At 39.5% G+C, this 53,736-nt stretch overlaps 5 protein-coding genes across 6 annotated transcripts; 2 read left to right on the top strand and 3 right to left on the bottom strand.

The window, feature by feature from the left end:
* The first annotated feature begins 7,874 nt into the window (after nt 1–7,874).
* Nucleotides 7,875–20,679, top strand: hpcal1 (hippocalcin-like 1). The gene is made up of 4 exons (XM_086264428.1): nt 7,875–8,199; nt 14,009–14,476; nt 15,532–15,637; nt 19,894–20,679. The coding sequence occupies exons 2-4, from the start codon at nt 14,099–14,101 to the stop codon at nt 19,989–19,991; spliced, it is 582 nt and encodes a 193-aa protein (XP_086120554.1). The 5' UTR covers nt 7,875–8,199; nt 14,009–14,098; the 3' UTR covers nt 19,992–20,679.
* Nucleotides 20,568–27,194, bottom strand: pdia6 (protein disulfide isomerase family A, member 6). Of its 2 annotated transcripts, none has more exons than XM_086264426.1 (13): nt 27,038–27,194; nt 26,547–26,688; nt 25,925–25,982; nt 25,239–25,365; nt 24,504–24,607; nt 24,260–24,405; nt 23,835–23,949; nt 23,300–23,440; nt 22,800–22,884; nt 22,427–22,499; nt 21,875–22,033; nt 21,697–21,793; nt 20,568–21,248 (listed from the first exon to the last, which is right to left on the bottom strand). In XM_086264426.1, exons 1-13 carry the CDS (start codon nt 27,054–27,056, stop codon nt 21,183–21,185), a joined length of 1,332 nt encoding a protein of 443 aa, XP_086120552.1. In that variant the 5' UTR covers nt 27,057–27,194; the 3' UTR covers nt 20,568–21,182. The 2 variants fall into 2 exon arrangements, with proteins under 2 accessions (XP_086120552.1, XP_086120553.1); XM_086264427.1 differs by having other exon boundaries at nt 24,260–24,402.
* Nucleotides 27,195–30,193: 2,999 nt separating this feature from the next.
* Nucleotides 30,194–45,228, top strand: LOC147312766 (voltage-gated potassium channel regulatory subunit KCNF1-like). Its single transcript, XM_086264776.1, has 2 exons — nt 30,194–32,503; nt 45,001–45,228. Exon 1 carries the CDS (start codon nt 30,441–30,443, stop codon nt 31,935–31,937), a length of 1,497 nt encoding a protein of 498 aa, XP_086120902.1. The 5' UTR covers nt 30,194–30,440; the 3' UTR covers nt 31,938–32,503; nt 45,001–45,228.
* Nucleotides 45,229–46,466: 1,238 nt separating this feature from the next.
* On the bottom strand, nt 46,467–49,278 carry LOC147312765 (uncharacterized). The gene is made up of 2 exons (XM_086264421.1): nt 49,155–49,278; nt 46,467–49,079 (listed from the first exon to the last, which is right to left on the bottom strand). Exon 2 carries the CDS (start codon nt 49,060–49,062, stop codon nt 48,058–48,060), a length of 1,005 nt encoding a protein of 334 aa, XP_086120547.1. The 5' UTR covers nt 49,063–49,079; nt 49,155–49,278; the 3' UTR covers nt 46,467–48,057.
* A 597-nt stretch (nt 49,279–49,875) lies between these two features.
* LOC147312764 (uncharacterized) lies at nt 49,876–51,294 on the bottom strand. The gene is made up of 2 exons (XM_086264419.1): nt 51,141–51,294; nt 49,876–50,991 (listed from the first exon to the last, which is right to left on the bottom strand). The coding sequence occupies exons 1-2, from the start codon at nt 51,247–51,249 to the stop codon at nt 49,991–49,993; spliced, it is 1,110 nt and encodes a 369-aa protein (XP_086120545.1). The 5' UTR covers nt 51,250–51,294; the 3' UTR covers nt 49,876–49,990.
* Between the last annotated feature and the right edge of the window lie 2,442 nt (nt 51,295–53,736).

Genomic DNA, 53,736 nt, shown 5'->3' with positions numbered 1-53,736 from the left:
TGCAAAATTTGATTAGTTGTTTGAATAGGGTCTGCTATTCTGTTTGTGGCATGAAAGGCACATGCAATAAATAAACAGCAATAACCTTGAGCTGTCTTAAGCATTATTATTATTTTTTGTAAATGGTGTTTACTTCAATCATTTATATTGCACTATATTAAACATTTCCCATTACTATACAAATACTTGAAAACATGAAATTGTCTTTTTTTTAATTTGTGCACTGATCTCAGAGTTACATCTAAACATTGTGTAATGGTCTGTTGCAATATATATCCTGATCAGTACTTTTTGTTGGATGCTGATAATGTTTGAACTAACACAGAGTCCAAAGGGAGCTTAAAGCGAACACTTTTGTCCTTTTCCATTTTAAATTTAAAGCTTATTTATTTTTTCTTTTGTAATAACAATATTCTAACTGAATTAAACTATATGATCTTCTAAGTTGCAAGTTTTCTGTGTAAAGTCCTGTTAAGTACTTGAGACTGGACTTTTTCTAGCTGTTCAGCAGTTAAACAACATGAATCACCAAAACGATTCTTAATGTAAGTCTGTGTACTTTAAAAAGGTTACCAATGTATATATAAGTAACAGTACTCAAACTATATAACCTTATAAAACATATTGGCTAATATTTGAAATACTTCAAATATTTAGTGGTAGCTGTTTCTGGTGTTTTTGCACAAAACCAGCAACGCACACAACAGTAATATGGCAAATAGAAAAATTCATTCTTACTAATGTCACTGTTTTTAATGCAAAATACTCTTATGTTTACATTATTATAAATTCCCCATTTTCTTTAATCCAGTGTGTCTTTGTCTTAGTTTAATGTTCTGCAGGTAACAGGGACTTTATAATTAACCATTCCATTCATTTCTTTGTTTTTTAATCAGCTTCTGGAGTCTGCATACTATATGGAAGATATAATCAGGTCAAGAACGAGACAAAGAATTCAGAGAAGGAAAACACCCCAGAGTCATCAGAGGATGAATAAACCGATTTTGGTCTCTTTAAAATCAGATGAGTACCAAATAATAATTAAAAAATACGAATAAATAAAACTGAATCTAAACTCTGTGACCCAGGTGTATGTAGTTAGCCGCAAGTACTATTGCCCAACCAATTTTTTGGCATAAAGGTCGATACCACTGGAGATATTTTGCAAGTACTGTTAAACCTTGTTATGTATTTCTTTCTTTCTTTTAAGATGTTACAATGTAGTCTAGGATCCTGTTAGTGAATCAATTTTCCCAATAAACAGTATGGATTGAGGTACTTAGTAGTTTTCAACATAAGCTTTGAATGTTGTAATGATCACTCCATCAGTGTATTCAGAAAATATCAGGTCTTCTTCCACAGTAATACATTTTGGGGGAAAATTCATCTATCAGTATCTTTGTGGGGGTGTAATAGTTAAGAGGAAACGATGTGGCCACACTTGGTATCATCATGTAATCTGTGCAGTTATGGATTCTTCTGGATTCTTTGTAGTCCTGCCCTGTTTCCTAGTTTGCCATGTTTATCTGTCTATAAGTACCTATAAGCTGCCTGCGCTTTGTGCTGTTTTATTTGAAAAGAAATCCAGATGCAAAAAGTGCAAATCCTTTGAAAAAAATAACAGTTACTGGAAAAATATTTTTTTAAATTACTGGTAGATTTTTAATCATGGAACTTTTTTTTAGGGTTTAAATCAGCCTAGACTTTGATTATAGCTTTATTCTCCTGCTCAGTCTACTTATATAGAAATCTCCTGGTGTTCCTTTATCTGTAAGGCTGTGTTTTACATTATTGTAAAACTGTGTTTTTTGTATTGTGCTATTTATTTATTCAGTTTTCTATTTTTTTTTATATCAACATATATGAAAAAAACACACACTTTCAGTAGAAAAGGAAAAAAATCACAAAATATTTTTTGGGCTTTTTTTTTTTTTTTTAGAGCGTACTCTTATGTGATGCTGCAGTTTCCTGTCATTTTCAGCAAAATAGCCCAAAATGGCAGAAGGTCTCTTTGTTCTTCAGTCATCAGTTAACTAAACAAGCATATCTCTTGTTTGTGGGTACCAGAGTACCAAGAGGAAATCCATGCAGGCATAGGGAGAACATGCACACTCACAGAGAAAGACCCCAACCAGGAGCTTTTTCTGTGAGCAGACTGAGCTAACCATTGCCTGTGTCTAACATGCAGTCCTTTATATGTCATTACATGTCATTGTTATTATTATTAGTACCATTAATGTTAATATTACTTATGAATAAAAAAATATTGTATTGAAAAAAAAATACCCTGCAACACTGTCAATTGTGTAATACAGTTTGCGCTGAACTCTTCTGCTGTTTACTGACCTATTTGTCAATCTTATGGTTTAAACATTGGTTAAAAGTCCAGACAATGAAGTCATGCTCAGAATATTGCTGTGTCATAAACCAGCATAATCAGTTAAAGTTATATTGCTCGTCAGCTTTGTCAGTAGCAGATAGCAGTTTAGATCAACCTAACCCCACTGATAGAACCATTCCAGTAGGACAAAATGTATCACATATACAAAAAGATAAAAGATATAAAAGATTCCCATGTGCAAGAATTTTTGCATTATTTGGATGAAGACCAAAATTTTCATTTATCAACTATTATAAATACCAACACCGATACATGAGCAAATAAACAAACACTGGCTAAATAAATATCGTCCAGTTTTGGCCCTAGTGATATATTTGCTCCGCTCTATGTTACATTGTTCAGTTGCACCATGAAGCTTTTTGACTGTCTGAGTTATGTTTATAAAAATTATGTTATTTAACTAGCATATAAATGGTTGATATTTAACAGTATTACTGAAGAGAGTTGATACCAGTTGCTGTCAGGTTAATGCTGTTTCTGACAGAACAGTTTATAGCTGCAAGTATAACCTTACTACTAGCTTTTCATTTTGGCCCCTTTCAAAGGAGCAAACACAAACCATAGATTATTCTATTGGTATATCAGTGTCATAGGTGTGAATTAAAGTACAGGTAATGCACAATGCTTTGTATAGGAGTTTTCTGAAGAAAGATTATGTATAGGATATCTTGATGCATGCTCAATCATGTTGACATAGCGTTTTGTCACTCATCTAAGTGACTTCTTCAGTCTCAGCTGACTGCAGGTTTTCCCAAACTTAGAAACAGTACCTTTCAGCACCACTGAAAGAGTAGCCACTGGCCTGTAGGTGTAAATAGACTGCATAGTCCTGGCCTGAAGAGTTGGCTCTTCTGTGTTGTGGCATTCGCTTAGCCAGAGGTTGTTTGGTTTCACCGATGTATAAATCATGGCAATCCTCCTGGCACTTAACAGCATAACCGATCCTTGGGAGTCGACCAATTTTTGCCACAGCATGTTTTAGAGTTTGAAAGCCATGGCTGTGTTTAGAGAAAATGCGTCTTAGCTGTTCCGATACTCATCTAGCACTTTATTCAGCATTGCACCTTGAGCATAGATTTGCATATGAAAAACGTTTGCACAGAAGAGTTTAATTATTTACTGAATATTTATTGTGTTTTTAAAAATCTGTAGGTAGCCTTTAGGTTTCAGGTCCTTCACAGCTGCTCCTCATTAAGAAGGGTGGTGGTTGTCTGTGAAGAGGAAAGGTTGTTACTGAGAGCAAATAAGGTTAACTATTGAGGAGAGCTGGGGCAAATGTGTGTGAAAAAAATCTAGAAATAAAGGTGGTGCAAAGAAGTGGCTTTTCTTTGCCCTTCTTTCCTTTATCCTCTCCAGGGTGTTTGGGCAAATGTTCCCCTTTTTGGGATTTACTTACTTGAATGATTGAGCATGCATCAAGACTTCTTGATACGATGCTCTTCTGCTTCCACGGCAGCTGTGTCTGTGGGGATGTACACTACAATATTAAAATGTGAACTAGTGGAACTGCAGAATGTTGTACAATTGTAGAAGTTTCTGTAAAAAAAAACCTTTACTGTAGAGATGAATAGCTGTGATATGTTCAACAGCAAAGGTAACAATGTTTCATAACCAGTCTGAAACTGGGGCAACAATGGGGCACAAGAACCAGCACAAAAGGTAATGCATTTTAAGTTTTTGGATTTGCCACTGAGAAATCATTAATGCGTTGTTTATATTGAATCTTTAAAAAAGAAAGAAAGAAAAAAAAATCTGTCAGGAAATCTCCCGATCTCCCGTGTGTTCTTTTCTACAAATGTCATGTACTTCTCTTCTGAAAGTGGTTTGCTTGTTTGAGTTCAATTGCAAAATCTGTAATATTACATATTCAAGTTAAAAACACATTTAACACTGCATTAACGGGGTATTTTAGTCAGCTCGCACACATTTATTGCACCCAGACATTTCTAGAAAGGCCTACTCAGCACTGCCATTATCAGTACAAATGAAAGTGAGGTAGTGCAAAGAACACAAGCAGCTTATCAGTGTATCACGTACTTTGTGCAGAATCGTTTTTCCACTTGCAAAATGTCCAATAAGCCTGCATATGTTTCTCTTTTTTTTTTCAATCAAATCAGTATCTTTTAAAATGTTTTAAATGTCATTACTAAAAACATTTTCTGCATTTCATCCACATACTCTGAGACTTGCCATAAAAAGGGAAAATGGCACAGGTTCTCCACAAAAAGGGAATAATACAATCAAACTCAAAAGATGAAAAGCTGAACTTTATTTGCTGTATTTTCCTGCAAACCAAGGTGATGATATGCAATAATTAAAATGCTCAAAGTATAAACAGAATTTATGTCAGATTTTGGCTTCAGCTAAAAATAAAAGCATGTGATCACACCCATTAATTGAAGAGCTGCAGTCTGAGGCTCGTAGTTTCTTTAAAAATTCCAGATATGACAGAGTTGTTTGTAAAAAAATAAAAAAAATAAAATCAGCTGATTCTGCGAGGGGACCCCTCACTGGTTTTTCATGGAATAACCCCATATTATAAACCTTGATATCAGTGGCTCGTGTTCCTTAAATATTGACAGAGGTCTATAGAGTGGAGCAATGTCCCTCACTCTAGTTAATGTAAGGACAGACAGATCGATATTTTAGCAGTGGGCTGACGCTTGTGACAATTCATCCAGAACGTAAAATTTCCAGAGAAAGAGGAAGAACAGAGGGTCAAAAGATTCATGAAGCAATGTGTTCATTTTGGGAACAAGTGAGGACTTGAACTTCAAATAACCCAAAACTTTCATAATAGCATGAAACTCTGATGGTTCACTCACAGATTAATGATGACCCAGTAAGATGAAGTAATAGTAGTATATTTCATTTCTATTGCTCTGTCTCTATTTTGTGTTTTTGCATATAAACCTGCTAATCACTCTGGAGACTAAGGCAACCTGGATAGCCTCTGAAAGATGAGCTAATATTTGCATTAGTGAAGAAACCAAACATTCCTCTGAGATTTTCGTCTATATTAACATAATACCATCACAGAGTTGCTGCACAACCATGATGCAAATCACCTTTTCCACCACATCTCAAAGTTGCCCTAATAGAAGCTCATTAGACCAGTTTTGGTGAACCCAAGTGCAAATTATCTCCTCACTTTCCTGTTCTTAGTAGACAGGAGAGACGCCTTGTGTTGGCCTCTACTGCTGTAACCAATCTGCTTCAAGATTCAGTGTGTTGTGCATTCATAGATGCTCTTCTGCATACCTTGGATGTGACGAGCAGTTGTTTGAGTCACAGTTGCCTTCCTGTCAACTTGAAGCAGTCTGGCCATTCTCCCATCTCTGACATCAATAAGAAATTTTCATCAAGAGAACTGTTGATCACTGGATATTTTTCTCTTTTGGACCATTCTCTGTAAATCCTAGAGATGGTTGTGTGGAAAAATCCCAGTAGATCAACAGTTTCTGAAATAGTCATCCATCAGGCACCAGAAACCATCCAACATTCAGAGTCACTTAAATCAATTTCTTCCTATTCTGAAGCTCAGTTTGGACTTTAGCAGATCGTCTTCACCATGTCTGCATGGCTAAATTCATTAGGTTACAGCCATATGATTGTTTGATTTAACATTTGTGTTGACAAGTAATTAAAGGTGTAGCTAAAAACAGATGAAAGCAATCAGCTATAGGTAAACCTAATGAGGCATTAGTGAAGCAATGCAGACAAACACAAAGGAAATAAGACAGCTGAAGCAATGCATGAACAAGACAAATGAAACAAACAAACAAACAATAATAATAAATAAATAAACAGCAAAGAGGACTGTGCATAGAAACACTCCTACAGCAAATAAACAGCCCGGTCTCCTCCTTTAAAAGATGCCCATCAGCCTAATTTCAGCTTCAAGGCAGGAATACTTACCCAAGCTGGAGTAGCGGCAGATTCCAAAACTGTTGGTGACCTCTAGTGGATCATTACATTTCTGCAGAAAAGGAGAACGCTTCCCTCTCTGCATGACTACACCCAGCTCTTCTGTAGTCACCTTAAAAAAATATGTACTATATTTAAAACTGACAGCAAAATGCACACAACTCTGTGTCTTATCTGACACACACAGCTTATGCTATTTCCTCATCTATCTATTTGAACTGTCATTACTGAAAATATTCAGTTTTAAAAACTTGTTACACCAAGAATAAATCCCAGTGAAAAAGGTTATTCGATTATGAGACTATCAGGGTCCACTTGTTTGTTTTAACCAGACACTTGTATGCTTTCTTCTTCCTACTACTTCCTACTACACATTACTTGAGGTCTATATTTATGTAATAGCCAGGTAATATAAGCATGGTCACCCCGTAATTAAATAAAAATTATGTTTTACTTCTGAAATTGTTTGACCTGCAGAAGCCTGAAGTAATATGGTATGTTATTTAAAGAATACTGTTTTCCTTTCCATCCACACAGTCCACCATCCACAGCTTTGTTTCAGTATTGAGTTGCACATTGGCAGCAGCAACAAAAGCAACCTCAGACTGCTATATCACTGCCTCCAATCCCCCCCTCCTGTATTGTACCCACTCTAAGGTCAAGATAAACACTCCATGTGCTTATAGAAACAGGTGTCAGGCTTCAGGAAGACACACACACAGAGGCAAACGCACTCAGTTAATTATTTATCTTCTCACTGAATTGCTGACATATACACCATCCCGCCTTCAGTGTCACTTTAACCAGGGCAAGAGAAGTTACTGCTATTGATGCCGATGGACCAGTGTGCATCTGTGCCGAGGCTGAAAGAGAAGACTTATACGGGAAAGCATTGAAAGGAGCTTATGTCTACGTCATTAATACTTAATTCTACAAAGCAATTTGTACAGCAATATTACAGGGACTTGTATATATATACACTTGATATAATGATGCTGTTTCAATTACAAGGAATAACATGTTGTATACTGTTGTATAATGTAACTTAAAATACATTGCCCACAGTATTTACAAGTAAGCCTGGAAAACTGTCGCCTACAGGATGCCCTAGCCTATTCCAGAATAACTTTTAAATCACGTTTGTTATCGTAGAAGTGTTTATTTAGTCTATTTCTGTCCAAGTCTCCACATTTTCCCCCAGATGTGAAGCGTTTATTTTAGATATTGAGCTAATAATAGTCTCCGTTGATAATTTTCCACTGAACTCTGCTGCGACAGTTCCTTACAGTGAAGCTGCGAGTGTGGAGGGATCCATTCAGTGTATCGGGGGGAGGGATTTAAAGTATTACTTAAACACTACAAAACAGGAAATGCCATTAAAATGTTTTTTAAAATACATGTCACGGTCATTCTGGCTTTTACTCAGTGTCCCCTCGATTAAACTGCTATTGTTAGTAATTCTTCAATTGATGGAGAAGGTTCAATCCCTCTCCCGGACGAAGGAACCCCCCCCAAGGAGCAATATGGAACATTCGGATAAAAACCAAGCTGGGTGCCACATCTTCCACTAAATGATAAAGCCGCTACACCGGGAGCTGGAAGCAGGACATACTGAATAGAAATAATAATAATGATAAAACTATCTTGGAAGAATAATTACATGCTTTTTCATATCTTTTCTTTTGTCTGAAAAGTGTTTGGGTGACTCGAATATTTTCTCTCGCGTTGGAGTCGGTGGGAGGAGGTGTGAAGTTAAACTACTGCAAGTTAACGGTTAAGTTCGGCTGCTGGTGACGCCTTACAGTGGGAAACGTGGGCTTCAAACATTTACTCTTTCAGCCGGAGGACCCATAGATACCTTCAGGAAAAAGGTAAGTTTATATTAATTTTTTAGAAACATTTCTCGTTACTGTGAAGTCCACTGTGCTTCAGTGGCTACTCTACCCTGGACTGCTGTGGCAATTTCCCCAAGACAGGACTACACCCAGTTAAAACACATCTCATCTGCCCTGGAAAGTATTCCAGTAGTAAAAATATTATCAAAAATGCAGCTTAGTGGCTCACAAGTCTTAATGCAGACTACATGCTGCAAAACAAAACCTGATCAAATGTAATGCACTGTTTTATTTAATTTATTAGTCCTTTATTTATCCAGGTGAAAAATATCATTGAGATTAAAAATCTAATTTCCAAGAGAGACCTGGAATCATGGCAGCAAAAGTCAAAAACACATGCACCACATAACTACATTACAAAAACATATACAATACAAACATGTAAAAAATATACAGTAACAGATCATTAAAGTGATCGACTATATGCATCTAGCTAAAGAAAAATAGCCTTAGACAAGGCACATTGAGTAATATTGAAGCACATGTATTAAATGTATGCGAAAGCACATAAACTAAATCAAACCTAACAGACAATGTTTTGTGCTTCATAAAAAGATGTGCTTGTCCAAAAAATATTTGTGATTAGGATCAGCAGATATTATAACTAAAGAGTGTGGCTGAATGTGTGGGAGGGGATTTAATTCATCTTGGTTTGATCTTTTTTTTTTTAAGGTTTCATGTATAAGTGACATGAACTAAGTATCAAATCAAGTTTTTAAATCACAGCTTGCCTAAAAATGCTACAGAAACTGGTAAAATGTTAATATTATAAGTTCAAATACTCACTGTGTGACATCTTAGAAAAAAATAAAGATCTGCCAGCTCCTTTTCTTGCTATGGGATTGCCATCTAAAACACTGTCTTGCTAAATATTAAAAGCCTACTCCTTTCATCTACTATTTCACACTATTGTTGCTGTTTTTCTAGTTAATTTCACACATTTTTTTTTTTCAGATAAAAAGACCGTAGCTATCACGTGAAGAGTACGCATCCAAAATTAAATACACCCACTCACCAAGTGTTAAAGTAATAAAAATACACATTTTGCTGTTGTAAGCTTGAGCGTGCAGAATATCTAGATTAGGTCCAGTGCATGGTAATGTCAAGTGATGAATATGATACTAATGTTTCAGATTTAAAGTAAGGAAATATTAAATGCGCGCACACACACACACACACACACACACACACACACACACACACACACACACACACACACACACACACACTCTCTCGAGTCTCAATATATCTTCTGCCCTGCGTGTGCCCCAGATTGACTGTTACACTGCCTTTCCCTCATAAGCTGTAGCACTACTATACTGTTGCCTTGACTACTGGTGTGTCAGGGGACCTCATCCTGATCCACTGCAATGATTTTCTCTGACATGAGTTCAGAGAGACTGCCACGAAGCACCGCTGAATGCGAGAATAATGGGAGAGCTCATTTTCTCCTTAGCTTATAAATACCTCACACCAACTCCTCAACCACCTGATGGAGTCCCAGTTACCAGTGGTTCGCGTACTCGAGGCTACAGCGCTGCTCTGCTCATCCACTGCAGAGCAGGCTAAAACGGGCACGCTTTCTCTCTGTGCACTGAGCCATATCAGGTTGTTTGGATTACATTCCCTTTAAAAGAGGCACGATGCAGAGAGCATTAAAAACATTCTGTCAGTCGTGTTTATCAAGAGTTAATGAAGGGAAAAGGTTCAGTGTGAGCCCGCTTGCAATATAAAAACAGGAGGAGTGGGGATGTCTGTTGTATTTGTACTAATTGACAAATGGAAAACCTAACAATATCCACTAAGAATACTAGTGGATGTTCACAGTTTAGAGGCTTTGTCTGAAAATAAATTAAAACAAATACTCGATTGTATCCTTTTTAAGAAAAAGTAATTACTTATGTACATTTAGATATGACTTTAAGCAGAAGTTGTCTTTTGATTCCCACGCTCACTAACAACTGGTGGAAACATAAGCATGAACTATTTTCTCTGTAAACACCTAAGGACAGATATATTTAAACATATGCATGCTGCATCTCTGTATCTGACTGTCATTGTAGTTTCCTTCCTGTTCTTCGTGAAATAATGAGCATGTTGGAAAGAATGTTTTTTTTTCTTTGTTGTGACATAGCCCTACTCAGGAAATAAAGTGGGTCTAAGAATGGCAAACAGCAGTGAAACGGGTTTACAGGAACCCCCGCTGTAGCCTTGGGGAGGGGGGATGCATGCTGCACTGGAGCTTGTGTGAAACAGTCTCATTAGGCGGAGAACCCACTGGAAAAAAGTGGACCATACGGAACAAGGAAGGCTATGGGGGTTGGGGACAGGGACAGGATCTGTTGCTGTGTAATCTAAGGGAACCGCAAACACTGAATGTGAACTGGCAATCTCGAGGGGCTGTAGTGTATCAAGCAACGGTCACAAGACTGTGTTCAGCTCACCAGCTCTGCAACCCCACCAGTCAAGGCAGAGAGGACTTTATTTTCCCTGAACCACATCATTTCCTGAGTAATTCTATGTCACAACAAAGAAAAAAACTTTATTAAAACAGCCTTTGAAATCCCAGACCAAAGCTTGCATGCATAAGTAGGAATGTTTTAAATGTTATAAGCAGTACTGCAAATCTATTTAATCACTTTATTAAAGGAAATTACCAGAACTTGCAGCAGGTAAAAAAAAAAAAGAAGCTTTTTGCAGGAATACTTTTAATTCAGTTAACAGTTTTAATGAAAAGAAAAATATGTTATCTGATAAAGAATGTTTTAAAAATGCCTAATTACAGTGGAAAGGGTTTGTTTAGGTTTTTAATGAACATATTTCAGAGGTCACTGCACTCTGTAAGACTGTTTTGCAACCCGCAGCCTTATGTAAGTATGTTGCTATTACTTACTAAAATAACTAGGCTAGAGCACATGCTGTTGCATATTATGAGTATTTTCTCTTAGCCTCAGAGGATCTTGAAGCATGAGGGTAGCACTTTTTCCATCTGACAAGCTGTTGTGTTTCATGTGGCTTTGTGTTTGTTTGAGGGAATAAATAGCAACGCCCATATTTATGTCTACTCGGGCTCAGCCTGCGCACTGAACTGTCCTGGAAAAGTCCATGTGACACAGATCTGTGGAGGTGCATCCTGTTGTATGTTAAAACGGAAGGACTATAGTCAGGCCTGTAGGGCAGTGTGTGATTCATGCTGTGGTCCAGTTAAAACAGAGGCAGCAGACATGATAATATATTCTCAAAATAATAATCACCTTTTCTCTAGTTGCTCAGTGCTGCTGTGAAATGTTGAAGTGTCTGAGACACCACAAAATGCTACTTTGTGGTCATGTGTTAGTATTTTTCTTTGCAACAGGACGTAGAAGCCTTTCACTCTCTTTAATCCGTATAAGCAATAATAACACCTTGGCTTTCAGGACAGTTAGTCGATCAGCCTGGTCACTGATGGATGGATGTGTTTCCATTCAATTTTTTATCGACATCCTTCACAAAGGATGAATCTTTGTGACTTTAACGATTGCCTGATTCAGGCCGACACTGCGGCAGGGTGGTTAGCACCGTTGCCTCACAGAGAGAAGGTCCACCAGCCAGCCGGGGACTTTCTGTGTGGGATTTGCACTTTCTACCTGTGGCTGAGTGGGTTCTCACCAAATACTCTGGCTTTTGCCAAAGACAAGTTTACAGTTCTAAATTAACTGTAGCAGTAGCAGTAGTATCCTTCAGTCAACAGATATGCACTCGTGAACTCACCGTTAGACAATTCAAAGTTTTCCAAATTCCTAATTTTGGAATGCAGTTTGCATGAGAAAAGAAAGCTGGATTGAGAAATTAAATGTATTATTGTGTTGTACTTTGATTTATTTTTATCTGTCCAGAAACCTGAGTGACATAGTTCCTTGTTTGACTTACAGACCTCTGTGTCATTCTGTGACTTTGATTCATAAACCTACAGGAAATTACACCTGTCTGGCAATTATAACAAATATGGCGTCTGTTTCAAAAGGATCTCATCCAAATTCAAGCCGCTCTCATTTGTTCTTCGCCAGATGGATCGTTCTGTTGCCAGAAAGACAGGAGCGCTGGGGTCCCAGTAATTGAAAGAGAGAGAACATGGGTACAAAGCTTCTCTCCCATAAATTCATTATATCAGCACAGAGGAGTGGAGGTGTTATTCAGAAAGATTATTATATAATTGCACTGTGGGTATTAGCAAAGCAACTCATATAGTATAGCTGGAAATAGTTTCTCTTCTATGTGTCATACTTTTTCCATTCTTTCTTCCTCCCTACCCCCGCACATCTCTCTTTCTGTCCCTCCCACTCACACTTTACCAGATGCATGTGAAAGATTAGCTCAGGTTTTGGCCAGTTTTTCCTCAGTTTTCCAGAAAACGTTATAACAAATGTGAAAGTTGCTTTCTCGTTCTATCCCACGGAGCCACAAACCAACCATGCTAAAAGAAAACTTGAGGTAATTTCATAGAATCAAACAGACAATTTGTAAGTAAGAACATTTTCCTTCTACAAAAAACCCCCCAAAACAAAACAGCTGTTTCCTCTTGTTATTTTTTGGGGGAAAAGTCTGGCACATTCTTAACACCTTCCTCACCTAAAATAAAGATGCAGACATATACATGATGACACCTACATCACACATTTTCTCTGAAAATGTCAAAACCTTTTTGCTCACCGGCAAACACGTGTCAGCGTCTGCTTCATAATGAGTTTTATGCAGGAGGTTTTATTTTGGATGTGATGTGTTTATGCATCCTCATATCACCAATCATGAATATCCCTGTATACATGAATAAACAGATTTTGCAGAGTAGAACCATGGAAACAGAAGCAAACCACAGAAAGCAAACGTGAATAGAACCAGGTGGTCAAATGCTTCGCTGGCTTTGTCTTTTCTGTACGTATTTATAGCAAGCGCTCGTGTTTATGTGTTAGGTTAACAGGTACGCTGCATTTAAACACTGACAGATTTAAGGAAAATGAAAGCAGTAAATACAGGACATTAAAATAAAATCACTGCAAGAACATAGACAACAGTTAAGAACCGCAAAGTCAAGAAAAGACAAAGAGAAAAGTTTAACTTTAAAGTTTTTTTACCTTAACACTGGATGATTAATGTCTTGAAACAGGGTGTGTCTTAATGTGGTTTCAATGATCGCTCGTTCTGCAGTGGCATCTTTGCTGTTGTAGTTTAAAACCAGTGGACTTGTCTATGGACTGACTTGGATGCTCATTTACTTGCTCTCTGAATTTGCTCTTTAATCATTGTGTCAATTCCACCTTCTTAAAATCAGTTAGGAGATTAATTTTCCCATGAAGGTGAGGATTATTGTCAAAATGAATGTTTGGCCTTCTCAGTGACAACAGTCAGTATCAGCCTGACCTTTTAGAAAGTGGCTTTATTGAGAATTACAATGCCCCAGGACACTTGTCCCTCTACCATGCAGTGAAAGGTCGATAAATTATCACCATGCCTGACAATTAATACTGTATCCACGGAGACCAGACCACCCCCTTGCTCCATACACATGTGTGCACACACATAGTGTTTTGTTAACATCTGCGTTGTAATCTTATCTCTTTTTTTTCTTGTGTATGGACCCTGTTTGAATTATCCAGACTTTTTCCCCCTCAGCTTGTTTGCCTGAAAAACATCCTCAGAACATGTTTTCTGATGAAACGCTGCTGCAAACTGAGTGGAATTATTGACCCCATGAATCATTTATGATATTCACACAGGGATATTAATGAGGGTTATTGGTCCCCTGTAGGAGCAGAGGAAGCTGGAAAGTAAAAGCACAGGGAGTGGAGGATAGGAAACACCAGCCCTGCTATCGCCCTGCCTGCAAAGGTGCTTTGTCATGGGGAAACAGAACAGCAAGCTGCGGCCTGAGGTCCTGAACGACCTGAGAGAAAACACAGAATTCACCGACCATGAGCTGCAGGAGTGGTATCGCGGCTTCCTGAAGGACTGTCCCACCGGCCACCTGACTGTGGACGAGTTCAAGAAGATCTACGCCAACTTCTTTCCCTACGGAGACGCCTCAAAGTTTGCCGAGCACGTCTTCCGCACTTTTGACACCAACGGCGATGCCACAATCGACTTCAGGGAGTTCATCATAGCACTGAGTGTGACGTCTCGTGGCGGGCTGGAGCAGAAGCTACGCTGGGCCTTTAGCATGTATGACCTGGATGGGAATGGCTATATCAGCCGGGCAGAGATGCTGGAGATAGTTCAGGTGAGGACATACTATGTGCTGTGTGATTGATACTACAGAGCAGAGGTTTTATATGTGTGTGTGTGTGAGCTTATCACATTTTAATAAACAAAATCTAGACAAATAACAACGAGAATTGGAAAATAAGTCAAGAGAGTAAATTAGTTTACAATAAACGATCACTTTTTACATTTTTAACACTTTTACTGTATATAAGACAATGAAACGATATCATTTCCTTCTGTCAAATAATTTAAAAAAAGATATAAAATACATTGTATAAGCCAAATAAAAGCATCTGGAACATGCTGTTTTTTCTTATATCAGTAATAACTAAAAATATTTATATTATTCAATCATTCTTTTTATGACTGTTAATAAATAAGTTTAGCTCTAATTTTTGCTGTTATATGCACTTTAGCCTCCTGGTAATGGCTGTTTTTAGGTTCAACAGTCATCTGCAGGCTGCCCTTTCTGTTTTCCTTATCACTGTGGTTATATTTACTCTTCCAATAAGGTGGGCTGAGCAGTCTGGATATTGGCTTAGTCCTTCGTGCTTGTGGAAACAAATAAATGTGAAAAAAATAAATAAAATAGAGACCATGCACTGGGTACTAATGAGCGCTAGGACCACACCCATTAAAATAATTATTTAAATTTAAGAAATACTGTTTGTACACTAAATAAAGGTATCGCATACAGGGAGTAATAAATACAAATGAAAAAAGAATGATGTGGAAAAATAACAGAAGCCATGCTGTTGCAGCTGGCAGAAAGCATTCTGTTTTCCAGAATGACATATTTCTCTCCTTTACTTAATCAAATTTTAATATTATACAAGCAGATAAGTGAGTTCAGAAAGACCTACTGCGGGTGAAACGGCAGGATCTTTTGTTGTCAGACCAACATCATTATCTGCTAGCTAACAGAAAACAGGTCAGCGCTTTCAGACAATATAAGCAAAATGATGTCAGTGGCAACGGTTATTTTTCATCAGTGCGCCCTAAAAGCTTCACGCACGTAGCCAGCAAAATCAATACACACATCACAGGAGTCATTATTGTCTTTTTTTATAGGCAATTTACAAGATGGTGTCATCAGTGATGAAGATGCCCGAGGATGAATCAACACCAGAGAAAAGAACAGATAAGATCTTTCGACAGATGGATATTGACAATGATGGTAAGGCTGGTGTCTTATTTCCATGTGCTGCATACATCATTGTGAACCAAATTGTTCTTTTCACAGTAAATAAATAAATCGACTTTTTATTAATGCTTAATCAGTATGCTAGTCATGCATCTGGTCCAACTAAAACTGGTCCTGTTATAGATGGACAGTTTGACATTGGGAAGAATAAAGTCAACACTTTAAATTGCTTGTTAGTAAAATTCACAGCCACTGAGTTTGGCCCGCTTTTGCTTTCAGAGCTACCCCTAATTCTTTGTTGTGCAGATTCAACAAGGTGCCGAAACATTCCTCAGAGAGGAATATTGCTCCATATCGACGTGACAGCATCACACAGATGCTGCAGATGTATTGGCTGCACATCCATGATCCGAGTCTCCTGTTCCACCGCATCTCTGGAGGCTATTTGAGTACAGTGAACTCATTGTCATGCTCATGAAACCAGTTTAAGATGATTTGAGCTTTGAGGAATGGTGCACACTGTGCTCATTAAGGGACAGACATAGTCAGCAATAATACTCTGGTAGGCTGTGGCATTTAAATGTTGGTATTACGAGACCCAAAAGGAAATAACCCCCACACCATTACACCACCAGCAGCCTGAACTGTTGATACAAGGCAGGATGGATCAATGCTTTAATGTTGTGCATGCCAAATGCTGACGGTAAAAACCTGAATTTCGAAATCAAAATCAACTAATCAGACCAGGCAACATTTTTCTTTAGTCTAATATTGATGAGGCTGTGTGCAAATTGAAGCCTCGCTTTGCTGTTTTTAGCTGACAGCAGCGATCCTCTGCTGCTCTAGTGCATCTGCATCTAATTCGACATGTTGTGCATTCAGATACTCTTCTGCATACCTGGATTTATTATAACTATTATTATAAACCAAGTTACTGTTGCCTTCATATCAGTGTAAAGCACTCTGGCCAGTCTCCTCTGAACTCTAAAATCAACAAGGCATTTTGGCCCAGAGAACTGCCGCTCACTGGATATTTTCTCTTTTTTGGACCATTCTCTGCAAACCCTAGAGATGGTTCTGTGGGAAAATCCCAGTAGATCAGCAGTTTCTGAAATACTCAGACCAGCCTGTCTGGCACCAACATGCCATGCCACATTCAAAGTCAGTTAAATCACCTTTCTTTCCCCTTCTGATTCTCATCTTCTACTTCAGCAGATCATCTTGAATTGCTGCCATGTGACTCGCTGATTAGATATTTGCATTAACAAGCAGCTGAAGAGTTGTAGCTAACAAAGTGGCCAGTGATTGTATATTTGGTGCGTAAACCACCTGATAAATACTGTTTGGATAGTTATTGTAAAGTTGTGACAAGTGTTGTTGAAACTTTATTAATGGCGAAGAGATGCTGTGAAGAGTATCGATAAACATTACACTGATAGCTACTATAAAACTAAATCTGATGTTTATATTAACTTTTCAAGAGTGCATGCGTAAGCAGGTTAGGTGGCTTTAGTGAAACCACGATTGTGGACTTCTGGTTTTAGTTTTAGTCATTAGTTCTGTTTTAACTCGTGCTTTACTTTTGTTTTCACTATCGGCTTGGTTGGATATGGCCACAAAGAAAAAGAAAAACATATAGTACTGTGCAAAAGTCTTGAGCCACCCCTCATTTCTTTATGTTTTGTCTCCAAGGAGTCAGACTTTTTGTTTTGTAATTATTAGTAGTCTTAAGCACTTTAAAGTTTTCTAGACTTTTTATTTGGACAGTAACTGCTTTTTCACTCGTTTTCAGTCCTGTCCTTGAACCCGACACCTTTTCGGGGGTTTTGTTATCTTGTTAAGCCACTAAGCACTGACATATGAATCAAGTATTAAAAAGGGCACCCACCTAAGACGATGGACTAGTCTTGTGTTTACACATAAAATACAACTTAGCCAAGGGTCTATTTTGAACTGGATTTTTAGGCACTTAACAGCCTGGTGCAAAAACATACAATATCATTTGATTTCTTAGAATCCAGTTAAAATGACAAACATAACAAAGTTTGACAGGCATGCAGTAGTATTTTTGAACAAATAACATTTACTCCTAAAGAGCTCCTAAAGAGAAATCCAGGCATATCTCTACATGGTGTGCAGTGTGTACTTAAAAAAATGTGAGGAAATAGGACAAATCATCTAAGCCAGCATGCGTATTCATTACATTGAAAGTCTACTCTTACCTCCACACTACTAACCTAGCGTAGTATTGGCCTCCTCTCTTCTTTTGTCTTTGGCCAACAGTAACATAGTTTCCACCGTCACCCTTTTGGCTAACAGCATCTGTAGTAGTTAACCTGAGCACCAACCAATCTGATATGAAAATCTCATTCTTGATGAGAATGAGATTTCCATACAATATGTCAATTTTTCGATATTTCCACAAGCATGTTTGATTTGAAAAACTTTACACCTCCCCATCCTAACACAACCCTCCCCCATTTATCTGGGCTTGGGACCGGCATTCCCCAGACCTCAACATTATTGAAGCAGTATCGGATTATCTTGATAGAAAATGGAACAAAATGGAGTGAGCATCCAAAGAAGAGTTTTGAATGACCTTTTGGAGGATGCAGAACTTTTCCTGAAGTCTACTTAAAGAAATGAAAAGAAAGCTTCCCTAGGAGAGTTCAAAGAGTGTTGAAGCACAAAGGCGACCATACCAAATATGTTTCAATAAATCCCTGTACCATTTTCCTATTTTAGGAATAAATAAAAAGAAATGTGGTTTGAATAGAGTTCAGTGTGGGTGGTCAAACCAAATACTGACTTTCTGACTCTTCAAACTTTTTTTAGGGTATAATATAAAGGGTTTTTGCTCTTTATATTGATATTAATATTTATATATATTGCACGCACCATATGTATATATTTACCTTTATGTTTGCATGCTTCAGTATTAGTGTAGTATTTTCCTAGCAAAATATAAAGAAATTAGGCCGCATGTGACGCAAGACTTCTGTACAGTTGTCTGTTGTGAAAGATTACTTATGTAACAGCTGTTTACATGAAAACCATGACTTGCAGAACACTTTTGGCACTTTGATTCATGTCATATCACACGAAGTAGCTATGATTGGCTCCCAGCCTGGTGATCCACAGGCTTACCATAAATGGATTGACACTTAGAGTGACTTGAATGATACATCAAAAAAATGCACTTTCCTTACTGAATCTGACACGTCACAGCTCAAGATATCTGGAGCTATGGTGCTGGGCAGGAGTGTTTTGTTTTGACATTGTGAAGGTCAAGCTGTGTCTCAGACAGACGTTTTAAGACATCATGTGATGCCATATGCCACGCCTGAAACCACAGCTGCAGAGGAGGGTAGAGGGTAAATTGTAGGCTGCATCCGCGATGCTCAAGGATGTTTTTTCCACATACCCATGAAAGCTGGAAACTGTATTGAACTACTTTACTCAGTTTTCCAAGGACCAAAACAACGTAATAAAATTCTGCTGAAAGCATAACACATCTGGAGCTCTAAAAAGAACGGATGTTCCCGGCATCACACAATCTCTCAAACACAGGCCACTTGTAAAGTCCAAATTTTACATTTTTTTTGGGTGGTGTCAGTGCCACCTGAAGGTAACCTAACACATTTAAAATGAATCTTTAAGCCCTATTAAGCTAACCGGCTAATCAGAAATCAAGACCACTAAGGAGCTTGGGGAAACCTTACCTGATCTTTGCTTAGGTTGGGGCACCCACTGCCTTCCTGTTAGTCAGAATACTGGCAGTAGTAGCACTGGTGTGATTGGTCAAACCAGACCCAGTAAGTTACAGAGCGAGTGAACCTCTTATCTAATGCTATTATGTAAGAAAAAGTAGGTGTTAGACTCAAAAAAGTGTAATTTTCTGCTGTTTCATCTTAGAATAATAAAAAATCTTTTAAACAAAATTAAAGTACACCTGATATGTTTTTACCTAATTTCTGTCATATGTATACTATGAGAGTGATGAATGTTCGGGTAAAACATGGTTAAGGTTTCACATCTCTCATGCAGAACTGCACTCGCATAGAGTTATATACATACAGCAGCGTCACCTGCTGGACAAGAAACATGACGGCTATGAATACCATGATTCTGGCTCAGGTCCTTTAGGTTATTTTAAACTACTTAATGCAGTGTTATTTGTCACCATCTCAAAAGAAACATCAGTAGCTGATTTTTGTGGGTAGTTGCTGCATGTAAAACATTTTCATGTTTTACTGCTCATAACTGACATTTTCTTTTCCCCCCCACAGGCAGATTGTCTTTGGAGGAGTTCATTAAAGGTGCCAAGAGCGACCCGTCCATTGTCAGACTGCTGCAGTCGGATCAGGGAGCCTCTCGTCAGTTCTGAGGACACAGTGAAAGTGATCACACCCTGCAGCTCATGCACACCTACATCCCTCCAGCTTTGTGCCGCTTGTTCTGACAGAGGATCAATCTTCATCACAGCCCCTCCTCCTTTCAATTTAACACTCCATGTCTTAATGTTTACATTAATGTACACTTCTCTGGTCAATGTGGCTTTTTTCCCTCTGTGGACAATGAAGTGGATTTTCAGTCAGGGCATTTTTTTTTGTGCATTTCAAAACGTCTCGTTTTGAATACCCGTTTGCTGTAAGTGCCATATCTTTTATTTATGCTTACAGGATTATATGCTTTCAAGTATTATGACTTTCATGTTATACTCTCATGTTATACTAAGAGGAAACTAATTAAATCACTTAATTCTATTCAATTTAATTGTTAAAATGTGGCTTATTGTTGTTCTTTATTAATTTCCTTTGGGATTAATAAAGTATTCTGATTCAAGATAACAGTAGCTTGAACTGGCACAAGCTGCTGTATTTAACAAGCTCTCTCTATGCCTTTGGTATTGCATGTGCTCAGTGAAATGAGTTTACAGTTCATGTTAATAATGAGGCAGTGATTATTTTTAATTTCTTTTTATTTTTGTAACAAAAATGTCCTTTTGTTTTCACACAATTGAAATAAAGTTGTGTAAGAAAAATCTACACAAGAAGTCCCCCCTTGGTATCCCCATTTGTCCTGGACACACATGATGCAAACTCACCAACATCCTCAGTCACTGGTTTAAAAAGAGACAAATTTAGTCACATCAGGTGGGACGTTTAAGTGTTAATTTGACAAGTCCACATCTCAAAGTAGGTGCTTGACGAGGGCAGGAAAGGCAATGTTTTAAAAAGTGAAACAATGACAAAAATGTGACATTCGGAAGCTCCACCCTCCTCTCCTCAGTGGGCGGCAGCTGTTTTAAATATGCGGCATCTAGCGTTCAGCAGGTATGTGAGAAAGAGTTCACTCAGAGGACACGACACACTCTCCCCTCCTTCCTGTCCTCCTTGTGACTAACAAGATGATGTGAGAAACCGCAGGTGTCTCTCATGTGTCTTTTCAGGAGTATTTCAGTAACTGGGCGACCGGGCCTCCCATTCGTCCACAGGAGAGGGGAGGTGGAGCGCACAGGACCAGACCAGACCAGACCAAACGCAGATAGTCTGGATCAGTCCTGCCCCATTTGGACTCATAACTCGTCCTTGAAGTCATCGAGTTCTACATCACTGAGGTCGTAGTCCTCCTCCACGGGAAGCTTGAGGATGACAGAGCGTAAAATAAAGACGAGCTGTCAGCAAAGACTGAGATGGACTGAACCTCTTCAAAGATTATTTAAAGAGACAAGAAGGTTATCTGGATTTAAGAGCACTGCAATATTGCATAATAATGCAGATGGAGTACAAAGTTTCAGTGCAGAGGCGGTACAAAGCTGGTAGGCATTTATTCTGTTACACTAAGCAGACGTACAGATTCAGTTTAACTACAAATTGCTTGCCCTGGACTAATAGTTTGTCCCACTGGGACAGCCCATAAACCTTGGGTTCAGGGGATAATCCAATCCTGTCATTCTGGCCCTTGTCTGTGTTCAGCTTCAGTACCCGTTTTCTGATTCACCTACCAGTTAAGGTTGTTTGACTACCCTATGCTAGTCTACATGCAGTGCTACACATTCCAACCATTATGTCAATGTGATTCCCACTCACCTGTCCATCTTTGCCGTCCCATGGTTCAACAGTGTGAAGCTTGGGCATGACGCCACCTCCCAATGTGGCAGTTGAGCCACGGCCCACAGAAAGCTCCCTGAAAAGATCAGCACATGTGAGTGACGCTGCTCAGCCTACTCCAAGTTGTGTAATGTATTTGTTAATTACACCTCCTTACCTGAAGAACTCATGAATACCAGTCTCACTGAAGGAACCCCTGAGCAGAGCAAATTTCATCTTGCGTGTGTTGATGGCAGCCATGGCAGGGTAGCCGAAACCACCAATACCAAGAGAGGATTCCAGCTCCATCTGAGCCCCTGCCTCGGTCCACAGCCAGCTGAGAAGAAAGAGTCGGCCGTTAATCACCGTCATCATTTCCCTTACTATATCGGTGATTGTAGTGTATGTACCTAATCTCCTCTTTCTTTAAAGGGTGTGGCAATCTGAACAAAACTTTGCATGAACATCGTCACACATATTGCAATTATTAACTTCTATATGTTTTTAAAGAAAGAGTCATTATACATCCCAATTCTTATGATTTGTATATTCATCATCCCACTGCGAACTCGATGTTACGCTCTTCCTTACATAACCCGTACGAAACTCAATGTTCACCAGAATTTGTCCTTTTGTTCAAGTCACCACTAAACAAGGAATGAATATGAAACTCTTCCTACTCGAATTTAGTGATTTGTACACTACTGTATGTCTGGCCTTGGGTGCTTACCCCCACATCTTCTTCTTGTACTTCTCAGCCATTTTCATCATCACATCCAGGTAGCTGTTCCTACCTGCCGCGCCTGTTAAGACATAATGACCAGTGATGATCAGCTATTCAGGAATGAACTGTTACTGCTTCTGGTAACTCTCCTGCAACCTGTTGTGAGGTATAGCCTTACAGCTCAAGGCGGAACCTTTTTTCATGCATTAAAAATATGTTTTTAATAAATATTGGGAGCCCACTAAAGCCATGCTCGAGTCATGATTATTGACATAAAATAAGTAGATAAAAGTTAAAATGATTTATTTTCATTAAGGGCAAAAATGTCAAAGAATCTAAGAAGAGAAAGACAGATCTGAGTTCATGTGTGTGATCCCACCTGTGTCTAGGATGTGCGGGAGGACAGCAATTATACACAGCTGACTGTCCTCACAGGTCTTCTTTAAGACGTCTTCACTGAGAATCTGAGAGACAAAGAATTTAAAGTAAACACAAATTTAATATTCTGACATGAATTTGCATTACTTTTTATTGCAAAGTGCTTTCATCACCATACCGTGTATACACCCTATATATCAGTAGTATTAGTAGTTTAATGAATAGTAATTTATGTTTACTCTATAACAGGCTGAATGTTTGTTCTTCGCTTCTATGTGCCTACTCTTCAATTTTCGTATTTCATATCATGACAATAAAAGGTTTTTATTCTAACTTTCTAGTTAGAATTAATATATATTTTTTACAAACTATACATTAAAGTACACATTAAATCAGGCAATTTTCTTGTAGACTATGACAACATTATCTTCAATTTGCATTTTAAACTGTAATTAAAAACAATTATATATGACTTTATCATACAAATATGAGAATACTGACCTCCAGCAGTTCTGGAGGAGGAGCATTGTCAGAAAACAGATCCAAAGCCTTCTCAATAATGTCACCGCGGGTGCGACCTCCTTGGTAGTCTTCTGGCTCCTCACCTTTGCGGAAAATCTTGATGGTGGGAAACCCACGGATCTACAGAGGAATGATTATCAAACAAGAAATCAAGGTCTGCAGTTTTGACTATGAAGCTGGGTTTTACTCAGGCAAAAACATTCTGATTTAATTAGTGTGACACGACTAAATCCACACTACAAATGCATTTTTAGAGCTTTGAAACTTAACATTCTGCTAAAAAGCAGCAGAGGCTATTATTCAGTATCAAACGCCAGTAAAAACATGTAAGTGTAACACAGACCATTACAAATGACTCGAGAGTAAGGAAGTATCCAAGGCAAAGTGGCCACTAGATTATTGTGCACAATAATCAAGTTGTGCATTTAAAATTAGCCAAGAAAACATGCAAATGTTTTTTTTCCACATCTAAAGAGTGCACCTTTTCAAGACTTGAAAGTCAGCTGTTACTCACCCCATAGCGACTGGACACGCCCTGGTGTACAGTAGCATCCACAGCTCCGAGGCGAACTTTGCCCTTGGTCTGCTCCTTGACAGCTGTGGCTGCAGCTGCCCATTCAGGCTCCAGGCTGTTGACAAAGGAGGAGAGGTGCTTAGAAAAACTTTATCATTTAGCTTCTGAGATACTGACATTTAAATCAAGCAAGAAACTTTATTTTCTTCAGAAATATCAAATGGTATTAAAGGTATTGGAATAAAATCCCTAAGACCTCACTGAACAGTTTTGAGTGGGATTAAATTCTAGTGGAGGATTTTCAGTGAGACTTATCCAGGCCTACTGGGCTATTATTTCACTTTTTCAACTGCACTAGATTGTTACAGTGAGAGGATTTCAGTTTCCTACTGCTTGGAATTAACCGTTTCGAGTACCAAACTCACTTCTTGCAGTGTCCACACCAGGGGGCGAAAAACTCCACCAGCCACACATCATCACTGTCCAACACCAACTTGTCAAAGTTGTCATCAGTGAGCTCGACCACATCTTTCTTGTTCCCACCACTGCTGCTGCCACCACCACCGCTCTGCTACAAGCCAGTTATCAGTTACATAAATCAGCTCATGTGTGTTTTCTTAAAGCTTTGTGATTTCATGCAAGTGCAAAAAAAAAAAAAAGGTTCATTACCTGTTTGTAGTCAGAGCCACCAGATCTGCCGCTCAGCCTCTCTTTCACCAGGTTACGCAGAGCGTTCATGGCTCCATCCACGATGGCCTGGCTGCTGCGTCCACCTGCGTGGTTGTCAGAAATGCAGATTTCAGTTAACGCAGCCTCAAACACAATCACAGGAAGAAAGGCCTTGAAAGCTATGAAAATAATACCTTATTAAATACAGTGTTTTGTACAGGTCTCTTATAAGCCCTGAAAGCAATAAAATACTCTGTGAAGTCACAACTATGCTTGATAAGACTCAAGATGACCCTGTTCACAGACGTAGCAAGGATCAGCAAACAAAGTCATAATGATATGATGGACTGAGCCTGCTGGAGAGATAAAACATTTCTGCCATAGACTTCGGGAAGGTGACCTTGTGTAGATATAAGTACACGTAGCAGGAAAGTGAAATTCAAATTGGATGCTATTACACAGGATGACTTTTCTTGCTATTGCTCATCTCTATTCTCATCTAATAGATGCTTCTGCTTAAATTGTTGGGGGGGGGGGGGGGGGGGGGTCGCCTGAACTTTCTTTATCAAGATAAGATGTTAGATTATTAAGAAACAAACCAGCATCCCCTTTTCTATTAATTATTATGTTCAGCTTATCAGTTTACTCAACTTATTCAGTAGGACTTGGAAGATTTTACTATGAAAAATACTTTCAATTTACACATAGGAAAGTTGTAGCAGCAGAGTTCTGTACCTTGGTACTCCTCTGGTTTGTTCTTATTAGCGCCAAAGATCTTGATGGTGGGGAACCCTCTGACACCATACTGGCCACCCAGTGACTTGTGCTGGTCAGCATCCACAGCACCAACTTTGACAATACCCTGAGGAAAAGTCACAACACACAATTTGGATTATGCAGCTTCTGAGTTTATATTCAGGTCAACTTATTTTTATTTGGCTTAAAACAAAACTTTAGTTTGCATGCCAATGAGCAATTGCCGTTAAACTGGGATTTCATTACAGGAGTTGCCCATATCAACAATACTGTGTGGAAAAAGGAGAAGACATTTCACGAAATAAACAAGTCATTTTTAATCTGGATCCTGTCATCCCAGGTTGGATAACGTCTCATTTCTTCCTAGTTTTCAACAACAGAAAAGTTAGGTAGATAGCACCTCTTTCTTACAGGAAAATATCCCTTATTAAGTAACCATTTTTTATTGTTAAATATCAAATAAAAGGCACACACACATAACCATCCACTGAATGCGCTGTCACTGAAATTACTGTGAAATTTAAAGTCAAAGCCCACCGCTGAATATTTCTCCACAACAGATGTAGGCGTTTTTAATGCAGAGGAGGCATTCAGCTGAGAAAACAGGCTGTCAATCAGAAAGTCTACAGGGCATCAGATAGATGATCACGGCAATTTGTATTTACCTTGAGGGCAGTAGCTGCCTTCTTCCAATCAGGAGCTAGATTTCGACAGTGGCCACACCTGGCAGAAAGCAACAGAGAAAGTGAAATCTAAATCCATGTTTTTATACACAAACTCATTTTAATGTTAAAAAAACAACATCATTTTGCCAGTGTGAGATTTATTCTACAGTCCTTCAGTAATGACCTGCTAAATACAACGCACAAACAGCTATGTGGCACCCTTATTAGTCACTGAACCAAATGCTCTGGTATTAATAGGGAGTGAATATTTAACACTTGATTTGCATAGATTTTGTGCAGTCACATCTCCGCCGACTGCCTCTTGTTGCAGAATTGAGTTTTGCTATACCAACCCTGTGTGCACGCAAGCATGTAGACTGTGTGCATCTACGCACTTTGTGTCTCTGTTGAGCACTTTTGCACGAGATGGTGCTCAACCTAAGGAGGAGCTACCAGCTTACCAGACAAGTCTATTCCTATCACAAGTACAGATGTAAAACAGATGACTGGATAATAAAATACAAAGATGAGAAACTGGTATTTAAACTAGTCACTGGCTGTTCTTAGAACACTTGTTACCACTACAAGACAAGAAGAGTCCATCACAGTTATACAAACTCACCAGGGAGCATAAAACTCGACCAGCCACAGACTGTCACTCTGGATCACCTCTCTGTTAAAGTTGGATTGGGTGAGCTCGATCACATCATCACTAGCCGAGTACAAAGCTTGGACAGCCAGAACCAGAGAGCAGCCCAGTACTCCTGAAACAAAACATGAGGACAAGAGGAAAAGGATGACGCCTAGCAATGCATGCTCATTCACCGAAACAGCCACTTGGTTTAAGAAAACAGCGAAAAAATGTTTTACATCTACATGTGTGCAGTTTATAATCTACATTTATTTAACAAATAAAGGAAATGACTTTGATTATTTAATTCAGTAGACGATAACGAAGGCCTGGCTCTGTTCTCTGAATCTTAACTTAGCTATTTAAGCTAACAAGACGAGCAAAAAAACCAAACTAAAACGCCGCCAAATTCACATTTAGTTAACAAACCCACAAACCTTAACTTTAGTATAAGCAGAAAAGCTTCTACTGTTGTCACTCACCGAGTAAAAGTGGCTTCATGATTTCAGCCTCTCTATGCTCGTCTCCTCACTTAGAACAACACAGTCCGCTGCCGCTGCGTCGCTCACAAAAGTACACAGAAAAATCTCACCGTGGCCCACCCTGATTGGTCCGCTGATGCCGACGCTTGAGCTCAGCCAATCAGCGCGCGCCGTGTAGTTTTAATGGAACCGGTACACTGAAGACGGGAGAGAGCGGCCGGAGGAGAAAGGAAGCAACACATGTAACAGCAGCAAGAGGATGTGATCCGTGAGAAGGCTGACTCATTACAAACAGATGGAATGCGACTGTACATATTAAACACAGTATCGTACAGATTTTGCTTATGCAAAGGCATGCAAAGATAAGCCAAACTTAAAAGCTAAGTAATGCTTTTCAGTGTAAATAATACATAAACTTTACTTCTCAATAAGTTTTAGACAGTTACACAGATAAAATAATACTAAAATAAAAATAAATGGTATCTATTTGTTACTATATTACTATCATTGTTTATTGAATTGTAATTATTATGCTTTGCATTAATGTGAAACGCCAACAATCTAAACTACATTTTTTTGTAACTTTTCCTCATCATAAAGTGTAAAGAGACATAAAACGGATCCATACACTCCCTGACAACTTCATTAAGTACACCTCGTTCAATTACATGATAACAACTCAATGAATTTAGGCATGTACATGAGATAACCTTCAAACTGAGCATCAGAAATTGTAAGAAAGGTGATTTAAATAACTTTGAATGTGGCATGATTGTTGGTACCAGACAGGCTGGTCTGAGTATTTCAATATTGCTGGTCTATTGGCATTTTCCTGCTCAATCATCTCTAGGATGAAAAAAAGTACCTTTGGCTGCTCCCTTACTTCCTAAGAGGTTCCCACATGGAATGAATTCACGTGCTTTCATTTGGCATGGATTTTACACCAAATGCACTTCCTAATGCAATCCTCCCATTTTTAGAATTGATCAAAAAGGAGAAAATATCCACTGAACAGCAGTACTCTAGGCCAAAATGCCTTGTTAAGGTCAGATGAGAATGACCAGACTACTTTGAGTTGAAAGGAAGGCAACTGTAACTCAAACAACCACTCTGTAAACTCACACTAAACCATTAAGCAGATGTATTATAGCAGCAGAAGGCTACACTAGGTGCCATTCTTGCCAGCTAAGAACAGGAAACTGAGCCTATGGTTTGCACAGGCTCACCAGAATTGGACAACAGAAGATTAGAAAAATGAGCCTGATGAGCTTCGATTTCTGCTGCAACATTCAGATGGCAGAGTCAGAATTTGGCATAAATAACATGAGAGCATGGATCCATCCTGCTTTGTGTCAATGGTTCAGGCTGTAGGTGGAGTGCATACTTTTTACAGTTTGACCCCCTTACTACTAAGTGAGCCTCTTACACATCACATCATACCTCAGTATTGTTGTTAACCCTGTCCAGTCCATTAAAACTACTATGTATTCATCTTCTGATCAGCAGGATAACACACCATGTCACAAAACTCAGATAATCTAAAACTGGTTTCTTGAACAGGACAATGAGTTCACTGCACTCACATGGCCTCCATAGTCACCAGATCTCAATTTAAAAGAGCGCGTTTGGGATGTGGTGGAATTGGATATCCAATGGAAACTCGGCTGATAAAACTAGAGCAGCTGTGCGATGCTATCATATCAATATGGTCCAACATCTCAGAGGAATATTTGCAGCACCTTGTTGAATCCATGCCATGAAGAATAAAAGGAGTCCAACCTGGCACTTGCAAGATGCACCTAATGAAGTGGCTGGTCTGTGTTTGAGACCTATTAATCAGCCTTAAAGACTGAGTTTTAACTCCTATGTGAAGATTTTTAATTTCTACATTTCATATCACAATAAATTTCCATGAGTTAAAAAATGAAGTAATGACTGCACGTAAATGACATTTACATCCTAACTATAGCAGTCAAAATTTAAATGCAATATATTTTGTCATCTTTTCTTTTTTCTTTCTTTCTTTCTTTGATTTTTTTTTTTTTTTTTTTTAGAATTTAGAGGAAATGTGGTCAAAATTGAGTTCTCCTCGTTCCTATGTGGCTTTTCTTCCTCCCACAGTCCACAAATTACGCATGGTCATTCTAGATTGACCATAGGTGTGAATGACTGATAAGTACAAACATGGGAAGTGTTTCGAAGATAGCTTAAGATGCAGTCGTTCAAAGATATTGTCTGTAGGTGGAGACAAAGAACAAGACATGCAGAATGGCTGCTGAAAGCCATTCAAGCTGTTACTTCAGTGAGCTGGAGGTCTGATCAGGTGAACTCGGTGTTCAACTTATAAAAAGACAAGAAATACATAAAATAAACACACAGAAAATAAATATTCTGGAAAATATATTAAAAATGTGTATAGGGCAAAAGTGTAAGAAAAACGCATTACAGTAAAGCTGCCACTGATTGTAATTTCCAGCCAGTTATAGGAGCCAGTTACGTTTTTTTCAGTTGCTTTTCCTTAAAAAGCCTCGATTACTCCTCATATTAAGTACTTGATAATTAGCTGTTTGCTGAGCTGTTGCGCTGCGTGATAATGAATTCAAAATGGATGATGGGTTAAGATTTCATCCGCTGTTGATGGAAAAATGGATGATTTGATTAACTGCCACTTTAACCAGTTGTTGTTCTCCTCCAACCCAACCCAGGGCTACGACTATGACCCTACCGTTTCACAAATCATCACATGCCTTGGAGATTTATGATCTGCGCCTGGCTGCACTGCGCGAGCGGAAGACATCCAGCGAACTTTAAAAAATAAAAGCATAACATGCCAAGATAATAGGTCGGGTGGGGCTATAGCAAGCTGAGTGAATATTAGAACAAACCATAACTTTTAGTATAATGCGCTAATTTATTATTGAACAAATTATACATTGAATTTTGCATGTGCTACTATTGGCATCCCATAATGAACATAACTTGGCGTACAATTTTGGGAACAAAGAGTGTGTCTTTAAATTATACATTAAATAAACAGCCTGCTCCACTTTTACCTGTCTCATACTGCTATACGTGTTTTATTGTGAAATTTAAGCCTGGAAATCTCGGTTTGCTTTGGTTATGGCACGCTTGATAGTAGGCGCACTTCAATGCCAACTTTCTCAGAGCGCACAGGCGCAATGATCACTGCCAAACACAGCTGAGTGGAAGTGAGGAGACTTCACGCTGCATTCAGTTTCTGAGCATACACTTTTTTCTAACCTAAAAGAACAGAAATTAGAAGGTTTGTCGGTTGTTACGCACAGCGCCAGAGCTTCTAGTGACTTGCGTTAACTTTGTCAGAAAACGGATTCAGTTATAATCTCAAAGAGTTTGGCTGTTTTCTGGCGGACTTGTCAGAATAATGTGGGGCTTCCAGAGGACGCGGTATGCAGACTGCAACGGTTCTGAGGCCAGTGAAGAGACTGAGATTGTGGTGAATATCGGCGGAGTGAAACAGGTGTTGTATGGAGACGTGTTGACTCGCTTCCCGGAGACTCGACTGGCAGAGCTGGTGGACAGTTCACTCAAATCTTCTGAAGAAATCTCATTAATATGTGACGATTACGACCCGGACACGGGAGAATTTTATTTTGACAGAGACCCCGAAGCTTTTAAGTGCATAATTGAGTTGTATTATTATGGGGAGATACACATGAAACGAGGCATATGTCCAATTTGCTTCATGAAGGAGATGGAGTTCTGGAAAATTGACTCGGATTTTCTGGATGAATGTTGCAAAAGCCACCTGAAAGAGGTAGAGGATGAACTTGCAGAGATAGCCGAGAAAGTGAGAACTATCCTTGTCGACAGAGAAGGCGATCCGTCTGCAGGGGGCTGGCAGCGCTTCCAGATATGCCTCTGGCGGTTGATGGAAAAGCCAGAATCGTCCCTGCCTGCCCACATAATCGCTATAGTTTCTTTCATCTTCATCCTCATCTCCTCCGTGGTGATGTGCGTCGGCACCATCCCCGACCTGCAGGTGGAGGACTCGGAGGGTAAACTCACGGAGCATCCGGTCCTGGAGGTCATCGAGACCGTGTGCATTGGCTGGTTTACTATTGAATACCTCCTGCGTCTGATCTCTTCCCCAAATAAAATAAAATTCGTACTGTCCTTCATGAATATAATCGACTTCATGGCGATCATGCCCTTTTATGTGGTGCTGATTCTGACCTCCTTCGGCGCGGGAGTGATGGAGCTGGCTAATGTGCAGCAAGCAGTGCAGGCTTTACGCATAATGCGCATTGCGCGCATTTTCAAGCTGGCTCGCCATTCCTCGGGACTCCAGACTCTGACATCTGCCCTAAAGAGCAGCCTGAAGGAGCTCGGACTGCTCCTCATGTACATGGGCGTGGGGGTATTCCTTTTCTCGGCTTTGGGCTACACTATGGAGCAGAATCACCCGGACACCTTGTTCACCAGCATCCCACAGTCTTTTTGGTGGGCTGTGATCACCATGACCACAGTGGGGTATGGAGATGTCTACCCTAAGACCACTTTAGGTCGGTGTAACGCGGCTATCAGCTTTCTCTGTGGGGTCATCGCCATAGCCCTGCCTATACATCCCATCATCAACAATTTTGTCTTGTTCTACAACAAGCAACAGGTGCTGGAGACTGCGGCCAAACATGAGATTGAACTGATGGCACTGCGCACCGGCGGCGAGCTCATGGCTGCATCTGGCTCCCATAAACATATTTGCGGTGCAGGGGCCTGGGACAACGACATGCGTTCCGGTCACAGCGATACGTTCATTCCCTTACTGAAGGATCCCAGGGGAGGGGCGGGCATCCAGACCCCTAGCATGGACACAAGCTTTGAAAGCACAGCCGAGGCCACTGAACATTTTATCTCATGAAAGGGAAACCCCCCTTACATTAAAAAGTCAGCAAAAGAAGAAACATCATGAAATTAATTATTCAGTTTTGAATTATTCAAACGTAACTTGACAAATTTGGTTTAATGACACCGCCGTGACTGCAGAATGTAAATAGTCTCGTGGACAGAAGAAGGCTTTAATGCTTTCCAGGGACCTTTAAATGCATTGAGGATTTGCGCCTGTTAAACAGACATATGTGTGAGATATTGAATTGATGAGCTGTGCCTTTGCGCAGTGACTCGCTGTAGGCTGAGGGGTTCTGTTCAAACAGCCAATACACCGATTCCCCCATGTAGACATCTTATGTAACACGCCCATAGTCCTCACACTTATACTGTAGACCGCATTGTAGCGTAGTCCTCTGTACAGAAATATATACATCACAGTAAATGCTTTTAGTAACGCAGACAAGCAGCTTTAGTCAAGAGCACAGATAAATGTAATGACCCCAGGATTGATTTGTGAGAGTGTATAGACATCAAAACAGAGCTGAAGAAAAGCTGAAGGTGTTTGGATACAGACCACATGCCATACATTCAAATGAGGTAGGTGACTGTATCACTGCAACGTGTTGCAACCAAAGGTGTATGATGGGGACACAAAGCAACATAAGGCTGGGGGTGGGTTTATTTTTGCTGCTGCCTGTAATCGTCATGGCATCATTGTAATTTTTTTTGTAACTGACACTATATGATTGTGAGGTAATGCATCAAACATAAAGCCCGTCTACTGTGCAGGAATTTTTAATGCAGCGTCTGTGTCATTGGACTGAATTTCTCGTTAAGCTCGTGTTGCCGACATCGGAACTTCAGAGGCTTCCTTGCCTGCAAGACATGTTCCTGTAAATGGGTTAAAATTTTTACAGCAGTCGTCACCATCTCTGCAGAGGTTCCGAGGAATAAACTTGACCAGCGAGTTGTAGATGAGGGAAAGAAGCAACAGGCAAAACAAAAACGCTCGTGTATAACTCTATACATTCGTTTTTCAGCGTTCGGGGAAATACAATGAAGAAAAATACATAAAAAGAATAAATAAATAAATAAATAATAGAACTGTCTGGAAAGCAGGTAATGGATTTTTAAAGAAACTTGAAACCACCGTGTATTTTCGCACTGCCTCATATGTTCCAGAGTGAACTCTTAAATTGCCCTAATGGGGGCTATTTGTAAAGGTTACATTTTCACGGTTTGAAAGGTGTCAGCTCCTACGCCATTAGTCTGAGTGACATGAAATTTGCTGCACAAATAAACCAGTCCTTAGAAAAATTAGGCGGCACAGTAGGGGAGCTATAATTAAAATCTGGCACGTTTCATTCAGATGTCATGTCTAATGTGGCTTTTAAACTTTTAAGTCATTGCTCTCAGTTGAAAGCCCCTAAAGTTCTATAAGGTAACTTTTTTTTATTGCAATTTTCTTGTGAGGTGGGTTATTATCTGAATAATTTATGATACATTTTGTCTTGATATTTGATTATATCTGTCCTGAACAACTTTAGATACATAGAGTAACCCCTGATTGCAGAGAACTCAGCTGGTTATGTGTTAGTGTCTCTCTGGATTGTCATAACACAAAATTTGTGCTGCTTTTACAGACAGCGATCATTAATCCATACTAAAAGACTGTATGAAGGACTAAAGCTCATAGTCTGCATAGTGGATGTGAAAGATAATCCCATGTCTATGGGTAAGAGCAAGAATGTCAGTCTATGACCTTCCAAGGTAACTAAACTAAAATTCACAGCAGAATCCTTTTCAATATATAGCAGCTGTTTGCACCTGATAGGGATTTATAGTAAATCATACGGCAGGAAAAATAAAACTTGAACAGCTTAGTTTTAGGCATTATAAGGTGACTGTGTGCATCTTCAGTAATTAATGAATCATGCCTATTTATACATTAACAACATAATTAATTGTGCCTACAGTTTTAGGAGCTACTGTAGGAGCACCCCTAATTAGGAATCACTGGATAGTTCCTGTAGCCTTAACTTAACTTTTCAGCCTCAAAAAATGTATTATGGTAAATGGTCTGTATTTGTATAGCGCTTTACTAGTCCCAAAGGACCCCAAAGCGCTTTACACATCCAGTCATCCACCCATTCACACACTGGTGATGGCAAACTACATTGTAGCCACAGCCACCCTGGGGCGCACTGACAGAGGCGAAGCTGCCGGACACTGGCGCCACCGGGCCCTCTGACCACCACCAGTAGGCAACGGGTGAAGTGTCTTGCCCAAGGATACAACGACCGAGACTGTCCAAGCCGGGGCTCAAACCGGCAACCTTCCGATTACAAGGCGAACTCCCAACTCTTGAGCCACGGTCAGCGACTTAAAAGGTTAAAATATTAAGTACAAATAAGTCACATAATGTAGTTATTATAAAAGAATCCCAGTTTTCACATTCATCTCCAATGTAGAATTTCTCTTGGTTTAAGTTAAAAGTTGGGAAGCTAAAAGTAAAGAGCAACATGTTAATCTCAAGCGCTGTGATTGCTGCATTACTAAATCACCTGATACATCTTACAAAATGTCAGTTTGAAGAGAAAGGGGGCACTCCTTCTGCATGGCTACATCTTCACTAGTGTTTTCCACTTAGCTCGAGTCAACCTGAAAGGAAGCCCGTGGAGAAGGTCAGGAAGGACTCTCCAGGCTGTCCTCCCACACACATCCTACACAGGGCCGCTATCTCTCCCGTCCAGCAGCAGACTCACGCATGTCAAAGCCTGCGAGAAAGGCCTTTGTTCACGCTGACAGGTGGGACTGGAATGTCAAAGGCATGCATTGTGTAATGGAACAATGTTATTACGGCACACACGCAAACACACACGCACGCTCATGTTCAAATTTAGATGTATAAGCACAGACTTTGGCATATATAAACACCCCCCCCCCCCCCCCCCCACCCCTCTCTATAACGCCTACCCGTTCTACAAGTGCTCACACATAATTGCCCTCACACATGAACATAGTTGTTCACCCGTATGCCCACAGTCATGTGTGATCTACTCTGCAGTGGCTTGCTGTGATCTGATTGCCAGTTGCCAATTGTTACACCCACACGGTGGTCATCCACTACATTCAGTGGGTTTTAAAGATAAACATTTGCACAACATTGTACTCATTATCCCATTGTCCAACATAGTACCAATTATAATCCAGCCAGATAATGCTTGTTACTATTGAATCAATATATATTTATATCCTTTAAACTTGTGAGACATGATGGTATGACGGAAAACCAATTTTGTTTAAAAAACTGTCAACATTTGGTGGAAAATGGTCAACCAGTTTATCTACATACTTAAAAAAGACTTGAAAGGATCATCTATGGCAGCACACAGTGAGGCTATGCAGCACGCTATGTTTGTTTGATATCATACAATATTTATATCACCGACTATTTTATTATATCTAGTATCACATGTTGCTTGTTATAAATAAACATTTAGCAAATTAACAAATTAACTGCTTGACTGCCACCTGCCATATCTGCATGTGTTTCAGGAAATCAAAGCGCTTCTTAAAACTCATGCATCCCCTCCAGCTGACTCCCGATTGTTAACTTGTGGCATACCGGCACGCTAGTACTGGGTTACACCAAAAAATTTTGATGACAGCATGGACACACTGATGCCTCTCCCATTTCTCCCCTCCTTTGACCTTTAGAACAAGGATCATGCACACGTTCCCCATCTAAAAATAGGGAAGTCTCTGTAGGTATCCTGTATACAAATGGTGCAGACAAATAAACAAACTAAAGCAAATTATGTTTTACATGTCCCAAAGCAGCTGTTTGCTCTGCTGTTGTTGTAAAATGTGATTTTAATATGAAAAGCTTTTATTCACCGTCTGGGTATCCTGTGTAGATTTCCACAAGGTAAAATAAAACAGAAAACAAGGCAGCACTGTCCAAAAAACAACAGAAAATTAAGGTGAAGTTAAAATTACTAGAAAAAATGCAAACACAAAATGTAAATAAAACGAATAAACATGACTAAAAATGAATGGTGGCAACAAAAAATGACATTTTAAAGACAGTGTAGCTATAAGAGAAAGTTTTTTTTAATGAATTCACTGAGTCTCTGACACTTCTCCGTCTCCAGGCGGGTTAATCCGAAGCCGAAGCTGTGGAACTCTGATGCTAAAGCACCCACTGCAGAGATAAACCTCATGTTTGGAAAAGCCAGGAGGGTCAGGGTCATATAGTACTGTGCAAAAGTCTGTTTTTCAGGTTTCTTAAAGGACATTCAAAGCTCTTCTTTGGATGTTGGCTGCCATTTGCACTGGTGTTGGGGTGAAGCAATTTACTTAAATCATCAAATGTATGCTTCAGAGGACAAGCTAACGTCACTCCTGGAGTGTGTCTGAAAATAAGAGAAAAGAAAAATAGACGAAGATAAACAAAACAAATGCCATTTAAACTTTCAGGCATATTGCTGATGCAATAGTACCCAAGATCACACTAAAAGCAGATAATGTCGGCCCTGAAACCGTACAAATGAGATACATTTGAATAGATTCATATCCTGCAGAAGATGGTCAAATGCCTTCATTTGAATAAGAATGGGAGTGCTAAGGCTTAACAGCCCACCCCTGCGAGCACTATCGCTGCTTGAAAGATATTTTCAGCTGCAGGAAAGGGAAAAGGTAATCTCCCTGATGTTAGATTGAGAAAAAGAGGGAAAAACATATTTCACAAGATTGTGTGCCCTTTTCATCTTTTTTCAGCAGGAATGTTTAAAACACTGCGTAGGCGTACCCTGGAGCACTTTAATTCAGGCAGAGCTGCATAAAATTGCATGACAATAATTACATAGATTAAATCTGACCTTCAACAAAATAGCAGAATGGGATGATGCACTGATCCCACTCAACCTGTCTGCTAAAATTATTTCCATAGCTTTTTTTTCCTTCCCTCTTGTGCACCTTTATCACTTTTTTCCACTTTTATTTTTGCAAAATGTTCTTTTGCAAAACATCTGTTCCTGTGGGTTTATAAGAACAACGCTAAGAAATGTACAGTATTCTGAATAACAGACCTTCGTTTGGAATGCCAAATAACCCGTGCACAGTCACTGCATCATTTAAAATGTAGCCTCACAGCTGAATGTGCCAAAACCTTTCAAAGTGCAAAGTGGTAAACAGTGAAAACAATTCCGCTCTTTGCTGGTGGTATATTACAGAGAACTACAAAAAAAAAGAAAAGAAAAAGCATTATGAGAAAAATGACTCACCTGTAGACTAGTTCTCATTGATGTTTTTTTACTTTTTGTCTTAGGGACTAAGAGACATGCTGTCTGATGCAAAGCTCCTGCAAAGATATGAATGAGGGTTTTGCAAATGCTATGAATCTGTTTGAAGACACCTGCAAGAGAATACTGAGTGATAACTATGGGTGCACTAATACATAGGGCATGTAAATACCTTCATTTAAAAGAAATTAGCAATAACTATCCCCATAGATTGCAGTGATACCTGATTACCATTTTATCTTTTCTTTCAGTGAAAGTGAAGATTCATGCTCAGAGAGTGGAAAGATAAACTATGATACATGTTCCCACACATGTCTGTCTACCAATCTTCACACAACCATTCAGCTGGGAAGAGCTGCTGGGAAAAAAGAACACATGTCAAGAGTTTAACTTAGTTTCAGTGTAAGCTCAGTATCTTGAGATCGGGTGAGCAAGTTATGACCTGCTTTTTTTCAGGGTTGTTAACTGAGGGTGTTTTGGAGTGCCCGTTAATGTGAAATATAGAGTGGGTGGTTCCAGGCTATCACAGTGTAATACACTGAATTTCCAGGAGGCAATTTGCTGTGACCTTAACTCACTGAAAACATCTATGGTGGTCCCTGCTGCTTCAAAATGTAGGCTCAGGAAAGTTGCATCAGTTTCTTTTCAGGAAAACATCTTATTTGATTCATTCAGTGGCAAGAGCTGATTGCAAATTAGCTGTTTACATTGAGGTTTGGATATGAGAGTGTGTGGTTTACTAATTCTCTCTGCTAGCCCTGTTATGGACTTGCCTGTTGCCCAGCGTGTACCCTGCCTTTCACCATGCAACAGCTGGGATCAGCCCTCTGTGATCCCATTGGATAAGCATCTACATAAAACTGGGTGAATGGATTTATATAGCGTATGTTCAACCAAAGGGTACAACAAAATATTTATGAAACCAATATATCAGCTTAATAGTCTCTCATTGGTTTTTTTAGCTATTGTGTTGGAATACTAATATTCAAGAATGGCTTTATGATAAACCTGTGCACAGAGCCTTAATCTAAAAATCAATTGCGATGCTCACTTTGTCTCGCTGATGAATATGTTTACTCTGTGCTGTTAATTGCTCCATTTAGTTTCCTGTGTTACTGTTTCAGAAAACTTAAATGCAATTAAACGAATTTAATGTTTTGATATTAAAGTAAAGATGAGTTTGGTCTTGGTGCAGGATGCAATCTCAAAGCTTAGTTATACATATATATGCATATATATATACATACATACATATATACACATATATATATACATATACATATACACACATATACAGTGGGGCAAAAAAGTATTTAGTCAGCCACCGATTGTGCAAGTTCCCCCACTTAAAATGATGACAGAGGTCAGTAATTTGCACCAGAGGTACACTTCAACTGTGAGAGACAGAATGTGAAAAAAAAATCCATGAATTCACATGGTAGGATTTGTAAAGAATTTATTCGTAAATCAGGGTGGAAAATAAGTATTTGGTCACCTCAAACAAGGAAAATCTCTGGCTCTCACAGACCTGTAACGTCTTCTGTAAGAAGCTTTTCTGTCCCCCACTCGTTACCTGTATGAATGGCACCTGTTTGAACTCATCATCTGTATAAAAGACACCTGTCCACAGCCTCAAACAGTCAGACTCCAAACTCCGCCATGGCCAAGACCAAAGAGCTTTCGAAGGACACCAGGAAAAGTATTGTAGACCTGCACCAGACTGGGAAGAGTGAATCTACAATAGGCAAGCAGCTTGGTGTGAAAAAATCAACTGTGGGAGCAATCATCAGAAAATGGAAGACATACAAGACCACTGATAATCTCCCTCGATCTGGGGCTCCATGCAAGATCTCATCCCGTGGGGTCAAAATGATCATGAGAACGGTGAGCAAAGATCCCAGAACCACACGGGGGGACCTGGTGAATGACCTGCAGAGAGCTGGGACCAAAGTAACAAAGGTCACCATCAGTAACACACTACAACGGCAGGGAATCAAATCCCGAAGTGCCAGACGTGTTCCGCTGCTGAAGCCAGTGCATGTCCAGGCCCGTCTGAAGTTTGCCAGAGAGCACATGGATGATACAGCAGAGGATTGGGAGAATGTCATGTGGTCAGATGAAACCAAAGTAGAACTTTTTGGTATAAACTCAACTCGTCGTGTTTGGAGGAAGAAGAATACTGAGTTGCATCCCAAGAACACCATACCTACTGTGAAGCATGGGGGTGGAAACATCATGCTATGGGGCTGTTTTTCTGCCAAGGGGACAGGACGACTGATCCGTGTTAAGGACAGAATGAATGGGGCCATGTATCGTGAGATTTTGAGCCAAAACCTCCTTCCATCAGTGAGAACTTTGAAGATGAAAGGAGGCTGGGTCTTCCAACATGACAGTGATCCAAAACACACCGCCCGGGCAACAAAGGAGTGGCTCCGTAAGAAGCATTTGAAAGTCCTGGAGTGGCCTAGCCAGTCTCCAGACCTCAACCCCATAGAAAATCTGTGGCGGGAGTTGAAAGTCCGTGTTGCTCGGCGACAGCCCCAAAACATCACTGCTCTCGAGAAGATCTGCATGGAGGAATGGGCCAAAATACCAGCTACTGTGTGTGCAAACCTGGTAAAGACCTATAGTAAACGTTTGACCTCTGTTATTGCCAACAAAGGTTATGTTACAAAGTATTGAGTTGTATTTTTGTTATTGACCAAATACTTATTTTCCACCCTGATTTACCAATAAATTCTTTACAAATCCTACCATGTGGATTCATGGATTTTTTTTTTCACATTCTGTCTCTCACAGTTGAAGTGTACCTCTGGTGCAAATTACTGACCTCTGTCATCATTTTAAGTGGGGGAACTTGCACAATCGGTGGCTGACTAAATACTTTTTTGCCCCACTGTATATATATGAAAGGCAAATATATATATATGAAAAGACAAAAGGTTCTTTGCTTTGCTGTTCCTAGGACTGCTGATCAGTAAAAAATGATCCCATTATATTAAATTTGATTATAACACAATAATATAAACAGTAAACCAAACATTTGTGGTCAAACAGGAATCTAGTTGCCTTTTCAATTTGAAACTCCAAGTGTATAGCGCCAATAAACAGACTATGCTATGGCCCCTAAATGAGACTAGCGTACTAGAAAAACTACTTTCTTCTTTTAGCCCCAAATAAACTCAGATCTTTCATCATCAATAAAAGGGTAAAAACGAAAACTTGTAGTAGTAAACTTTAGTAAACTTTTGAGAACATGGTGGGATTAGTACTCACAGAGCGGGTTGCCAAACAGGACTGCGGCATTTATCGACATGACTTCATATAAGGTCATCAGTTTAAAACATTTACTTAACCAGCTTAATAAGTGTGACCAGTGAAAAGCCAGTTACCCCCCTCGTTTTAGCCTTTATACTAAACTAGGCTAATTGCCTCCTTGCTCGAGAACAGTGTTTAATATTCAGTAAAGACCTCTGAGTTGCCTTTTTGCTTATCTTAACTCCTAGAAAACCTTTGAGCCATTTCTTTGAAAATTTAATACAGAACATCAATACATTCAGCCACTGAAGGCTTTGTTTAAACCAGCCTCAGTGAGGGCAGGAAAATAATCTCCTCTTTATATTCCACTGTTTTCATGCTGACACTGCTGTGTCCCCCAGAGTAAAATGAACATTCATTCAGCAAATATGAATATGTAAATTAAAGTCAGAATCATGGTGTATTTATTCTTGTTGTTACCGACTTGTTATGCATTGTGTCACAGTCTTTGAATTGTCATTTTGTGGCTGTGCACTGTGTTCTGTGTCACAGCTTTACACTTTACTTTTGTGCTGAGTGCTTTGATCAGGGCCTCGGACAGCTTCAAAATACTTTTTCAAAGCCGAAGCTCGTAAAGCTGCCCCCGTTTGTTTAAAAATCAACCCATCCACTGCTTGATTTTTTTTTAAAAGCAAATTAATTCAATTAAAACGTTATAAAAAGCAGCAGATAAAAGAAAAAAAAAAGGCTCCCTTTTGTACCACAGTCAGTATAACAAAGAGGTATGACTGTCTGCTTCCTTCTGGCACATGTTGTTCTTTCTTTGCTCACCTAGTCAATTCACTGATGCCCTTCACTGATGGTTCTCGCTTCAAAAATGGATTACAAAGGGCATCTTGTAGCGGTCCTGTGTCACCTCTACTGATAAATGTATGGACATCCCATTAAGGAAACTGCCCTCAAGAGACCAGCGCTGTAGTGATAGATCTGAGCTGCCCACTGACACAGTTGCAGGTGCTGATTATCTTATCCAGAGACAATGAAGCTTTATGGAGTGGAACATCCTTGTCCTGTAGTGGGTTCCAACAATAATTACAATCAATTTAGGGTGGCAGGTCATAAAAACAATATTTAGTGGGGGCATTATCAGATGTATACCTCCTCTGGGTTGTGAAATTTGTCTCTGTCATAAAAGATTTCAGTCATGCAGTTTCCATTTCTCAGTGTGACAGCTTTGCAGTATTGTAATATCTAGCCTGGGCTTTCTATCCCTGGAGGCTAACAAGAGGAAATTAGCTAAAGTTTTATACAAATACAATACTTTGCAAAAGTGTTGAGTTGTGCTTAATTTCTTTACTTATATTTCTTAGATTTTGCTTCTGTGGATTCAGACTTTTATGTAATTTTTTCAAAGCGGTCTTGAGCAACAGTTCTCCAGGGTCTCTGGAGGTTGTTAAAAGTTTTTCTTTGGCTGTTTTTTCACTCATCACTTATAATTTCTTCCAATTTCTTTCGTTGAATCTATGAAAAATGTCAAAAATAACAAAACTTGACAGGCATAGAATATTTTTGCTCCAAGAGAGATGAGCTCTTAGCTGAAAACTTGGCATATCTCAGCGTGGTGTATAGTGTGTACTTAAAACTTTTTTAAAGAAACTTTTTTAAGAAGCAAGTAGAGGACAAAATAAGAAGTGGCGGGACTAAAAAGACTTTCTGCAGGAGATGATGATCAGTGTCTAAAGTTATATGTCCTTAAGAAACAGGAACCTGAGAGATACATCTGGTCACTCAGCCGATTAAATCTACTGTTCAGTGAAGCATCATCAGAAATGGTCTCAGTGGAAGGGTTGCTGTCAAGAAGACATTTTTTAAGAAAGGGGAACAGGGAGAAAAACCTGAGAAACAGGGGCAGCAGATCTTATGTAGGGATCAGTCCAAATGGTAAATATTTGATTCAAATCATTGCCAGCATTTGGTAGGTCAGGAGAGAGGTACAACAGTGAGTGTCTACAGCCATCTGTAAAGGCTCTTTGAGGCTCTGTCATGGTTTGCATTGCATTTCAGCCAGTGGTGTTGGAGAGCTTTACAAAATTGACTGAATTATAAACACAGAGCAGTATGGTCAGATTTTGATCCAGGATGCAATACCATCTGGAAGGCATCTGATTGGCATCAGGTTGATTTTTCAGCATGCCAATGCAGTAAAAGCATACCTGGATAGAAATACACACAATGGATTGGCCTCCTTAGAGCCCAGGCTTCAACATTATCGAAGCAGTGTTGGATCATCTTGATGGAGAAAAAAAAGGCAGCCAGCATCCAAAGAAGAGCTTTCAATGTCCTTCAAGAAACCTGGAGATCTTTTCCTGAAGACTACTTAAAGAAATGACAAGAAAGCTTCCCTAGGAGAGTTCAAAGAGTGTTGAAGCACAAAGGCGACCATAGCAAATATGTTTCAATAAATCCCTGTACCATTTTCCTATTTTAGAAAATAAAAAGAAATGTGGTTTGAATAAAGAACATTCACAGCATTGGAGGCAAAATCCATTTTATGAACAATTTTATTATTCCTACATAAAAATCGTCCATGACAAACCCAAAGTTTTATAGATTAGAACATTGAGCCCATCTTACTTTAAATATAGATAAACTGTAAACTGCACAGGAACACATAAGCCTCCATAAAACGTCAAATCCCTGTTTTTAAACTTTGGCTGTCTGATTTAGTCAGTTTTTGTGGGGGAGTGGGATCTTCTCATCTACATTAACTTTGAGAAAAACTAAGGAGCACATTTCCCAAAAGTTGAAGATTTATGTGTTGAGCCAGGAGAAAGCGAGCCTTAATAGAGCGATTTCAGCTCCTGGCTAATCCTCCGCAATCATGCACAGTCAGTTTCCTTAAAGAAAAAAAGATTAAAAAACAGAGATCTATTCAGAAGCTCTCTTATATGTGACAAATGATCTCTTTCCTTATTAGTTTTATTTTTTAAACTTAGAAACAGTTGACTTAAGCTAATCTCAGAGCCTGTCAATGACACATGATTCCTCAGTGGTCTTAACCTCGTTTCTAACTGCTCTGAACAAGTTTCAGTGGCTGCTGGCAGCTCTGTGTGACTCCACTGCAAGCGCCCCAACAACAGGTGAAAGGTCTGTTATAAGCACTGCATAAAGCCCCCCAGGACAGATGGTGCCAGATGATAATCCATGTGAGCTCAGTGAAAGAACATCAGCGAGCAGACATGAAAACTTATGGCAGAGGATGCGAGGGGTCCTCAAGGAGATTTAGATGTCAGACCGTGATGAAATGCCGAGTCCTTGGCTTTGCGCTCGGAGGTAATTAAACTCTCTGAGGACTCTCTGTTTGTCCTCTGCATGTGTCACGGTGGGTGATTACACATGAACTGTAATCAAGAAATCAATTTGGAAAGACAAAAAAATTATAGAACGAGACATGGCAGGAGTAGCTGTGACAAGATATTGAGATGAAAGATGTTAAATCAGCTTCTGATCCTGCAGTTTGTACAGCCTGAAGGGAAAGGAGGAATTAATCTGTCTGTTTTAATGGTGTGAATGAGCTTGTCAAGGAAAGATTACACACTTTTTTTTTTTTGGCACGGTAGCTTTGGAATAACATAAACCTGACTTCCTCTTCCCCAAGTTAAATTGACAAGTATAAAGCATACCAAATCTTTACCCACAGATGTTTTAATGGCCTTACTTGGCCATATCTAGATACTAAAAGGATGTCTTCCCTCTTAAACAGCCATCATGAGTGCAGCTTTATGTTCTTCATCGATTGTGGTGAAATTCTCTTCATATTTTGGTGCCACAATCACAGATTTCCTCCACCTATGTCTGCATTTTTACTGAGATTTTGATGGATGCTGTTTTTCGTTGTTTTCCTATGTCTGGGGATATTGAGGTAACCTCACACAATCTTTGTTCCTGCAGTAAAACAGCGGTGATTTGTGGCACAGTGTTAAACGTGGCATCCATCTAGGCAGAGCCTCTTAACAGCGAAATTCCCCAGAGAGCATGGGAGGCCATTTACAACAACCAATCATACAGTAGGCGAAGCAACCTCAGTTCTCTTTGCCAATAATGGGATAATGCACAAATACTACATCACATTTCTTTCGCCATGTTTATGTTGTCAAGTAGTGAGGTGATATATGAGCAGGAAAATAACAAGAATAAAATCCACATATTTGATTATGATAAACAAAGCATTTTTAATTATTTTCCCCCAAATCCATCACCTTTAACTGCTTCTGGGATTATTGATCAAATGTGCTGAAGGAATACATGCTGATCCTAAACATGCATGGGTTTGACGGATAAACAAAAGTGCCCTCAATCACTGGCAAAAACGTGGGAAGGTTGATAAAGGGTTTAGTGGGAGTGTGTTACTTTTGTTAAGTGCTTGCACGGTAATGGCCTCGAGCTCCTGAAGGCAGCCACAGCGTGACTTCTCTCATCCACCTTGAGGAACGCTTTTAATGAGTCTAACAACCTTTTCTCTTATTACAGCCCGAGCTCAAACGCACTCGGCATAAAAAGGTGAGTAAGACCTACGAAATATCAAAGCCGAGGAATAAAGGTGAACAACATCAGTACAGGTAAAAAACAAAAACAACCCCAGAGCCAGAGGCAGGAGGAGTAGCAGCGAGCTCCAAGCACAGCGAAGATCAGGCGATAAGAACAAACACTGATCGAGTCGGACAGATCAGAGAAGGTGGGTTGCAAAGTGGATTGGTGGTCTAAATGTAGGCAGGCCAAAGCTGCCTGAATTGTAGTCATAAACTGAGATTGTCCAATAGGATGCATAAAAGGGTTTCAGTTAGGTCATTAGCTGATGTGGCCTGAGATGATCTGCTGGGATTGTGGTTGAGCTTAAGTTTGTGCCCTGCATAAAATAATGGTACGCTTGATTATACCTCAATGTTTTGAGCAGCAGTTACTAAAAAAAGAAAAAGCGTGAGACTAAGGGAGAACTTTTTTTCTGTTGTGAACGAGGATCAGAATCAAGAACTGGTTCAAAGCTTACCAACCCATCTGAATCACACTCGTACAAACATATCAGTTCATTTTATCAGTGCTGGCATGTTTTACTGACAGTTGCAAAACAATGACGTCAAAGTCATGGCAGTGCAGCTTTGGCACATCTGAGTCACATGCAAGCCTTTTTCTAATCTGTTTCGACACTTTTCAAACTCAGAGATCATAAAACTCTTTCTCTGATGCTGAAAACCTCCCCAATCTGACTCACATGCAGAACTAATAATGACTTTGGTTTCTCTAAAGTCTGAAGAATATCCATCCATCACTAGAACAGTAGAATATGCTAACTCACTGCAGACTATTAACCTTCTGTTTTACTTCGGCTCAAATTTTGAAGCGTCACTCGGCTCATTGTCGTGGTTTTCCAGTCGAAGATTCAATATCAGTCCAACAGCATTGTCTCCCTTTTGAGAAAAGGCTCTGAAAACCAATTATTCATTTCCTGCTCATGACCAAAGAGCAGACAGTAGAAGATACTGAGTAGGCTGAATGGTGGGGATCAAAACCACAGCAAAAAGAGTTTACATTTGCATTAAAAACACATTTCTAAATGAATGACTGCTGCATGTGTGATGTAACCTTTTTGGTTAACATGCCAGAAATACATCAACATATCATTTACAAGTCAAATTTGCTTAGTAGTAATACAACTTTGTACACTTAAATCTTTTTAGTGTACTTTTATCAGCAAAATGTACTTTGACAGCATTTGTATCTATATATCAGCGTACAATATTATGGCATTTTTACTGGATATGTATTACAGAGGTAGAGCTGAAGCCATTTAATATAAATGATGGGGTTTCTCAGAGTGCTCTGAATCCCATCCACAGTCCTAACACATGCATGTTAGGCTACTTAACTAATCATAGGTGGGTTTCCTCGAGTCCTTGTAGAGGGACAAAAAGTAAGAAAATGGAAATGAGGACAAAAGATCAGCAGATTATTCTGTCAATTTAATGCGAAAAATCAGTTGTACATAGTCAAAAAACAACTTCCTTTGAAAATCAAGGTATTTCTTCTTTGCTCAATTCAGAATAAAATGTGAGTCTCAACAAGCTGTTCTAGTTCATTGATACATCCTGAAGAAAAGAAATCAAGACTATTGTTGCCGATTAAAAAAAAAACACACACTGAAATGACCGCAACTCTAATATAGTGAAAAATAAAAAAATATGTTATTTTAAATTTGGCACATTTCATCCCAAGTAATGTGTTCTAACATGTGCTAATTAGCAGCAATCAAAGAAAATCACATCTCCATTATTGCAGAACAAAGTCAGAAAGGCTACAGTAATTTTCTTGTCTCCAAGCCTCACATATGATCTATTAGACTTTAGTGTTCTTCATTAGCAGACAGTTAGACAGACTCCATTCCTCTGTGCTCATCAGCACTTAGAAAAGTTTCATCCTCATTTTTCCTTGCAAAGTAATGCCCACCACTACCACACACTTCCAAACCTCAGAGCCTGTGGGTTGTAGAAGCACAAGCAGATTAAAGACAAACAGAAAGGGACGTTGTTAAGGTCGAGTTGAATGCATCTGCTCACAACCTGAGAGAATTTTCATTAGAGGGAATTAGGATTTGAACCACTGAGCCCACTTCCTCAACCTTTAACCTTCAGGGTACAATTCAAAGAGGTGGAATGGAAGACATACATGAATCCATTTGAGTTCTTCTTCAACTCTCTGGGGAACTTTTATGAACAAGGTTTAATTTTCATAAGTAACAGCCTCAAGAGGCTCCAATGTTTTATATGCTATAAAAGTAATAAATTATAGTCCAGTGCACTCACTGTGATCAAGGCGTGAGTATGGGGGTGTGTGGGCATGCAGAAGATATATACCCATACACAATATGAAAGAAAGAGAGAGAAAAAAGAAACCTAAAGAAAGAAAAAGGGAGATATTTAAACACATCCAGAAGAGGTCAGCTGCAAGACTGAGCCATTGCACTGCCCACTCACTCCCACATGCTCAACATCATTAAACACAAAAGGGCACAACTGAAACAATGCTGCAATCTGCAACACAACAAACAAGCGAGACAGAGCTGTTGGTGCAAGCGTGCACCATGAGAATCTCACAAGAGCTCTTCTCTTCTCTTCTACCAAGGACGTCCATTTCTGGTCCTAATCTCTGGACTATAAATTGATTATTCATGAAAATATGTTTGATCCCTTATGGAAGTGAGAGCATTTTTAAACCTGGGTTACTTAATCTCAATCTGCGATTATAAATCTTACAGAAAACAAGCCTGAAAGAAAATCAATTCAGTGAGAATGTATTAGTGAATGCATTTGGTTTAACATGTTTTTGGCTGGGATATACTGAGTAAATGAGCCATACTGCCTATTCAGCCCTCTGGGCTGAAAATTTATTGAGTATCTTACGCCACCCGGTGGGCTGGACAATATCTAAACAAAGGGGGAATAAATGACAGCTCACAAGAAACAGGCTGGTTATATGTGCAGTAATAATGCAAAACATCTGTTTCACAGTCACATCATTAATTGTGAGTCTCTGTCATTTAGGATCAAGCTGACTGTCAGTTAAAGAAACAACTTGTTTATGTTTCAGAGCTTCAGGGCCGTCACAGACCACCTCATCTAGAAAGAAGACATTTTGAGGATGGTTAGTGAGCCACTTCCACAGATACTCCAGGTTGGCATCACACTGCCAGGGGTTCCCTGTTACGGTCATCTGAAAAGAGGATTTTCTGTCATCCAGCAGACCTGAGGGGAGATACCGTAGCCGATTCTGATTAAGCAGCAGAAGTTCAAGGTGTTGCAGACCCTGGAGGAGCGTCACTGGCAGCTCTCGGAGCTGATTCTCCTGCAGAAACAGCTGTGAGAGTTTCACGTTGTGACTAAACGTTGAAGGCTTCAGGGAAATTAATTTGTTCCCAGCGAGGTTTAGTGTCTCGAGGTGATGTAGGTTTGCTAGTGTGTCGGGCTGTAGCTCTTGCAGACGGTTATGACTTAGGTCGAGATTTTCCAGATGAGGCAGCTTCTGAAGCAGAGCAGCTGTAATGCTTGTTAAACGGTTCCCAGACAAATCCAGCCAGGTGAGACTGCTGTTGTCGGAAAACCACTCTCCATGAGCTTTTTCAATTAAATTATTCTTCAGCACCAGACTACGGAGCAAGGAATGGACGAAGACTTTGGGGGGCAGATGAATCAGCTGATTACCTGTGAGATCCAACGTACTCAGGTGAGGAATGGCACCCAGTAGGTCTGAAGGAAGGCTTGAAAGATTAGTGTGATACAGCTGGAGGTGGTTTAAAAGAGGCACAAAACTCAGATGTCTGGCTGTAATGAAGCTGAGGTTTCTGGACTGGATGGACAATCGTGTGATGTTGGGATATAAACCATCTGCAGGAAAATATGTGAGGGAGCTTTGGCGGCACACCACCTCTGCACTCGAAGGTAGAAAGGAGCAAGTGCACAGATCTGGGCACGAGTGGGTGCCTCTCGTTTGGTAAGCATATTCAGCCAGAGCAGTGAGAGTAAGAAGCAGCCACAGGTTCATCTTTAAGAAAAAATACACTGAGAAGAAAACAATAGCGTAAAAGATCAACAGGTAATAAAACGGTGACAATGTGATTATAAATGTGTTGTTACCTGAAAAGCACAGCTGAAATTCCTTCAGGTTTTGATCGCTGACTTGATTTTACACAACTCTGAGGATATTTGATTCCAGCAATGAGTCAGGATAAAATGTTGCAATAGGCAAACAAAACCAAGCAAACAAAGTGAGTGGTTACTGTTTTCTGTACTTTCTAAAAGTAAGTTGATGTTACCACACATAAATCAATATTTTTTTTTCAGTTTTTCAAGAACACAATGTGCAAGGGTACATGTGTGATACATTATTAATTAACTTGTGCAAAAAGAAAACAAATAACAAAAATAGGCATTAGGCTTAATTTTTATCCCTCAAGTTCACAACCATATGTTGGTGCTTGAGATTCAGAACTCAGCCTGTTAATGTTAGCAGTTTAATGAATAGAGGGATACTATTCCCGAGAATAGCAGGTTATAATACTATAGTTTAGCAGAAAGGTTGAAAACGGGTGAAATGGTTGGCCTGGTTTTGGCCAAAAAGCTGCCTACAAATGTCATTCATTGTTTGAATAAAAATAACAAACAAACAAACAAAACAGGAGGTTTTAGAGATCTCTAGATGTTCTGGTGGGTGGATTATTTTCCTTTGTGTGAAGCTAAGCTAAATGCCAACATAAAATCCATGATAATACTGCAGACTTTCTCATTTAAATCTAAACAAGAAAACAATGTAACATGAACACACTTAAATTTAATGAAATAAAAAACAAGACAATAGTCTTATTTATATCAGATTTATTTATAGTCACATAGTTATCATGTTTTAGTGATTCAAATCCGACAGGCCGAACTGGATTTCTTTTCATGTTAGATAAAGACCAGCAGGAGTAATATTAAGACTGAAGGTTTAGTTCATTTGCTGTTAGTGATATTATTGAACGACCTGCTAGAGGCTGAGGTCCAGCGCATGTGATGGAGTCTGGCAAGAAAGCCTTCTTCTTGTTCTCGTGAAGCCACCTCCATAGATACTCTGCCTTCCCATCACAGAGCCAAGGGTTGACTGTCAAGTCGAGGCCATCCTCTTCCAGCAAGTGAAGTTCATCCAGCAAACCTGGAGGAATATGGCTCAGCTGGTTTTCATCCAGACTCAGGTGTCTGAGCTGAGTGAGTCCCTGGAACAGGTTTTTGGGCAGCTTGTTGAGTTTATTCTGAGTGAGGAAGAGATGTGTGAGGCTATGCAGGCTCTGAAATGCAGATCCATTCAGCGTGTCGAGCTTGTTGTTCTGCAGGCTTAGCCTCTCAAGTTTGCTCAGTTGACTCAGAGAATTTGCTGGTATCTTATCCAGACGGTTGTTTGAGAAGTCAAGGTTCTCCAGGTGGGGCAGCTTCAGAAGCAGATTAGTTGGGATCTCTGTTAATTCATTTCCAGATAAATCCAACCAGGTCAGGCTACTGTTATAAGGAAGCCACTCTGCATCAGCTTTTCTAATAAGGTTATTCTTCAGCACCAAGCTCTGTAGTGGGGCGTGGCTGAAGACATCTGCAGGCAGATTGTTTAGCCTGTTTCCGGTGAGATCCAAAGTGTTGAGGTGAGGAACGCCCCTGAGGAGATGAGAGGGAAGGCTGTGAAGGTGATTGTTGTACAGATGGAGCCCTTGCAACTTGGGTATGGCATTTAGATGGGCCTCAGATATGGAGGTGATGTTTGTGAATTGGATAGTCAGCAGGGTGGTGTTCTCCGGGAGACCGTCAGAGGGGAACTCTGTCAGGGGAAGCTCATTACAGACCACCTCATTTCTTCTGGGATAACAGGTGCAGAGAGCTGGGCAGGAAAGAGCTCTGTGGCAGAAACATGACAACCACAGAAAAGCAAGAACATACCAGGACTTCATATCTAGAAAAGAACACGAGTAGAAGTGAGAGTTAAATACAAGGAAATTATTACATCTGCATTTGCTACAAAACAATGCTACAAGTAACAAATCTTCAAATCAGTTTATGCACATGGCAATCAGACACAGTGAAAAAAACAACAAAAAATACCTGCTGCAATTGAATGTGTGTCCATCTGCAGACTGCTGCTTATATCAGATTTATCACTGCTCACTTCCAAATTACTCATTTGTGGAGACGAATCTCCCAACCTAATCATTACTTATTGTGTAAACACGGACCAGTCACTGCACAGTCATTTGTCAAGGACAGGCAGTTACAACAGAGTGAGCAGCTCATACCTCACGGGAAAGTACAAGAATAAAATACTATAGTTCTACTAAAAACTCCTGAAATAGATTGCTGAAGTCTATTAGTTAATGTCAGAAAATAAAAATACATTGTTGGCTAATTGGTTACTATTGGGTAAAAAATGAAACTACAAAAGATATTTGTACTTTAGATTTTCTTTTAAACAGTGGAAAGGGGATGGGGTAGGCAAGGAAGGAAGGAAAGAGGGAGCTTGTGAAAGGGTAAAAATAAGCATTCCCAAATTTGGTTGATTTATTTTTCTTGGAACAATATTTATCAGCAACACAGAATGTTTGATCAGCAGGAGGGAAAAAATATGTCATGCAAACAGTATAAAGACTCAGGCCTAACAGTTCAAATAGTTTGTCCAGTTAAGGGGCACATCACACCTAACATTGAAATTAAATTATTTTGCATACGTCACTGTTTAAATTGCACAGCCTCTTTTCATTTAACAGCCTGCTATTAATTATTATGTTAAAACATGGAAACATACAGATGCCAGGAGCAACAGTGGAGCAATTAATGTTTTCCCAGAGGTGAGATCTAATGACCATTTCAGTATATTGAACTGTTCAACAGTGAGAGCTCATTAAAAGGAATTGAAGATGATTAATTGATCAACAGAATTCAATTAAGCTATTTAGCGATTAGCTGAATAGAATGCCAGCTGTGATAGGACTGAGGGCAGGAACCCTCGAGACGCTGGTGGTGGAAATAAAGATGGAGGCTTGGATGGAGCTCGAGTAACATGGGAGAGGCGGACATTGGGAGGAGGTGGGTTGCAGAAGTGTATGCAGGGAGAACGACAAAGGAGCAGTGAGATATAAAGTATGCGAAGTTGAGGTTGACTGTCCTGAAGAAGGCAGGAAGAAAGATGATTGGACTAAACCAATGAGGTCGGCAATGAGTTTAATGGTGTTGGAAAGTAGAAGTGATATATTTCAATTAGTATGGAAAGTTAAGTTGTGGTTAAGTTGGTGGAAAACATTACTTTAACACTTACCTGATGTGTAACCTATTTAGTAGGAGAGACAACGTATACCCCAAGTTAATATTGCGATGACAGGATAGTCTTACGTCCATTTTCTCTTGATATTGCCAAAAGGCCAAAAGCCAAAAGAGTCCCCAGGCATCCCGAGTGCCTTTTTAATAATTCCCAGTGGCACCATGTGATATAAGAGGGTGTTGAATAGCCATATTAGTTAATTACGTATTGTAATTATATCTAAAGTATTGGTTGGCATTAATAAGGGTTATTCGATAAGATGTTTACTACGTAACACCAGATAATGGTATGGCTTGAGGGCCAATTAGCAGCAGTCTGTAAAGGTCTGTCAGTTACATCAGAGGCTGTTGCTGGCACCGTGTCTCACCACTGGGCTACATTGTTTTATGCCATGTTATGGTTTGGTATTTTAATGTTGGTGAATAAACCTGTAGTTGGTCTGCACCTCATCTCTGCCTCAAGTCTCCTATTTGAACCCAGCCGCTACATTCTAACAGCTCAGTTGGCGCTAAAGAAATATCCTCCACACCATTACACCGCCATCACCAGTCTGAAGTGTTGCTACAAAGCAGGATGAATCTATTCTTCCAAATTATGACCCTTCTGTCCAAATGTTAGAAAAGAAAGACTCATCAGACCAGGGAACATTTTTCCAACGTTTTGTTTAATTTGCAACCTCAGTTTTCTGTTTGTAGGTGTGGCGCCTGATGTAGGCTGCTGCTGTAGCCCACCTGCTTGTGCATTCACAGACGCTGTACTGCATAACTTGGTTGGAGTTTACCAGAGTTTGTAAGGTTGCCAAATTCGGAGTGTCACATTTTGAAATAATGTTGTTTTGTGTAAAAATCTATATAAATGCTAGAGTGTGAAAAACAGTCCACTTGACAATCCAGCCTCATAAAGCAGATATACAGGGAAGAGCAGAGGCAGTAAAAAGCAAAGTCAGGTCAAAGCCAGGAATGCTGTGCTCCTGGCAGTTGATTGACTATTGCAAGCTTACTTGTGTTTTTTACACCCATAATTCAAAAACACACAAAAATCACAAAAGTAAATGAATCAATTAGAAAAACCCCTTAATTCATAAGGTAATTAGAGTCTCTAAAAAAGCTGTTAAAACATAAAAAATACAAAAAAGAAATTCTATCTCAAAAAGTGGAGGAGAAATGTGAAGTAGGATAAATAACTCAAGTACTTTACATAATGCTTTAGGCAAAAAGAATTCTTTTTTTTTTTAAAAACTGGAAATAAAATTAAAAGACTAACTGCGCACTGACGAGAAAAAGAAGAAAAACACCAGGAGGCGGCTACATGTCACCTGAGACATCAGTGGCCTGTACAGCAGGGTTCATTCATTTGCAATTTAACCGGAACAGTCACACAGCTGAT

This window comes from Aulonocara sp. 'chitande type north' Nkhata Bay, linkage group LG15 (assembly GCF_057382095.1).
Source record: "Aulonocara sp. 'chitande type north' Nkhata Bay isolate Kocher_YH1m ecotype deep benthic linkage group LG15, A_spYH_male_GT1.1, whole genome shotgun sequence".
NCBI lineage: Eukaryota > Metazoa > Chordata > Actinopteri > Cichliformes > Cichlidae > Aulonocara > Aulonocara sp. 'chitande type north' Nkhata Bay.
Note: the sequence above shows the minus strand (reverse complement) of the source record. Positions and strands in the feature narration are given on the sequence as shown.

Bases quoted from the DNA above. Each gene is read 5' to 3' on its own strand.
- LOC147312764 (XM_086264419.1), bottom strand. From the start codon at position 51,249: ATGATTAGGTTGGGAGATTCGTCTCCACAAATGAGTAATTTGGAAGTG. The intron at 50,992-51,140 runs GTATTTTTTGTT...GTTCTTTTCTAG, and splicing joins CACACATTCAATTGCAGCAG to ATATGAAGTCCTGGTATGTT.
- LOC147312765 (XM_086264421.1), bottom strand. From the start codon at position 49,062: ATGAACCTGTGGCTGCTTCTTACTCTCACTGCTCTGGCTGAATATGCT.
- hpcal1 (XM_086264428.1), top strand. From the start codon at position 14,099: ATGGGGAAACAGAACAGCAAGCTGCGGCCTGAGGTCCTGAACGACCTG. The intron at 14,477-15,531 runs GTGAGGACATAC...CTTTTTTTATAG, and splicing joins AGATGCTGGAGATAGTTCAG to GCAATTTACAAGATGGTGTC. The intron at 15,638-19,893 runs GTAAGGCTGGTG...TCCCCCCCACAG, and splicing joins GATGGATATTGACAATGATG to GCAGATTGTCTTTGGAGGAG.
- pdia6 (XM_086264426.1), bottom strand. The intron at 23,950-24,259 runs GTGAGTTTGGTA...CTTTGTCAACAG, and splicing joins TGGTGTGGACACTGCAAGAA to CCTGGAGCCTGAATGGGCAG. The intron at 21,794-21,874 runs GTAAGGAGGTGT...TGATCTTTTCAG, and splicing joins GGTATTCATGAGTTCTTCAG to GGAGCTTTCTGTGGGCCGTG.
- LOC147312766 (XM_086264776.1), top strand. From the start codon at position 30,441: ATGTGGGGCTTCCAGAGGACGCGGTATGCAGACTGCAACGGTTCTGAG.